The sequence below is a fragment of the Ananas comosus genome, linkage group 11 (genome assembly GCF_001540865.1).
Source record: "Ananas comosus cultivar F153 linkage group 11, ASM154086v1, whole genome shotgun sequence".
In the NCBI taxonomy this organism is placed as follows: domain Eukaryota; kingdom Viridiplantae; phylum Streptophyta; class Magnoliopsida; order Poales; family Bromeliaceae; genus Ananas; species Ananas comosus.
In genome coordinates, this window is record NC_033631.1 from 9,867,621 (window position 1) to 9,938,232 (window position 70,612).

The 70,612-nt window shown below is 34.5% G+C and overlaps 8 protein-coding genes and 1 non-coding gene across 23 annotated transcripts in view; 3 read left to right on the forward strand and 6 right to left on the reverse strand.

Annotated features, from left to right (window-relative positions):
• On the forward strand, positions 14,082-15,547 carry LOC109716919. The gene has a single exon (XM_020242534.1). It carries the CDS (start codon positions 14,192-14,194, stop codon positions 15,116-15,118), a length of 927 nt encoding a protein of 308 aa, XP_020098123.1. The 5' UTR covers positions 14,082-14,191; the 3' UTR covers positions 15,119-15,547.
• LOC109717299 (AMSH-like ubiquitin thioesterase 2) lies at positions 18,487-24,307 on the reverse strand. Of its 2 annotated transcripts, none has more exons than XM_020242998.1 (9): positions 23,979-24,307; positions 23,060-23,097; positions 22,643-22,940; positions 21,849-21,938; positions 21,691-21,761; positions 21,486-21,579; positions 20,012-20,074; positions 19,715-19,767; positions 18,487-19,061 (listed from the first exon to the last, which is right to left on the reverse strand). In XM_020242998.1, the coding sequence occupies exons 1-9, from the start codon at positions 23,994-23,996 to the stop codon at positions 18,872-18,874; spliced, it is 915 nt and encodes a 304-aa protein (XP_020098587.1). In that variant the 5' UTR covers positions 23,997-24,307; the 3' UTR covers positions 18,487-18,871. The 2 variants fall into 2 exon arrangements, with proteins under 2 accessions (XP_020098587.1, XP_020098588.1); XM_020242999.1 differs by having other exon boundaries at positions 21,486-21,560; positions 21,699-21,761; positions 23,979-24,304.
• Positions 25,900-33,026, reverse strand: LOC109717460 (peroxisomal membrane protein PEX14). Of its 4 annotated transcripts, XR_002218194.1 has the most exons (13): positions 32,767-33,026; positions 31,629-31,864; positions 31,478-31,535; positions 30,673-30,857; positions 30,127-30,313; positions 29,887-30,045; positions 28,418-28,485; positions 28,250-28,304; positions 28,112-28,170; positions 27,933-27,977; positions 27,755-27,823; positions 26,277-26,931; positions 25,900-26,219 (listed from the first exon to the last, which is right to left on the reverse strand). XR_002218194.1 is itself a non-coding variant. In XM_020243269.1 (12 exons), exons 1-12 carry the CDS (start codon positions 32,822-32,824, stop codon positions 26,494-26,496), a joined length of 1,608 nt encoding a protein of 535 aa, XP_020098858.1. In that variant the 5' UTR covers positions 32,825-33,026; the 3' UTR covers positions 25,900-26,493. The 4 variants fall into 4 exon arrangements, 3 of the variants coding, with proteins under 3 accessions (XP_020098858.1, XP_020098856.1, XP_020098857.1); XM_020243269.1 differs by having other exon boundaries at positions 25,900-26,931; positions 31,478-31,526; XM_020243267.1 differs by having other exon boundaries at positions 25,900-26,931.
• On the forward strand, positions 39,141-46,243 carry LOC109717402 (carbonic anhydrase, chloroplastic-like). The gene is made up of 8 exons (XM_020243177.1): positions 39,141-39,301; positions 39,513-39,583; positions 39,923-39,971; positions 41,535-41,651; positions 42,902-42,955; positions 44,637-44,722; positions 45,096-45,201; positions 45,907-46,243. The coding sequence occupies exons 2-8, from the start codon at positions 39,525-39,527 to the stop codon at positions 46,039-46,041; spliced, it is 606 nt and encodes a 201-aa protein (XP_020098766.1). The 5' UTR covers positions 39,141-39,301; positions 39,513-39,524; the 3' UTR covers positions 46,042-46,243.
• Positions 44,514-49,599, reverse strand: LOC109717400 (pentatricopeptide repeat-containing protein At5g66520-like). Of its 7 annotated transcripts, none has more exons than XM_020243176.1 (3): positions 47,265-49,599; positions 47,105-47,170; positions 44,514-45,279 (listed from the first exon to the last, which is right to left on the reverse strand). In XM_020243176.1, the coding sequence occupies exon 1, from the start codon at positions 49,278-49,280 to the stop codon at positions 47,703-47,705; it is 1,578 nt and encodes a 525-aa protein (XP_020098765.1). In that variant the 5' UTR covers positions 49,281-49,599; the 3' UTR covers positions 44,514-45,279; positions 47,105-47,170; positions 47,265-47,702. The 7 variants fall into 7 exon arrangements, with proteins under 7 accessions (XP_020098765.1, XP_020098763.1, XP_020098759.1 ...); XM_020243174.1 differs by having other exon boundaries at positions 44,514-45,288; XM_020243170.1 differs by adding an exon at positions 45,639-45,696 and having other exon boundaries at positions 47,105-49,599.
• LOC109717403 (protein KINESIN LIGHT CHAIN-RELATED 1-like) lies at positions 54,295-57,311 on the reverse strand. 2 transcript variants are annotated; one of them, XM_020243178.1, is made up of 3 exons: positions 57,175-57,311; positions 54,944-56,747; positions 54,295-54,630 (listed from the first exon to the last, which is right to left on the reverse strand). In XM_020243178.1, the coding sequence occupies exons 2-3, from the start codon at positions 56,728-56,730 to the stop codon at positions 54,411-54,413; spliced, it is 2,007 nt and encodes a 668-aa protein (XP_020098767.1). In that variant the 5' UTR covers positions 56,731-56,747; positions 57,175-57,311; the 3' UTR covers positions 54,295-54,410. The 2 variants fall into 2 exon arrangements, with proteins under 2 accessions (XP_020098767.1, XP_020098768.1); XM_020243179.1 differs by having other exon boundaries at positions 54,944-56,750.
• TRNAL-UAG lies at positions 59,251-59,330 on the reverse strand. The gene has a single exon. It is a non-coding gene; the product is annotated as a tRNA-Leu (tRNA).
• LOC109717405 lies at positions 65,051-69,889 on the forward strand. Of its 3 annotated transcripts, XM_020243183.1 has the most exons (10): positions 65,051-65,447; positions 65,838-65,880; positions 66,357-66,448; positions 67,242-67,290; positions 67,728-67,749; positions 67,835-67,949; positions 68,064-68,183; positions 68,796-68,884; positions 69,072-69,117; positions 69,591-69,889. In XM_020243183.1, the coding sequence occupies exons 1-10, from the start codon at positions 65,166-65,168 to the stop codon at positions 69,633-69,635; spliced, it is 903 nt and encodes a 300-aa protein (XP_020098772.1). In that variant the 5' UTR covers positions 65,051-65,165; the 3' UTR covers positions 69,636-69,889. The 3 variants fall into 3 exon arrangements, with proteins under 3 accessions (XP_020098772.1, XP_020098773.1, XP_020098774.1); XM_020243184.1 differs by lacking the exon at positions 67,728-67,749 and having other exon boundaries at positions 65,052-65,447; positions 67,858-67,949; XM_020243185.1 differs by lacking the exon at positions 67,728-67,749 and having other exon boundaries at positions 65,055-65,447; positions 67,879-67,949.
• LOC109717404 overlaps positions 70,323-70,612 on the reverse strand; it is a 2,835-nt gene continuing 2,545 nt past the window's right edge. The window contains exon 4 of one of the 2 annotated variants that reach the window (XM_020243181.1): positions 70,323-70,514. In XM_020243181.1, coding sequence (XP_020098770.1) covers positions 70,472-70,514 — 43 coding nt within the window. In that variant the 3' untranslated portion in view covers positions 70,323-70,471. Of the gene's footprint in view, positions 70,515-70,597 lie in introns of those variants that run through there. The other variant, XM_020243180.1, reaches the window with a different exon arrangement.

Genomic DNA, 70,612 nt, shown 5'->3' on the forward strand with positions numbered 1-70,612 from the left:
AATATCAAATCATAGGAAATTTTGATAGAAAATTCTTTATACATATAAAACAAGATCAATAACTTGATCTAAAAATTTTAATGTCATATCATCATATTTGTAAGATTTTTATTTTCAACCCGTTGATTTTGAGCCACTTCGATCACTAGGCAAATGATATCGAAAAATCGAAAATTTATTTTTTAGATACTTCAAATACTCTAGATCAAGTCTAACAGAGCCGATCGTCCGATTCGAAAGTCCAAGAACCATTGAAAACAAAGTAAAGCGCGGAGCCCTCCGTGCTTCCATACAATCCTACCGCACTCTATATATAGAATAGAGGAGGTCCACGTTGAACTCCCTCTGACCCTGAAAACCCTCATATGAGCCCGCTGTTTTTCCGGTCGCGCAAGAACGCTGCGCGCCGCCGTGCACCCACACGCCGCGCCGCGCCCGCCATGCCGGCGGCCCACCGCCGTTGCCGTGTGCGCCCGCGCCCGCGCTGCCGCAGTCCCACTGCCAGCTGACGAGACTGCCCCACGTCATACCGCATGCCGCGCGCCCGCACCTCCTTAGGAGCGGCCTCCGCGTCGCCCGCAGTCACGCCAGCAGCGCCGGACCCCCTCGCAGCCCAGCGCCACGCCTGCGCGCGCCCGCTCCCACTTCGCGGCTCCCTCGCGCACAGCGCCCGACCACACGCATGCCCGCCTGCGCACACTCGCCACCCCCCACGGCCCCAGCTCGCGCCGCGCCCACTCCCGCTCGCAGCTCCGCCCATGCGCCGTGCCCTCGCCCGTGCCTCGACCTCCTCGCGACACGTGTGCAGTTATTGAGAAATAATATATAGTTATAAATTATAGATTATAGATTATAGATAGATAGTATTTGCAGTTTATGGTCAATACTAAGAGCCGAAATGGGACCATGTTTTGTTTTGATTCATCCGCTTACTTAGAAATGTTCATATTCCGCGTATTTTTTAACATAAATTATTATTGTAACGTGAAGGCCCACCATACATTGTTTTTACCTCACTAACCATCACCTCAATTATTATATCTAGAAATTAAGGACGAAAAGAAGAATATTTTATTTTTGTCCTTACAAAGTAGTTAAATTTTTTACTTAACACATAAGTTTCTGCTAAATTATATGAAATAATTATTGTTTTTTAAAAACCTAACTTAGTGAAGAGCAATACCTCACAAAGAAATAAACTTAGCTGGAAATATGAATCAATTAGAATTCGAACTTGGTCTCGGGCACCAACACCAAGCCCTTTTGCCACTTGCGTCAATGTTAAATAATATAAAATAATTTTTGTTCTAAAAATAATTTAAACTAGTAGAGAATGATATTTTTATATTTTTAACGATTCCATTCAACCTTTAAATAATACTACAGATATTTAAATCCTACAATTTATCTGTTTTAGGGTTTACGGTCAAGCATTTAAATTCCCCATGTTAAGTTTAGTAGGATTAGTTGGCCTCTTAGACTAACAGAATTGTTTTCTATTTTTTTCTTGTTGAAGTCATTGAAGGATTTTTTTTTTTTTTTTTCTCATTGTCGTTTTGAAGTTTTTTTCGTAGGCTATGTACACATACATTATGGGGACTCGATTGGGCTCTTAAGTCACCACCAAAACCAAGCTATGAATTAGCCACTTAATTTTTATTATTTTTTTTGTACTATATTGTAGTCCTTTCATAAAATATATACTTCTCTCCTCTCCAATAAATAATTTAGCGTAAATATTATTTTCAACAATTAATATTAAAGCTCGGATGAGACGGAGTCAAACATAACCATATTATAACAAAGTAGGGCGGTGAATCAAAGTAAATATTGCTTTTAATAATTAATATTAGAATGAATAATATAGTTAAATTATGTGACATGAACATTTTGTTTAGTTTATTCTTTTAATTAATTTCAAAAATTTATGTGTATGACTGATAATCAGTGTGATCAAATATTTAGAATTGAATGTTATATTCAGCTTTCCAATCAGTTTTTTGAATGAGATAAATCATCAGATAACTAAAATATTGTATCCTCTAAAATTATAGATAACTAGACTTTTAAACGAGTGAAAATCAAACTCCTTATAATTATACTAAGAAATTTTTATAGGGAATAAGTTATCCTTGAATAATCTATTTTGATATCCAAACAAGACTTAAAAGCTTAATTTACAAAATTAGTATTTTAAATATTTACATTAAATAGCAGTGACCTAGTGTTTTACTTGAATTTAACTTAGTATTTACTTTGTGTATGTGTTTGAGAGAGAGAGAGAGAGAGAGAGAGAGAGAGAGAGAGAGAGAGAGAGGCTCTTCAGTAGAATCAATGTTTTGAAAACCAACTTGATCCCTCTACCGATGCAACAAAACAGACTCCTGCAAATGGCGGTTGACTTCCAACCAGCTATTTTCTGTCAAATCTCTCTACCGATTTATCACAATTGCGGGACAAATAAACCCGATAAACGGCGATATCTGGAAGTTGAAAATTCCACTCAAAGTCAAAGTCTTTACCTGGCTGCTGCTCCGGAAAAGACTACCCACAGCCGACAGACTGTCCAAACGGGGCATAGCTGTTGATCAATACTGTGTCATCTGTGTTGTGCTAACGGAGAGCTGCGACCATCTTTTCTGCAACTGCGTCTTTGTTAGATACCTCCTCCTCATTGCAGGCGGGTGGAACACACCTGGCGCTATACCTGGCGGCACTCCTGGTGACGTTCGCAGCCTCTGGACAACTACTGCCACCACTTGTGTCGATATGACGAGAGCAAAAGGACTTACGCTACTAGCAGCAATCTGGTGGGTGGTTTGGAGGGATAGAAACAACTCTGTGTTCCAGGCTTTCCCGACCAATGCGAGCCGGTCACTAGAACGGGTCAACCTCCTGACGAACAGCTGGGACACGCTGTGCTAACGGGTCGCTAGCTTTCTTGTCTCCCTACCCCCCTCTTGTTTTTTGTTTTTTCATTCTTGCTCTATTTTTTATTTTTTCCTCGCCCTATCTTCGGAGGCCTTAGCTGCTTCCATCATGTATGCTCAGTTCATTTTATTTAATGAATGAAGCAGTTAGCTTGCTACTTTTTCCTCAAAAAAAAAGAAAACCAACTTGATCAAACAGTAGAACCAAGTCTATGGAATTGGATCTATCATTATGTAATTTTCACAATAAATTAAAATTTAGGATGAGGTTTGAAGCAGCTGTATTTAAATATGTTAAATGAATCAAGCTGAACACTTTGCGCAAATCATCTTGGTTCATTAAATGTACTTTAATTGCTTCCTCCAACCAAGTGTAAGGGTTAATTAAATTAAATTGGATGGATGTCACACCACTCCACAAAAAGTTAAAGCATTGAACGCCTCTTAGTTGGTTAGGTCATCTCTATTATACTATTGCTGAGAGTGGGTGGTATTGGATCTCTGGCGCTAATCATTAATTTACAAGAATTTACATTTTAATTAAAATATATAGATACAGCGCACACAAGTTTCGATTATAATTTGTTCCAACACATGATTGGATGCTCGTCTTGCTAAGCCAATAGGTGGTAGCTCCCATTTATGCAATGTAATTTGAGAATAAATTTTGCTTTAATATCTTATTTAATTTGGTCGGATATACTAAAAAAGTATTGCAGTTATAAATAATTTATTTAGTTACAAGTAGTTGAGAATTATATTTATAAATTTTATAACTTTATATATGGGATTGTGAGATTATTCTCAATATAGATAAAAGAAATATTTTTCTACTTAAAAAGTGATTAGATAGGTTAACTTTTTTTTATTATTTAAAAAATTGCTCTCTCCAACTGTTGCTATTTGAACTATAGGTAATTTTGGTATAATTTCAACTACTGTAGATGATACTCCTTTAAAAAAAATTATTTTCTATTTTAAAAGGTGATTAGAAAGGTTAGTTTATTTTTTGTTTAAAATTGCTTATTTTAACTACTGATAACCGTGAACAATTTTGATGCAGTTTTGACTATTGTTGTTGAGCATCTTTGTGCAATTTCAATTACAATAGTTGAATTCAAATGGATTAAATGAAACATCGTATTTGAATTTACAACTGTAGTGCGGTTACAACTACCTACAACCAAGCAGTTGCTAAGCGGAACATATGCGAGAGTATGGCTTGCGGTCATCTTAAAATAAACATATCTAAGCCAGAGCTAGGCTTTTTATCTGAAAGATAGAATCCATCTCGAGTATATATCAACATTTCAATGACCAGCCAAAAAAAAATTTCTAGCAAATGAGGTGGATTATGCGCAATCGGTCCAATTTTCGCAAGTTGGACAAAGACTCAAAATCAACGGCTCAAAAAAAAAACTGCTCTAAGCCCTATAGCCCTTTTGATGATTCTGGGAGTATGTATTATGCATGGTCCACCAATTCGCACATATTCGAGTAAGATACAAGTTTTACGGTCTCATTAAGAAAAGAAGTATATCTCTATATACTTTATTTCTAACTCCTTTTGGGCGAGAGCCCTTGATACTTTCCAGATCCGAATCAACAATAACACTCTTTACTAATTCTCCAATAATAATAAATTGGGAAGTACATATTTTCAGAAAAGAAAAAGAAACACCTACGTCGTACAACAATCTAAATTTATCTACAATTTTTGGGCCTGATCTGGCCCAAATAGTGTCACACACTTTCAAAATTCGGCCCAATCAAGAAGTTTGGGCCGGGCCGGGTTGGGCCGATCGGGCCCTTTGATATCTTTTTTCTTTTTTAAATTTTTTTCAAAATTATTCTCCTACGACTATGAAAATTTGGATTAAAATTGTACAATCTAGTAACTTTTCTTTTCCCCAATTGACCAGTAACTTTTATTTGGTGTAAATAATTCACTAGTTTTCTGAAACAACGTGTCCTATATAGTTTGATTTGGCGCAAAAATTCCCAGGCTCATTTTACCAAATCAATTTTTTTGTAATAGTTAATTTTTTTTTTGCACCATGGCGACCTTTGCAGGCCAAACTGCAAGGAGAGTTAAAAAAAAAAAGGAAAAAAGGTAAGTAGGCTTTTTTTTTTTCCAACCAAATTAACTTGGTGGATTAAAGTGCAATTACACAAAAATTAACCAGTTCCTAAATAATGGCCACAAAACGCCACATAAGATGCAATAGGCCTAATCCGAAGTTGTATGGAGTCTATTTGCGCGTGAATCACTGGAGATCTTTTGACTGCATAACAGCATAAGCCTCCACTAGCGAACCATTACAGCTATAAAAGGTTGTCGGTGATGCCTATAAACCCACTTAGGCTTAGTTTGGCATTGAAGCCTATCCGACACTATTAGATAAAATAAAGTTGGGACAAAAATATATAGAAATATACTTATGCATTTTTCGGTGAAATCGCAGAAAGTATATCACAACCGACTCATCATAATATTCATTTTATGATATACAATACGTACGAAAATAAATAAGATATTTTTTTTTATCGTACTTTCTCAATGCACATAACACAATCTTCTCGTACTAATCAATAGTGGTCCAGAAAGAGAGACACATAGTTCGTATAACGAACAACCACTGACAAGCAACAACTCTCTTGGAAAGGACATCTAATGTGCCTAATGCCCATAAAAGGAGGGGCAATGGTCAATTTTCCGGATTGGAAATATGCACTTTGCCCCCTCCACTTTAGTTCGTCTGTCTGGCATTAGCGGTGTAACAAGTGAAAGCATTACTTTTTGGTCCTGTTCATGGCAGACCTTCAATTAATATTGGATGATCTCACCACACAACTTGCGAAATCTTCATCCCATCTAGAAGTTGGCGTTACGTTTGGAGGCAAACTTGTTATGAAACTAAATTAAATTAAACTTCAAAAGAGTTGAATTTAATTGTATTTATATTTCCATGTTCCCAAAATGGATGTGTCTCCGTTCTCCATGCTCCAAGCTGTGAATTTAAGCAAAATCATATTTAGGCATCTAAATTTCAAATTTGAGGTTCCAAAACAATGAATAAGAACGAAAAATTGAAGTGTCAAAAAAATATAACACAATCGTTTGTCCCTATAATCTTAAACTTTCAAAAAATACAGTCATTTTTATATTTATATTAAACATTTTTCTTCGTATCCGGATTCAATAGTTTTTAGTTGGCCCAGGTCGGAAGATTCAAACTCAGCTTCTTCAGCTCTAATACCAAAGTAAAAAAAATGTAAACTGATATTGTTTACAATTGTTCTTTTTCCTCAACACAAAGTAATTTTTCATAACACAATTGTTCTTTTTCCTCCACGTCCTTGCTCCAAGAAAGAAAAAAGAAAAAGGAAAACCCCAAAGTAGGGATGCACATGGAGTAAGGCATGTGGAAATCCCACTCGGTAGAAGCCGAAAATAATAAATAAATAAATAAATAAATAATCTGTTTCGAATTTACTTCGATCTACTAAGAAATAGAGCAGAAAACGAAAAATTCTTTTTTTTTTAATCTGTTTCAATCCACTCAAAACTCAATGCTCACCCCACCTGCCCTGAATATAGAATAAGGCGGTGAAAAATAGAATAAAAAATTAATCTTCTGAATTCGGCCAAATCTGTAAAAAAAGCAGATAATGAAAGATCTCGCCTGTCTCAGAATCCGCATGGTTTGCATCCCTACCCAATATAAAAGAATACGACACTAGTGGGTAGGTCTCAATTAACTATCGCGACTACTCACTCTCACCTTATCTTCACACGAATACATCAAAATTTTCCCGTGTGCATCTTTAAATCTCCACCGTCCAATCAATCAGCCAATAAAATGAAAATGAATTCCTATCCTCATCCGTGACGTAACCATTGCTCTGAGATGACGTAATAGTTGGACCCCATCAAAACAATCTTGTTCTTTTTCTTTTTTCTTTTTTCATTTTTTTTTGGTTTCTAGAAGCTGGAATAATCCAAACTAGACGCACTATATCGCGAAGCAAATTTTTTCCTTTTTTTTTTTTTTCCCTCACGTTGTAAGGGGTGTTGTAGGTATTTTGTTCTCAAGAGAGAGAGAGAGAGAGAGAGACTTCGAGGATCAAAAAATATATATAAATATATGCTGATATTTTTAAAAAAATTTTGCTTGTCACAATCAAGTAACTTGATAACTAAGCATGTAGTAGTCGCCGAGGATTGTAACCTTCAACCATTCTTGTAAAGCAAGATAAATGGATGTTACTGTTTTTTTCTTTTTACGAAATTAATTCTTTAGATAATGTGACATCAGAGATCTTTCTGTTTCCACGTATCATGAGTTTGATTCTCGAATATCTTTTATCTGTTCAGTCGCTGTGCGTAGTATAATTAACCTGATATCCATCGATATGTGATTGTAATTTTAGGATCAATAACCGACCGTCCCTAGAGTAAGTGGCAATTGGTTTGATGGTTGGTGCCCGAGACCCAAGTTCGAATCCTAGTTGATTCACATTTTCAGTTAAGTTTATTTCTAAATTAAATAAACGAAGCGGGTAGCGTGCTACCTATCTCTCAAAAAAAAAAAAATTTAGGATCAATAACGAACCCTTTCCTATGGTGTAGAAGATACCAAAAAAGAAAATATTGTTTCATCTTTTGAAATCATTATTGTTTATTTATTTTTCATCATAAAGTTGTTCATTATTAATATCTATAGAGTGAGTAACAATTATGTTAGTATTGTTTAGAAGAAAATAATACTTAGTATCCCATCAGTGCTATATGTAAAGTTCGACTGGGATACTATCAATGGCATTTGGACTTTTTTGTTATCGATTTTTTAACCGTTAGATTTAGACTTTAATCAATTCCATCATTTAGATCATATTACTCAACCAACCACTCACTCAACCTTAGGAAGACTGCTACTAAACCATAGAAAACTACTATCATCCAAACCTTACAATTTTTCATCTAAGAATTAAAAATTTGATAGCAAAAAAATTCAAATACTATTAATAGTATTCCAGCCCCCAATTATATATATATATAGTAGGTCTTGTGTGCTATTAGGAGCACGGAGGCCTTCGTGCTCCTAAACCGTTTTCGATGATGGAGCTTTCGAATCGACAATCGGCTCCACTAGACTTAATCTAGCATATTTGAAGTATCTAGAAAATAAATTGTGTGGTTTTTCGATATCATTTACCTAACGATTAAAATGGTTCAAAATCAATGGCAGAAAATAAAAATTTCATAAAAAGTTGTGATATAGAACTAGGCTAATATACTATCAATAGCACCAAGTCATTGGTGCTACCAAGTTTTTGGCCATTGGATTAAAAGATGTGCGGTTAGTATGATGTGGGTTCCCTAGGGTTGAGTGGGTGGTTGGTTGAATAGTATGATCTAACGGGTGAAAATGATCAAAAAGGTAGATCTAACGGCAGAAAACTTAGTAGCACTAAGGGCGTGTTTGGTTCGCTTCTTTTTCACCCTGGAATCGGAATCGGAATGGATAAATCCGTTTGTGGGTGTTTGGTACGCGGGAGTTCCATTCCGATTCCGATTCCCGAGTGGAATCGGAATCCTCCAATCACCTCTTTTTTCAATCCGGCCTAGAAGGCCGGATTGAAAGTTGAATCCGGACGGAATGAATATTTATTCGGATTAAATTTATTTTTTCAACTTTTTTAATTAAAATATGAGTTAAAATTTTAAAATTAAATATATAATTTTAAATTTTAATTTAAACTTAAATTAAAAATTAAAATTTAATCAAGTATTTCGAATCTAACTTATGAATTTGAATTTAAATTAAATTTTAATTTATATAAAATGTTATTCAAATTTTATTTCAAACTTAAATTAAATTTATGTATTCAAATTAAATTTAAATTGCAATTTTAAATTTGAATTTGAATAAATCAAAATTTAGTTTCATATTTTAAATTATCCACTCAACTTCAAAGTTTAATTTTTTTAAAAAATAGATTTAAAATTTTGACATTATTTCAAAATTTTGATGTAAATTTTTAATATTTAATTTTTAATTTGAATTTAAATTAATATATTATAAAGATAATGTTAGTATATTAATTTGATTACATTTTTTATATCCACCTGAACCAAACACCGACAATGGGAATGATTTATTCCGATTTCGATTCAGGTGATGAACCAAACAGAATTAGGTAATGAGTCATTCCGATTCCGATTCCAGTTTATTTTGATTCCGATTCCGATTTCGATTCCGACTTCGAACCAAACGCGCCCTAAGTGCTTCGTGCTATTAATAGCATAGCAGGCGGTCTCTCTCTCTCTCTCTCTCCCTCTCTCTCTCTCTCTCTCTCTATATATATATATATATATATGAGTTGAGCTGGAATGCTGTCGGTAATAAACGGGCTTCGTTGCCACCCATTTGTTTTCGATGATGAAACCTCCAAATTGACGATCAGCATCGTTGAATATAATCTATACCACTTGAAATATATAAAAATCAAATTTCAAATCTTTTAGACATCATTGACCCAATAATCAAAGGGTTTCAAAATTTGTAATTTTAATGGTTGATATGAGGCGTTTTTTCGTTTAACGGTGTAAAGATATTCAAATCAATTGAATTTTGTTTAGAAAATTCTTTAAACTATTTAGAATAAGATCTATACTCTCGATCTTGATTATAAAATTCATATCATCACTTTTTAAAAAATATTTTTCATTTATGTGTCTACTTGATGGGCAAGAGAACAATATTAAAAAATCATGAAATTTGGTTTTTAGATGATTCAAGTGGTATAAATTATGTTCAACAATGCCGATCGTCGATTTGGAAGCTCTATCATCAAAAATAAAGAGATGGCAACAGAGCCCATTTGTTTCCGAAAACGTCCAAATGTAATTCCCAGAATTTCAAGATACTCTCCATAACTCCTAACCACTTTCGACCATTTGAGTTTTTAATATAAAAGTAAAAAAATGATTAACTCCTAAAAAAAGACTTTTGAATCACAGGATATAAAATTTACACTTACTTATAGGGTATATATACAGAGTGCATTATTTTTGAAAAAAATTTAAATATAATTAATTTACGTGGTTTTCTGAGTGGGATAAATAATGCTCAGTCCATTTCATAAACACAGGAGTAAAAATAATAATAAAAAAAATAAAAAAGATGGCCTAATTAACGGTTTTTTCAACAGGCGACAAAAAGAGAAAAGAGAAAAACGCCAAAAAGCGTCCATATATTCTATGCATTTCTTATCCAATTTGAAGCAGTCAAAAACTCAAACCCGTTGACCTTCTCAAAACTCCAAAGTCTACCCTCCTTAATTACTTAAAGGAAAAAATATGCATGATATATACTCCAATAGATTACTAACTTTATCCGTATGCATGTGCTACAACATGCAAGAAAAAACTTCAAATACCACTCCTATGATTTCATACATTTTCACCTTAGTACCATGTGATTTAAAATGTATCAATTTGGTGTTCTGTAGTTTTATTTTTATCTTTTTATTATCGATTCCACTAATTTTTTGTTAAATCAATAACAAAGTTAAACTAAATGGTATTAAAGTGAATATTCGATAAACCCGGGTTATCTAAAATTTTTTGTATATAATTTAATAAAATATTAAGAAAAAAGCTGACAAAAAGATAAAAATGAAACCGCAGGGTACTAAAGTGAGAAAGTGCGAAACTACAGGAGTGGTATTTAAAGTTTATCCAGAACATGTACAATAAATGTTTCTAAACTCAAAAAAAAAAAAGGTCAAATTGTTGCTCTCATGTATTGTTGATCGGTTGATACTAATTAATCACGCAAAATGAGTGTTTTTTCTTTTTTTTTCACAAGAATTTTTAGTGCCAAATGTGCCCTTTTTACTTTCACAGTTTGGTTTGTAGAAAAAGAAAATATAATATAATTTTGCGAATATTTAGATGACACAATTGATTATTTTCTCTTTACTATAAGAACAAAAAAGTCCTAATTTTCCTACAAATTTTTTCCATGTTTCACATACAAATTAACAAAACCAAGGAACAAAAATTTTAGCAACTGGAGAATTCATGGCCACTGATCACAAGTATAATTTCAAGTATTTTCAGTTGTATTTCTTAGCTATAAATCACATTCTAAATCTACATAAAATTGTTATAAAACCTGTGTGGCATGCCATTACATAACAAAAAAGGTTTTTATTTTTTTTATTTTTTTGTGTATTACTAAATTAAACATCATTACTACCAACAACATGTTTGTACATGGTTCTTCACAAATCACTATAAACAGGCCACTACCTATATATAACAACAATAAATCAACTATTTATATTTATAAATCAAAATCGTACATAACGCGACCCAAATTGATTGTACAATCATATATACTGCTAGGGTTTAAGCCTAGCAGTTGGTACCACCCGACACGCTCGAAGGAGAGGTTGCAAGTTGAGACATAGTTGCGGAACTAATACACAACAATCATATAGTTTTTAATTTTACTCAAAATAAAAAATTATTTCTCAAGAATCAAGAATTTAAGTGTCCGTCAATATGAATCATACATACAGTGTAAAGAAAATATCCACACGGTATAAACCCTATGTTGATATGAAAGCTTAGAAATTTTTTTTTTTCCTTTAAGTTAATTAATAGTTATCTCAATAAAATATAAAAGATTTGAAAAAAAAGATATATTTATATAATAAGTAAACAAAATACATTGGTGCGAAGAAATAAATACTTTATGTAACAGTGTATTGGTACACAAATATTTTTTTTGTGATCGACACACTGTTTCATACCCTAACAACAAGTTTTTCATGTGAATCCATACCATAGCATTTAAATCCGTGTCAACAACCACTAAATTATTATCTCCCTCAAAAATATATTACTAAAAACAATATAAATTAATCAAATAAATAATATAGTAGCATTTGGTCACCTTATTTTGAGACATCAAACTTTAATATTCGATGTAATGTAATTTTTGACCCACAAACACGCATTTTGTTCTAGAAGCATGGAGAATAATCTAGTAATTAATACCGGTTTTTTTAGCTAGCATCAACGAAGTATATATCATCACATCACGAAGGCAAATCCTTTCCGTATTAGAGTTCTCGACTTAATAAATTTTTCCACGAGCCGTGATTTCCGTGATACGCTTGCGAATATATATATAGTATTCCACGTGTTGTACAGTGTACTTGATTAGATACAACCAACGGCGTTGATTCGCTTAAAAATGAAAGGTTAACATATGAGCCAATAAGAACTCGCCACGTAATCTTCTAGAAAGGGCACAAAATCTCACACGCTCGCATACGTACGCGGTTACACCGCCACACGTGTTTGCCTCTCCCCCAAGGAAGCGGAAGCGTCAACCGCCACCCCACCACCCGAAACCCAACACCGGGATTATTAGCTCAACGCTTACCTCAACACCCCTCCGAGATTGTCCGTGAACCGGGTCCACCGTGAACCGATGAGTTTTTACAAATTAGTTTTGAATTACTGAATGTATTCTTATTTGTTCAAATATGGATGCATTAATGAAATATAATGTTGCTTTCGTGAGAAGATCATGGTTTTTGTATTTGTATCATGAATTTTATCTAATTACTAATTAGTATAGATTATTGAATTATATGATGTGACTATATTAATTTATAAATTATATAGGAACATGCGTTACCATTGAGTAATGCTTTTATATAAAAATTTTTAGCTACTTAAAATAATATGTGAAGAGAGAACGATCATATTACTATTAAAGGTGATCCATTTTTGTTCTTTCTCCTAGGAAAGCAAAACTCTACTTTTTAATAATAATTTTTTTCTAATGTAATTAACAAAACATTTCGCCACATACTAGATGAAAAATACTATTATATTATAAATAAATAGTACAAATTACTTTATGTTATGCATGTCGTTTTCGATAATTGAGCTTTCAAATAGCTAATCAATACTATAAAATATGATTTACAACATTCGAACAATCTAAAAATCAAATTTAGAATTTTTTTATAACAAATTACATACTAGTCGAAAGATTTAAAAATAATAATTTTTAATGGTGCAAAGCAATCCAAATTCAGTAAATATTTAATAAAACATTATATTCAATATCTAGATTAAAATTAAAATCTTTGATTATGTCATAAAATTCCATTCTCTATTTTTATAAATTATTTGTTTTTTGATCATTTACTTTGTTGATAGCTGATATATATAAAAAAATTATATTCAAAAATTATAAAACTTTATTTATTAAATTATTGGAATGCTTTAGATCATATTTAACAGCTTTCACTGACAATTCGTAAGCTCGATAATCGAAACGAAGTATAGATAGGACAGAAGATTTGTGCTATTTATAGCATAATAGTTTTTTCCCTAATTAGATTTTAAAAAATCACATTATATATATATATATANTCTTGCCCATTTATATTTGGAAGTCCACATTTTGAGTAACATTAGGCCACCGTTTGGTTGGGGGTTAAGGGGTGGAATAACCCCTTAACCCCTAATTTATACTCAAACACCACTCTTTTGGGGTGGGGTTAGTAAACCCCACCCCAAACCGGATTAGTGGGGTTTACTAACCCCACTCCCCCTCCCAACTTTAACCCCGCACGCATCCCGAGCCCTCACAATTTTTTTCTTTATCAATCATTAACCCCACTCCCCCTCCCAACTTTAATCCCGCACGCATCCCGAGCTCTCACCTTTTTCTTCTTTATCAATCATTATCTTTTTATCCCACCTACTCCAACCAAACACTTTTTTTCACTATCCTATACTAACTCCAATCTCCAACCAAACACAAAAAAATTTTAACATCATTTTAACCCTGAACTTAACCCTATCCCTGAAATAGCTACTTTTTCTTAATCCCGAACCAAACGGGGCTAGAAGAATAAGAGGCATGTATAATAGTCTAGCGCATGCTTAGATGGTCTTTAGGATTGGACCTTCGTAGGCTGACGTGGTGGACCTTGTCCAGGGAATAACATTCTCGCAAGTGCCTCATCCCTTCGATGTGCCCCTTATTAACGCCGCACACATCTCTCTCCTCTCTCTATATACTCTCTCAGAGCGCGCACGGAACTAAAAAAATTCCTATAGTTATTATTATTTATCCAACCCATCGGAATAGGAACAAAGAAGAGAGAGAGAGAGCGCGCGCGAGCGAAACGAGGTAGAGAGAGAAAGGAAGGGAGAGATGTTGGAGGAGAGGAAACGAACCCTAACCCTATCTCCGAGCTTCAGGGAGGAGGATGAAGAAGAAGATGAGGGCGATCGCGCGATCTCCGCCGCCCATCACGGCTCCCCCCAGCAGATCTCCGCCGTTCCCGCCCTCCCGGGCGACTCCCGAGGCGAAGTCGGCGGCGGCTCCGGCGACGACGACGACTTCGAGTTCTCCTTCGCGATCGCCGCCCCGGACTCCGCCGCCCCCGCGATCACCGCCGACGAGATCTTCTCCAACGGCCGGATCCGCCCCGTCTACCCCGTCTTCGACCGCTCCCTCCTCCTCGGCGACGACGACGACGACGCCGATCCGCCGCCCCCGTCGTCGTCCGCGGCGGCTGCAGCGACGGCGGGGCCGAGGCCGGGGGCGAGGCTGCCGCTGGGGCGGCTCCTGATGGAGGAGCGGAACTCGTCGGTCGGGTCGAACTCCTCGTCGTCGTCGTCGGCGGCGTCGGAGCCGGGCGAGCTGGAGGGGGTCGCGCCGGAGACGTACTGCTTGTGGACGCCGGGGTCGGCGCCCAATTCTCCGGCGCGGTGCCGGAAGAGCGGGTCGACGGGGTCGATCGTGCGGTGGCGCCGGATCAGCGATCTCGTGATCGGGCGCAGCCGCAGCGACGGGAAGGAGAAGTTCCTCTTCCTCCGAAACCCCAACCCTAACCCTAACCCCAACCCCAGCCCCGAACCCAAGGCGAAAGAGGCGAAAGAGGCGAAAGAGGCGAAGGGGAAGGAGAGGAAGGGCGGTAAGGTTACCGAGATGGATACGGTCACCGCCCACCGCGTATTATACTACGGAAAAGGCGCGAAGGGGGGTCGGAGAGCGTCGTTCCTTCCGTACAAGCAGGATCTCGTCGGAATATTCGCCAATGTGAACGGGGTTAGCCGAGCCCACCACCCTCTCTAATTTTTGAAGGGGAAAAAAAAGAAAAAAAAAAACTTTAAATTATTACCCTGCTACTACTATTATAATTATTTTCCATTTGTTTATTAGCTGGAGAGCATGTGGTGTCGGTGAAAGTATACATTTCCCTTCTTTTCTTTTTTTTTTCTTGTTTCTTTTTTTTTTTTAGGATTCAGATGCGTGGAAGAGACTGTTCATATTAGGATCTTTTGGGCCTCATATAATAATAATAATAATAATAATAGTGTAATAAGGGTTTTGTATATATATATTTGTGTGGAGTGAATTAACTAATCTGGGCTTTTGTGGAGTATTAATGATTCGTGGAACTTGGAGTCCTCTTCTTTGTTGTATATGGAACTTCATATTGTATTAAAAATGGCGGCAAATTTTGTAATACAATGCATGAATGAGTATTGTTGCCATATTTTATATAATTTTTTTTTTTTAATCTTTATATCCTTGGCTAGCTTGTAATAATACAATTTTGTTGTTTAACTTGATAGTGTTATTGATTTTTAGCAAGTATTTTTATTATTATTATTTTAACATCAAGCAAGGCTTATAGATTTATTGATTGCTAGCGTTTGGCTAAATCGACTGCTGATTCTAATATATATTCTAATGTGTTTAAAAATAAAAAAGTGAAATAAAGATAACTAAAATCAAGAAAAATAATATCAGATCATTCTATTTACCGTGCATGTAATTTTATAATTCGTGTTATTCACGCGGTGAACGTAAGATGGAGTTATTTTTATAATTCGTGTGTGTCATTCACGTGATGGATGTCAGTTGGAGTAATTTCATATTAAATACTGTTCCTACCAAGTTCTTGCTCATTTTTATTCATTAATTAATAGAAGAGTGAATTACAGTTTTGGTTCTCAAAAGTGTGAGGTGCGAAGTATAATTTTTAACTTGAATTTTTAAAATTATTATAATTTAAATCTCACTAAATTTAAAAAAATTTAAACTAAAAATTATAATAAACTAAAATTTAAGAGCCTAACTGTCATCCTACTAAAAAAAAGGTGCAATTTACTTTCAATAAAAACATAAAAGGTGAAACGCACCGCACATTCTGATCAGCCACATGAGATTTTATTCCTTTTGTTATGCCTATGAACAGGAGTGAACACAAGAGTCAACCCTATTCTGAACCCCAAAAACATGCTAACTACAGCTACATGCCAAAAATTACAAATAAATAACATAAATAAAAGGGTGCGGTAGACCATGACACCATGTCGGTTCAAGGAACAGGGAAAATTATTTTGACTTTCACACTCTTTGGAGAACAGTTGAATCCTCCTCCATTTGTTCTCATTATTATAGAGAATAGAGACAACCTAAAGATGCAGCTCAAAGAAAATAGGTCTACAGTACCAAGTCCATCACAAAGTCTCCTTTTTGTGCCCAATTTTGGATTAAACTGCATAGAAATCGCAACTTAGTCCCCGAACTTCTCACTTAATTCAAACCTGACGGTCGAAAAAGAAAACGCAGGGACTAAATCGCGATGTAGGATCGGTACAAGGATTATCGATACATTTTACCCTTCCAGATGCTTTTGCCCATCTCCTTCCTTTGAATATTCTATGAGCTGAGATGTGAAAGCTTGCCGAGCCCCCGTTTTTCACTTGGGTGAAAAATAAGTACACATGGATAGTTGCATTGCACCTAATATTTGGAGATTTTGGAGTAGGTTTATGTTGACATTGTAACTTTCCACGCTTCAAGTCATGTAGACTTTGTAAATTATGATTTGTTAAAATAAGCCTTTGTAACGAACTTAATTGTCGAAGATCGTGCACTTGATTCTCTTCGTTCGCGAAAATTTAACTGCGCCCTGCGTATCATGCATCCGTGGATAGAAAAATACTTCTTTTTGTATCGTCTGTTTGATCTGGAATATCGATCTAGGTTTTCAAAGCTTATGTGTTTTTAATATGCGAGGGTTTTAATTAAATGATTTGGATTTTAAAACATATATTAGCAATCTCATACATCAGGGTACAACCAATAATTATTTTTTTACTGGTTTTATGACCTGATCAAAATGAAGAAAGAGTAAAAGAGCTGGTGAGTTAATTCATACTACACAGTTTTTAAGTGAGAACTAATCAAAACCAAAGCTGTGGGTTTTACCAACATATGATAAAATAAATTTTCTCTGTATTTTTTTTCAGAACTTTGCTTTCTTGGAGATCATGTAATCTTGGAGTACTAACATGTGGTAGGTGTATAAAAATACGACAGTAACCCTTTGTCTTACTTAATGTGCTGTAACATGTATTACAATAAAATGATGTATGGTCCATAGTTTTTATCCAGGCATTTGCCTGTCCCCATCCACTTCAATCATCCTCAGGTCAATTTGAAGCTCCCTATTAGTTGTCTCAAGTACTGTTTTTTCTTCTTTTTCTTTTTTTTTTCACTCTCTTTTTTAATAACCGGGTGATTTCTTCTTTTTTTTTTTTTTTTTGTTTAACACGTTATGAAAGATAAGCTTATTTTTTTTGTTTAAAATTATTCTCTCCAGCTACGACAGTTGGGCCTTCTCTACTAATTACAACTGCAGCAGTTGAACACAAATCTATAAAATTAAATACTGAATCTTGATCTACATGAAATTACAACCACAGTACAGTTTCAAGTGATTGCAGCCCAATAGCCTTTAAAAGTAGAGCATATAGGAAAGGGGAAAAAAAAATCTAACGGAAACTTAAAATGCACAACATCTGCTTAAAAAATATAGAAAAATTTTCAAATACCACCCCTGTGGTTTCATACTTTCTCACTTTAGTGCCCTGTGGTTTAAAGTGTATCAATTTAATATTCTGTAATTTTATTTTTATCTTTTTATTATCGATTTCACTAATTTTTTTTATTTAATCAGTAACAAAGTTAAAACTAAAAGATATTAAAATGAATATTCGATAAACCTAGGTGAGGTATCTGAAGTTTTTTTTTATATAATTTAACAAAATATTAACGGAGAAGCTAACGAAAAGATAAAAATAAAATCATATGACATTAACTTGATACACTTTAAACTATAGAATACTAAAGTGAAAAAGTACGAAACCACGGGTGGTATTTGAAGTTTACCCAGAAAAATATACACAGAAAAAAAAAACGGGTGGTATTTGAAGTTTACCCAGAAAAATATACACAGAAAAAAAAAAAAAACTGCCCTGTTTCTTTTCTTAAATCAATTCATTGTTCATTGTCGACTAGTCCCCTGGAAAGCACCAAAAGAGCAATCAATTTGATAAGAAATGGAAACAAGATAGAAATGGAGACAAGCAGGAGAGCATACAATGCACCATCATTTTCAGTTTAAGAGGTAACTCTTGCTGATTAAATTAAATACGCAACTAAAACATTATATCATAAACAGTCCAAAATTATATCATAAAGAGTCCAGTAACTTTTTATAGAGATAACACATCGTAGTCTCTGATCTCTTACTACCGCAAATTAAACCACTGTTATTGCACAGCTTCCTAACAGCATCCCTGTTTTCGTCGACTAGAAGATGCTATTTATTAGCAGACCACTACCTCCACATCACTTAAGTTTTCACAATTCTAAGTCAAGCTAAAGAAACAAAATTATACATATCTTTAGAACAGAAAATAGGATTACTATGTACACAACTCTCTAACTGATCAACCCAAAGGGAACAGAAACAAACTTGAGCGTACAGAAAACTATAAATAGATATGCATCAGTCAGACGTGATAACATCTACCGTGGGGAAGACGAGCGGAGGTCGATAATCTCCAACCGCAAATTATGGTTAATGTAGATGTTGCTGCAGCATTCGAAAAGAGGGCTTCCATCAGAAGTATCCGGGTGTGAATGAAACCCGCTTTCCTTGCACTCTTTTAAAATGGCAATCCCTCCAGGGTTTGTTAGCCGGAATATTCCATAGTTCCTGCAGGGGTTTCAAAGAAAATAAGATCATCAAATATTCTCATCCATTGTTCATTTTTAGACATGGAAGTTTGTCTATCGAGAAAACTAGAGTGCACCGATTAAAAGTCGAATTTTCTGAACCTATACAGATAAGCACATTCTTGAAGGGTGATCTAGAGAGGATGTTAGAAAAGGTTGAAGACCTTGATCTTTAAAATGCATGTACGGTATTTGGACTACTAAGATTTGCAACTCAGATTATAAAAGAAAAGCATCATATTAAGTATCGGTTTCGACCATACTAGAGAGCAGCTTCTCCACTCCAAGAAGCAGTAGTCATGCATTTGGCGACTAGTACGTTCAAAGGTTTTGCTACAGCAGATCAAGCTCCATGTCAAAAATTTTGTTTACGTAATAATAAAAGGCCGCTGAGGGATACTAGCGAAAATTTTATGGTTTTTTGAACTGCTTTACTCAGGACGAAACAATACAAGTAGACTTATTTTGTTCTGAGTACACATTTTTCACATCTACATATCAAGAGGGAAGATGGGAATCAACATGCATTGAAATGTCCCAATCTCTTTTTTGTTTTCTTTTTTTTATAATTGACTAGGGTCTCACAAGGCTTTCATAATGTACAGATCCTTAAAGTGAGGAGAAATCCCTTGCCTTGTGGAATCAGTTGGAGCCATGACAATCGCAACAGCCTCTGGTAGCATGACCTGTGACAGATATGAAAGTACATACAAAACCCGATAAGGTGAGCAGATAGCTCTTGACAAGATGCAACATCAACTTCTAGACTTGCAACGATTATGCTCGCAGCAGAGCATCGTCTTGCTTTTGCAATAGCAAAGAGATGATAGGGAAGAAGGCAATTCTTTATTTGTTGAAAACATCCTGCGTAGAAATAGTATAATTGTAATTTTTGTCTCGAAAAGAGAATAACAACCAACGTTCCAAAACCTGGTAAGGGTATTGCGTGTGCAAATCGATTGACGATAGGAAGCATGTCTGAGAGGGATGCGTCTGAAACAACAGAGGAAAAAAAAATGTTCAGAAAAATGAACATAGAACTGAAAGGTACCATTGATATTTTCCACAATTATGGCAAAAGGCACCCAATCTGCAATATAAAAGTAGAAAAGCATAAAACTAGTAGTGTTATCTTTAAACATTTGCTTCACATGGAATGAAAGAAAAAAAGAAAAACCTTGGTTGGGTGCATCTAAGTAAATGGATGTATCCACGATGGAATTAATGTAATCTTGTGTTAATACTTAATAGTCATGTATATGTAGTTATAGTTAACACATACCTCTGTACATGTCACAGACTCACAATCTGAAACAAAGTCAGAATATAGTGTCGTACTAAGTTTGTTCGCTAGCATCAGTGAGTGTCTTATGTTCTTTCGCCAAAAATAAAAAGTCAAAACATGGTTTGATTAGTCAAAAATAATATGCCCAAGTCGACAATAATTGTTTATTACGACAAAAGCGGAAAAAATCTAGTTCGCCAGGTGCAAAAATATGAAAAAAAAAAAAATTAAGAAAGAAGAAAAATAAAGCACACAAATATTTACGCAGTTTGGTTGCTGACCTACGTCCACGAGCGAAGATAGAGCAGAGACTTAAATTAAAGCCAATGTGGTGTACAAAAGATGTCTCTTTCACAAAACTTTAGTTACAAAATACATCCTATATTCTCTCTCATGCCCCGCACTAAATTAATGGAACAAAGGGTATATTTACATTAGTGACTAAAATCCAATAAGACTAAAAATAATCTCAATAAAACTAGGCATATTTAACTTTAATAGGTTGACCAAAACAGAATAGGTTAAGAAACCTAACGGTTTAAGAATTCGAGACATATATAACATTGTTCAACTTCTACTAGCCGTAAGCCCCATTGCTCACAATTGTTTGTCAGACCTCTATTGGAGCATAGAACAATTCTACAAGATACATTCGACAATATCAGTTTGCTCTCTTCTCTATGACTTAAGCCAATCCTTCTCAATTCAACATGAGAAAACACAAAATCATCAGTTTATATGGTTTGCCACCGATAACAGTCCCTGCGCACTTGTACTAAACCACATCCTCCCATTATCCGCTTCAATGCTTTAAAATTTTAACATCCCACTGAAAATAGAATATTTGAGATATCATATACAAAACCTTCCTAATGACAGTGCAAATTTACATGACATTTCATACCTTTCTGAACTAGCAAAGATTTGCCAATCAATAAGACTTCATTATCCTTTTCATATAAAATCAGACCACATTAATTGAGCATCATTAAGAACTAGCTTCTAATCCATAAATATCATGTCAGGGACTCGAAAAGAATTACTAAGCAAGTTCACACAGTAATGACTAGCGAAAAGGCCAAATGTAGAAATTGGAGAGCTCAATATTGGGATATTTACATGTATCCATCCTGCAGGAAAGAGAGATTCGCCATCCAGTATTGCATGTATCTCCTCCTCATTTAATGCCTGGCACTGCCATTTAGTACAAGAACTGTAATTGCTCGGACATTTATGGGCAAAATGGGGGCGAAAAAAAAGAGAAACTGATGAGAAATAATTTCAAGAACATTCAAGACAAAATAGCTCAGAATATTATGAATACCGACATACTGAATGGGCAGTTGTTTCTTGCTTTGGTATTATTAGGGTAGTTACATAGAATGTTCCATTCTTCTGCAAGACAACCGAAATATATGTTTGAAATATTGCACACTTGAGAACCAGGACTATGAGAAAAAGTAATAATCTTCAGTTTCTTACAAGGAAAGCACCAAGAACCCCACAAGTCTCCAGATTCTGGCTTGTATTATCTCCGGCAAGTACCATAAATTCTTCCATCAATCTTGCCGACTGAAAAATAAATAGACAGTTACAATATATTGATTCAAGGGCCAAAGTTTCATGCTGATATGGAAAACTTCAAACTAGCCAGCTTCTGTATTGCTCACCATAAGTTGTAAAGCATTAATATGCAGTGATTGAAGAGAACAATGGCCTGTTTGGCCTGGCTAGAGGTTCTGCAAAAGTGCAGTTGAGTACAGCTATTTGAAAAGGCACTAAGTAGTCTATTTGGGCCCACTTTTGCTCTTGCTTTCAACTGCAACCACCTCTAGTAGAATACTTGGCAAACAAAAGAATGCAGAACTTTTGTTGCGGATGGAAGTAGAATTTCGAGCCCCAAAAGCAAAAGCTCCAATTCGGAGCTTCAAATTCTACTAACATAGAGAACATTATGAGGGGATTATAATGAATGCTTCGCCTAATAGCTAAACTCAATTAGCATTTCAACGAACAGCAGTACCATACAAGAGAACTAAACAAACCCTAACAGCTTTTTCACTCGGCAACGTCACTTCCAGCATAAGCAGAAGATTTAAATTGTTTCTTCTACTTTTGGGGGGTCCAAAAGCTCATTTAGCTTCTCGCCACATCAAAAACTTCAAATATATATTATTCGCACAGCCATCCATCTGTTGCTTCCCAGGTTGCAGAGGCGGTTCTGGAAGGCAAGCCAATCAATTACTAGAATAAATGTAATAAACGACCACACTCACTATATGCATATCACGAAGAGCACTGGAATTTGAGGACTCGGCAGATGAAGTTTCCAAATACTCATTTCTCGATTCAGGTTGAATGACAAGGGAAACACGGCCAACAGGTGGGAAGTCCTCTATACAGGAATCAATCGGAGGATAGTGGTGCTTAACAGCATAAACACAGATATCACGATCTCTTGCCATTGTAACAGCCACTTGAAAGGGAGTCTCTGTTTGTGTACAACAAGCCTTGGCATCAGCTGCTGAATTCGGTGACACCTCGACATTATCCGTGCTTGTAGTGTTCTCAAAACTGCCATTGTTTTGCAATATATGAGTAATTGGTATCCATCCGTATGGATCGCATTCCAAATACATATAAATGGCAGCCACATAGATTTAGTTTAATTCAGCAGAAAAAGGATATTCTACCGTTTACTCTGTTTTCTCCTTGAACGGCAACGCAGCACCTGTAAACAACGCTATATTAGCACATAGAACTCACGACAAAATCAAAAGTCAATACCAGAAGAAAAAAAACTGCTCTTTCTGATATTTATTATGATAACAGTCGCGATAAAACACAAAAAGAAAGCGATAATGAAACAAAGCTATCACCTTGAAAATACCTCCCTCTACTTTAATATCACTACAGTTTCCTTTTATACTATCAGGCTATGCTAAGATCATTCTTCTATCATTGAAATAACAAAAACACCAAAAAAAAAGTTGCTGTTCAGTTTCATCATTCCTTTTATCGAAGCTTCAGCTTTCAACTTCTTTAGTAACATCTTTTGTAGTCTATTCCGATGATAACGGAGCAGCAGATCAGATTGAAGAGAACTAATGTTTTGAATGAATGAAACATCATCTACGAAAAAAAAAAAAAAAAGAAGTAGATTTCCCGAAAGACTGATCAAATATATGGAATAACTTGTCTTGAATGGGAATATTCTTTGATAATAATTATAATAATAATAACAACAAAAGCGATTGCATTCCACCTAGTTATTCTAGCATCCAAAGAAGCGTTTAATATAAAAATAAAATAAAATAAAAAGAAGCAAAATTAGGCCCAGTAAATCAGTTCTTCTAGTGAGCTTTGATGCTTCGCAGTTATCTCAAACTTAAAAAATAACTCTTCACAGAAGCTCTTTTGTTCATACATCATCCTAGCAAAATTTGGGGTAATCCAAAACCAATTTCTAATTCTAATTTCTAAATAATCCTAAGCAGAGCTCAACTGATAGTTGACTAATTTAGGAATATGCTCTAAAATCGCCCTCCCAAAACAAAAAACAAAAAAAAAAAAGAGAGACTCTAATGAGATCATAAGAAAATGAAAGATTACCTTACTGTTGAACACCATTTAAATTCCCACTTCAACTTCTCCTTATATTTGGACCAAATATATGAGTGGAAAATTGAAAGAGGAAAGAAGGGTTGGGTTAGTAGATGATCATGGATAAAAGTTTGAGAGATGTTGATCAGTTTTGTAAAAGGAAAGGGCGGATGTAAAGAAGGGATAAGGAGGCGGTGTTTGTTTTAAGGGCGAAGACGACGACGACAACGCCGCCGCAAAGTCGGCCCAGATGTGCTGCACATGACGATGGATTTTATGAAGTGGGCCGTCCTGCGTGGCCAGGGTTGCGTCGAATGGACGGACAAAATTTGAGTGTGGAGCCTCCCAGTCTCGGCGCATTCAGCTGCTATTATTATATAGTTAGCCTGTGTTATTGACTTTATTTATAAATAAATTTAACTGAAAATATGAATTAATTAGGGTTGAAACTTTGAGGCCTCGGATGTCAACCACCAAATCCTTTGTCGCTTGCGCTATGGACGGTCGATTCAGCCTATTATATTCTTATATGCGCAACCGACTTGGTATTTATAAATTAGTTTTAATAATAAAATTTTTAAATCCACGATTCATATTATTAAGACTTCGTTTAGAATTGCGTAGATATTATATTACATGTTGTGAGAAAGTAGATGAAAAAATATTCGTTTGTTTTCGTACATAATATTACATTCCACATATCCTGATGAGTAAAACAAAAGCATAATCCTGTATGCTTTTATCTCAATTTTATTTTATTTAATAACATCAAATAGACCTCGGTACCAAACTAAGCATCAATATGAGTTAGAGCATTTGAAACTTATAGAAATTAAATTTTATAATTTTTTTGATATTATTTACTTTATGATCAAACGATTTGAAAATTGATAAATAATCCGATCCTCTAAAAACATTGGTCAATTTTGACTGTTTATTTTATACCAGCTTGATAAACTTTATTATAATTTCGAAATTTTGTTTTCTATAAGTTTCAAATGCTCTATATCATATTTGTGAATATGGATTGTCGATTCGAATTTTTTTTTTTTTTAGAAAAAGATAGCATGCTATCCGCTTTGTTTATCTTTTTTAAAAATAAATTTAGCTGGAAATGTAAATCAACTAGAATTCAAACTTAGATCTTGGGTACCAACCATCAAGTTCTTTGCCACTTGCGCTGGAACAGTGAGTGAAAATTTTATTATTGAAAACAACAATGATAAAGGCTTCTATATACATAAGAGTATGTAACCTTATTTATATTAATTTTATCTCTATCTAAAAGTTTAGTAAATATTTTTTATACTAAATTTTTAAAAAAAATTAAATTTTTAAAAAATATTATAATATTTGAATAGAGATAAAAAAGGGCCGATAAAAAAAGGGTATCTAGTGAAACTTTTTTTTTTTTTAACCCAAAAGCACTGGGCTTCGGTGTTGCTCCCTCGTGCTTGTTTCAGTATCGGGGTGTTAAACGGGCCCACGTCACGCCAGCGCATGGTCCCTTTAATTGTTTATAATAATTTTTTTATTTTAATATTAATTAAAGTTATCCAAATTTTGAATAATTATTCTTTTTCAAACTTATTCAGTCATTAGATAACTACATATATAATATAAAATTATTAAATAATTAAAAAATTAAAATGATTTTTTGAAAAAAAATATTTGTGCCGGTCCCCCGGATTTGAAAAAAACGACAAAACACAATACAATAAAAATCAGTGTCATACTAAGCAAACCTCCAAATATGTTTGGCACAAATGAATATACGCCATGTCCGCCTCCTATGCTTATATTTTTGGAGGTAGTCATAAGATGAATCATGAACGCACACGTGGATGGATAAAATCTTTACAAGAGTATTGATTTTGTTTTCTCGGATGTTGTTTTTACAAATAGTTAATATCTCACAAAAACGAGGATATTTTGTTTTCTAGGATGTTGCTTTTATTCAACTCAAACTCCTTTGTATGCACCCTCAATGCACAGTTGGCACACTTAGTTCTCAAATATGTTGAGAAATAGAGTAATTTAAGGCCATAGAAAGAGTAAAAGATACAGCAATTTGGCCCCATAACGATCCTCTAATCACATTATCAAATTACAGAACAACAATATGTTTGCAGTCCAACGGGCATTCAAGGGTGTATAGTTACTATTAAAGCAAAAGGTAATGAAGCTACGCAGAAAACAAATACTGAGTATTAGCTTCTGAGATTGTAACGAAAGATTTCGCCACTTCACCTTCGAAATACTGAGTATTAGCTTCTGAGATTGTAACGAAAGATTTCGCCACTTCACCTTCGATGGAGCCAAACATAAAAGGTACACAGTTCTGCAGTTTCCTCCACCAAATTACACAATGTTGTTCATGTCCTTCATCTTGTTGATTAGCTCGTAAGAACTGTGTCACTAATCACCCATATGAACAGACCTATTTGACTTATTCTTGTTTTCCCCAGCATTAGTTATGAATATTCAAGCTATTACATGTCAACCTTGCACGACTTTCCTCCATTCAAACTTCCACATCAACTTCCTTTTCATCTGACCCGACAACGAGATCGGATGCTGTGTCCTTTTGATCACTACCATTCAAAAGAAGATGTGCACTCTCATCGCTTAACTGCTGCTTTTGAACAGGCGAGTCTGGTTCTCTGATAGCAATCGCAGCTTCTTGCTTCAGCAGTTCCGGTGGCTGAGGAGGCTTCCAGCTTCTGTTAAGCCGCTCAAGGGATCCCGTTGCAGAAGGTAACCACTTTGGTTCCGCTACTTGAGGTTCGGCCTCTGTACCATTTTCGGCCTTATGTCTCCGCCATGGCTCTGAATTGTCAAATGACCCAGTAATCGGAATTGATCTATTTCCTCGAGCCTCAAAATTCAATCCTTGGCCATTGAATTGGGGTTTAGGAACATAACTAGAGTTTGATTGCTGTTGCTGCATGACTTCCCACGGCTGTATTACCAACAAAGTTAACAAGTAATCAGCACTTTAATTTTGGCATGCGCAAGAATGTAACCTGACTCACTAGTTTTCCTTTGTACTAATATTTGGATAGAATTTTTGTAAACAGGTACAGCTCAAATATACAATTACTTGCTTATATGCCCAATTATTGTTATAGTTTCCATCTATGTCATGTGAAATATTCTGTGCAATAAAACAAAAATATTCTGAGCAATAGAACAAATACTGTTCATGTTACGAGGCAAACCGATTGCTATAATAATGAAGCTTCTTTGCAAAAGTATCTACAAAATGCTGCGCATGTGACATCTTAACAAGGGGCATTTAACTCAAGTCGCATTTTAGAGGAGTAAACGCACGCACATGTTTTGAGGTGGTATTTGTGCAAAAAATCATAGATTGCACCTAGATCAAGATTTGACTGCATTGTTGTGTACAATTTGCTTTTAATTATGGAAATGAAAAATGACTGTTATATATGTAGGCTCATTTGAAAGGAAGAATTCTGAAATATCCATTTAGTCTGCAAAAACCATTTGTTAGTTAACCTAAATAAGCAAGCATGACTAACACTGCAAGATTTCGACCAATGCATGCCTCACTTACAATAATATGTCAACTTAAATATTAACCACCAATCTTGATCCATTCTTTATGAATTCTCCTTAAAAATCCATGTATTACCAGCAAAATTTTGTTGAACATTTGGACAACACAAGTAAAAAAAAAAAAAAAACATTATGTTTTGAATAAGATTTTCTACATGCAAACAAAAAGGAAACTACTCAGAGAAAGCATTTGAAGTCCATACCTTTGGTCTAGGAGCGAGAAGAGGTTTTGGTATTGGCTGATCGGGATTAGGGGGCATGTCATTAATTTCCTGTTCATCAAGTTAAAGGATTAGAGAGGGGGATGGGGGGGGGGGACTAGGTGAAACCAAAATCATAAACAATGAAAAGTAGTGTTTAACCCCTAGTTAAATAGCCCACCTTAATATTAGGTGGTTTCTCCCCTCTTTGAACCATTTCTATGATCTGCATGTTAGAGTCTGATAATTAGTATTTACAAGAGAATGAAAAGCACTATCTAAAAGCTTTGCATGGGTTCCCCTTCACAATGACGGTATTTAGACAAGAACGGAAATAAGCTAATTAAGAGAGAAACTTACCTCCATATATGACTTTGGGTGCGGTGGATCGATAGATGCAAGCGAAGATGAAGGCCTCACTGTGTAAAAGAATTTGTGGGAAGAAAAATAAAATTTAATACAGCATCAGTTAAATAAGCACTAGATTTAGAATGTAACCTGAATGAGAGTCCGTCTTATTTGTGTTATTTATGCCATTTACTTTCTCTTGCTGCTAGAAAGAAAAATTGAACCAGTGTAAAACTTGCTCAGTACTAATATAAGAGTTACAGACAAAAGAGACACAGACACATAAATCATAATGCAACAGGAAAAAGAGTTATTTACCTTGTTAAATGAAATGCTTAAATTCGATTGACTGGCCTCAGATATTCCCTGAGAACTATTAGTTGTCCCTGCAAATGCAAAGAAGTTCCTTTTAAAGCTTAAATATGGAATAAAATAAGTATGTAGTTGTACTGATTGGCATTGATAGTTTGCTTTCTGCATCCCTTGCTTCTTCGAAAAAAGAAAAAATAAATAAAAATAAAAAAGTATAATATTAGATATGGTTTATGAACAGTGATACACATGAAAAATTGATATTTACATAAGGTATTATTTGCCTAACACACAGGAAACATAAATATTTATGTTAATTTTTACACACTAATTTGTTGATGTGTTCAAACAGTATTTAGTTTGTCTGTATCAATAGATACTTAAAGCATTTGTCATCTCTTTATCAACAGATACTGAAAGCATTTACCAACTACTAGTACACTAAGGGTGTGTTTGGTTTGATGTAAAAATAGGTTGAATATATTTTTTTCGGTCCGAAAATAGTTTTTGGATCGTTTGGTTCGATATAAAAAAAATTTCGGCAAAAAACACTCTTACATATTTTGGGAAAAAGTCCTATTTTCGTTTTCCACATGAAAGCGGCAGAAAACAAAAATGAAGGAGGCAAAATTACGCGGCTCATGGCAATAGTCTTGTGGGGTCCACGAGCTGAAATGGCCTCGTGGACCGCGTGAGAGGGAGGTCCAAGGAGGACCTCTCTCTCTATGTATATGTACATATACATATACATATGTACATGTATAATTTTATTTATAAATATATATTTATTTATTATATATACAGAGTATTTTATTTTTTTATAGAGATATTATTATATATTATTTTATTTTTAAATATATAATGATTTATTAATACCCTTAAATATATAACTAGTATATATTATATTATATGCTTATTATATAATATAATTGTAAATATATTTAATTTACAAACATAAATTATAATATATATATATAGTAATTGTTATATATAATTAATCTATATAATAAAACATTATATTAAATAGTTTTTTATCCATTTTCCTTCTTCTTTCGTTTCTTTTCAATCAAACAACCGTTATGAAAAACTATTTTTCTTTTCCTACAAACCTAACACTAAAGAGCGTAAAATTTGTTTTCCTCCGAAAAAATTTTTTCCACCGAAATTTTTTTCACAGTTTTACGTGGAACCAAACAGCTCCTAAGCTATGTTAAAAAAAATTAACAGCAAATATTAAGTTATTAACAGCAAGACAGCAAGACGTCATAGAAAAACCAATTTGTCACTGTAATGCAGCAACTATTTTAATGTTCGTTCTATTTTTTTAATAATGGAATACTATTCGATAACAATTTGCTACCCACAGGGAGTGCCAAGAGGTGTGATTTCCTTTAATGAGTTGTTTAAAACAAAAGCATGGAAGTTTTTAGAATAATTTGCAAGGGAGGAGGAGCATTTCAAATCCATTGACTTACTGTTCCGTAGTTTAGACTGATCATACTCTCCTATTTGCTTGTCCTGTGAGTTTACTATTTCTTTTGAATTCTCCAGAGTACGGAGAGCATTGCCCATCATCTTCATCTCTTCCACTTGAGCATCTAGTTTTTCCACAAAATCCTCAAAGAACTTCCTCTCTGTAATATTGGAAAACAGGTTGACAAAATATGGGAGCCGACTAATAATATCAATGAAAGAAAGTTCCGAAAAAAAAAAACCTTCATTTTTTGCATTCAGGAGCTCTTGACTAGCTGTTGCCACAACAGCAGCAGCAGAGGCAGCTTCTTTTGCAGCCTCTACTGCTTCTTCAGCTAGGGCTGGTCTCGGTTTCTTGTACTTCTCTATTTCATATTCTTCTTCTACAACCTTCCTGATCCAAGATTTCAATCTAGGAATTGCTGCATTCTGTAAAGAATATTAATGCATCAGAAAATGCAGAAAAAATTGGTGAGATCAATACATTTTAAACGCAATAAATAACATGATGAGAACTTCTGAAGCATCAAATAAGTTCGCATTGTATTAGTGCCTGTTTGTGCTAGCTTCTAGAGTAGCTTCTCTATTCTGAAAAGCAGTAACTAAATATTTTGCAAATTAAAAAGGTCTGAACTACTCAAATGAGGCTAGAACTTCTACTTACGCTGAAGTGCAAGCTGTTCAGGAGGATTCTTAGAAACCTACACTTAACAGTATTTCTGCAGAATCTCATGACAGCCCTGACAGGCCTTTAGTAATGTAAAAAGGACCAAGAATCAAACTGATACCTTAAAAAGCACGGATGCTGCCGCTCCTGAAGCGGCAAGTAACCCAATAGAAAGAAAAGCTTGGGACCAGTGGAACCTAGATTGCCGTACGCTTGGGACTGCTGCAAGAGCATCACGAGGAGCATATACAAGTTGCTGGCTCTGAGTAGGAACTACAGGCTCCACGGATGAGCTTGGTTGGATAACTGTTCTCAGCAAGACAAAGTATTATAAACAAAAAGGAAAGAAAACCAGATACTGAAGGCCAAACTGCCAACCACTTATAGCCATTTCAAAAACACTTCTGCAATCAAATTACACTAATATATCTTTAGCTAGCGAGCCCAGCGCACAAAGTTTTTGACCTCTCGGTGGTTACAATATCATTGCATTAAGTGTAGACTAGACTAATCTACACTATCATGGTCTCCTTTTGACATATTTATCTCAATTATTGTCATCAGTAAGAAGGCTGTGTACATTGTCATCCACTAATGTCCTCTATAGGATGATATCATGAACAATGCACGTGTATCCTCATGAACTACAAAATCAGAAATGATTCAAAAAATAATAATATTAATTATAACCAATGAATCGAGAGAGGCACAGGACGATAGGGGGGCAGACTGAGCAAGTATGAAAAATTAGCCTGGAAGATTTTCTTAAAGTAAAGCAACGCCCGGTACGGGAGGTCAAACATCATTATTTTAACAACAAAATTTTATGCACACAGAAATTTCATGCATGTCAAAATCATACGGAAAAGGCAAAGTGCATTTTCTCACTGAAAAAGCAAATGAAGGTTTACTGGAAATTACTGTACCATGATTCATCGCTGTAGCTTCAGCACTTGTAGCATTTGAAGGTGGATCCTGTAGAAACTGCAAATCTTTACGAACCTCAAATAAAATGATTTGGGTCTTCAGTAGAACAGAGTCAGAAACAAAAAAAAAATCTGGAAAACAAAATCATACAGGGACACGACGAAAGGCTTCATCAATTTCCTCCCTTGTTAATCCTTTCCTCTCAAGGAATGAACGCTTATAAATGACCAGGGAACCCCTCACTTTTGGGTGCGACAAAAAATTAACAGCATTTTGCACTTGATCCTCCCTTATTGGTTCGGAAATAGCAAAAACTGATTTTTGTGCACCAATGTCTTCCTTAGCTTCGTGTTGCTCTTCATCCACAAGATTGGACCCTTCAGGCCCTAAATTAAAACAAGAAATTTTCTATTTGAACGAGACAATTTTATTACCAGCAGAACCAACAAAGACTCTATTATTAACTAACATGGTCAGGCCACCTTAAAACTACTAATATATTCAGAAAGATAAATGATTTATGCTTCAGCAATATGACAGCAACAATCTACAACTACATAAACATCATCGCACGGGTGCACACGCACAGAGGTTAAAAACAGGACGAAGAGGTGATTCTAATTCTGTATGTTTTCACATCCAAATTTGTGTGAATTAATAGTAAAACAACTTAAGTAAAACCATTTGCACTCTCCTTCTCCTTCTTAATTTTCTTATTCTCGTTCTTTCGAAGTGGTTTGCTTTTATGTTTCAATTAACACTTTCATTGTCATGCTTCAGCACATAAAATCGTTTCATTTTCATTAAAGCAAGTGTAGGAGTCGGTCTAATTAATTTCTCACATGAGGACCGATGTTTAATCTCGAACATTAAGAACTCGTGGAAGGAAAACATCGCGTACAAAATCAGCAAAATTTGACAAAACCAACTCTAAGTATTTTACTTCTTTTGATTCTCCAAAAAACACAACACAATTCATCAGTTCATCAAACAAGGACTCCAAGCTAATTCATTTATTGCAAATTTAATCGATTGAAATAACATAAATCAAACGTATCAGGCCTTGTACACTTTTACCCTAAAAGAATCTCCAATTCGTGAAGCGCGAATTCATCAACCTATGAAGGAACGGTTCATAATAACCAATTAATCTACTGAATTTATCTAATTGCAACAATAATCAAAAGTAAGAAATGGAAGATTACATTGAATTATTCATCAAACCCTCAACATAATTAGGTCAACAACAAAGGGAAAACGATTGTTAACGAGAGAAAAAAAGAAAAACCAGGGTTTTGGGATTCATCGATGGGATTAGAAGGAGAAGCCACGGGTTGGTTCGCCATTTTCGCACTTCCCCCAACTCCGCACCGGATCCTCTCGCTCAAAGATAGAGCACAAGAGAGGATTCAATTGCAATGAGTAGCAGAACGAGAGAGAGAGAGAGAGAGAGAGAGAGAGAGAGTGAATTTATTGGAGAGAAAAAGATCAAAACGCCGTATACGCACAGCTCGAGAGAAGAGAAAATTTTCCCAGGTGTTAATCCATTAAATTAAGGCCAATTTGCATAAAAAATCCACTTATTTTGGGCTTTTGTAAAATTGGGTCACCCTTTTCGTTTTTGCAAATTCGGTCCGCTTTTTCAGCAAACTGACCAAAATACCCTTATTACTTTTTCTCTTTCCTCTTTCTCTCTCCTCTTCGTTCTCTCGTTCTTTTTTTTTTCGCCGAAAAAAAATAGCGAAGGCCAGGCGGGCGCGCCGCCGGAGCACCGCCAGGCGGGCTCTTCTTCTTCTTCTTCTTCTTCCTGCAGGACCAATTTTTTTTCTCTTTTTCTTTTTCTTCTACTTTTTCCTCCTGCTGGAGCTTTTTTTATTTTTCCCTCTTCTTCTTCTTCTTCTTCCTCCCGCTCCGGCCCCGCGCCGCCCCTCGNCGCGGCGCGTGCCGTAGACCCACTCGCGGCGCGCGGGATCGAGGTCGTGGGCGCGGCCGAAGAAGCCGACGAGGGGTGGCGCGGGGCCGGAGCGAAAAAAAAAAGAACGAGAGAACGAAGAGGAGAGAGAAAGAGGAAAGAGAAAAAGTAATAAGGGTATTTTGGTCAGTTTGCTGAAAATGCGGACCGAATTTGTAAAAACGAAAAAGATGACCCGGTTTTGCAAAAGCCCAAAATAAGTGGATTTTTTATGCAAATTGGCCTTAAATTAATTGCTGTAGAATTTTAATCTAGAATAAAATTAGAAGCACAAGTCCATCCCATTACTAGTTACTACTCATAATTGTTGACTTTTAATTCATATAAAAAAATAATAATAATAATTTCATTACGTAACAGGCCCAATATATTAGCTATGCCATTCCATTGACAAAGGAGAAGCCAAACTCTTCTCGGACTTTATACCAAATAGGCCCTAAGTTATATGTAGGGCCGTAGAGGGAACTAATGGACCGAGACTAGGCCCATGGCAGTTTTCGAACTAGTAATAGGCCGGGTCTGGGCCTTTAGTACTTTTTGGGCCTTTAGTTGCTAGAGACAATATGCCAAATATATATATATACAGTAGATTTGGATATCTTTATGTTTCCTCAATCCTCAAATGTATTGTCTCAATTAGCACCTGTTGTATAAGAAGGTAACGGGAGAGCGCGTCGGCACGCGCAATGTCGATCCCCGCGATGAAATGGTTTAGGCACGCGGCGTCTTTCTCTGGATTGAACAAAAGTTGTACTTCAAATCCACCATTGTTGTTTCCAGCTCTAGTTTCTCCTCGACTTGTCAACAGGTCTCCGATCTTTGCTTCTCGACTTTTAATCAGGTTGATCAACCCTATTCAATACAGAAAATGACTGAAGCTCAGTTCGAAATCACGCTTAGTGAACTTTTTTTTTTTTTTTCCATATTTAAGTCAGGGTCTAAGTCCAGATCCAGATGCTAAGATTTGGAGAAACAGTTCATTGAACACAATTCTAATAATCCTAATAAATAAGCGGTGTTTTTCATTAAAATCGTGTTTAAAAACTAGAATAAAGTGGGTATAAATCCGCATGGACAATAGTTTAGATACACTACACTGTTTAGAGATCCGAGTCCGGGTTGCGGATCCAAGACATATTTTGTAGTTCGGATCCACATTTTTCGCCAAATTTAAAAATCATATTGTCAGCTATAATGTTTTTGCTCCAAAGAGGTCTCACGTTGCTCACCACCACCCTCACCACTCAATTATTAGCTATTATTATTATTATCATGTTTACCAAATTCGACAAATATAAATATAATCATAATAAAGAGTTAAATATTTTCTTAATTATGTTAACCCTATACCCCAAAGCATTAAATACAACGCTACCAAATGGATTGAAAGGGATTCTCTTTTTTCTTTTTTTCTTTTTTTCTTTTTTTTGTTTTCAGAAAAGACCATGTCCCTGACCTTTGAGCCATGCGAATAGGCATTAATTAAGGTAATAAAATGTCTCCCTAATTAACATAAATCAACCTCATTCATCCATTAAATAATTGTAGTTAGGGATATTTGCTTCTTTAATATGTGGTTATAGGTTAAAATGTTTTACAACTTTTATGATCGCTGTGTCCACTTAAGTGGTATTTGGATTGACCTTATTATAGTTTGGTTAAAATTCAAATTTCGTAACTCTGAGCACATTTATTGCCCAATCATAGGCTAAGTTTTGAATTTTCAAAAAAAAAATTATTTTCGTAAATTTGAGCCTATAGCTATTTATCAACTTCATCTGATTTGATTATACTTACTGAAACTATCCCAAATCATGAACTAGGCTAATATATACTATTAATAGCACCAAGTCAGTGGTGCTATCAAGTTTTTAGCCATTAGATTAAGAGATGTACGGTTAGGATGATGTGGGCCCTCTAGGGTTGAGTCAGTGGTTGGTTGAATAGTATGATCTAACGGATAAAAATTATCAAAAGGATAGATCTAACGGCGGAAAACTTGGTAGCACCAAATGCTTCGTGCTATTAATAGCATAGCAGCTGGACTCTCCAAATCATATCCAATAATATTTCCAAACACAGAATTTAATGCACTCTGACTTTCATTTTCTATCCAAATAAGAATTTGGAAGTAGCAAAGCTGGATGTACAGGTCATACGACGGACTAAACGCATAAATTTTTTTAAAAAATAATAAAAAATGAAATTCAATACAAATCATTATAATTCCAAATAAGAGAATTCATATCCCAATCCAACTTACTTTAATCTATAAATTTATATATATATTTTTTTTGTCGTGATTTGATACCGGAATTAAAGTATTGTATTAATTTTTTAATATTTGAAAGGGTTTTTAAAATTGTAAATTTAGTGCCACATGTACAATATGGCTCTTCATCATCTACACAAATGACCTTTCAGATGCACAAGATGCTACCCTCTAAAATGTATGGAGCAAGAGCGTTACATAATTTTACAAGTACATCAATAATTCGTAAGGATAATATTTGAAGAGTCCAAAGTATTACGAAAATTTTTTTTAAAAAAAAACTGTTAACAGCACCCGAAGCATTTTTAGATCATACGGGAAATTGATATTGCTAAAGCCATTCTTGATCTCACTGGAGAAACTCAGTGTTCGGGCAAAATCGATGATCCACATTATACTAAAAAAAAAACAAAAAAAAAAGAGTATTGGTATAGATTTTTAAGGATATTATTTTTACATATTATTCATGTATTAATATTAATTATTTGAAAATTTTTGAGTAGTTTAATACATGCATTATAAAATTATCACATGAGTTGATAACTAACATGTTTACTGATTTAAACGTTTGGAGGATCCAAAGCACTATAAAGAAAAATTCTAAACATGCATTCTAACTATATATCAAAAATGAGCTGCGCGATATTTGTATGTACAAAAAAATTATGCGCATTAGATTGTACATAATATTACCGCAATATTAAATTATTAAATTATTTCTCTATTTGCATGGACAAATAAATTATTACTAGGCTTATCGAAAACTCCGTCTTACATTCTCGATAAGGGCATGTTTGGTTGACCAAAAGTGAAGTATTCAAAGTGTTACTTTTGAAAAATGACATCTTATCAGTTGTTTGATTTGCGAAAATAAATATAAAAATTATTTTATAAAAGTAGACTAATAAAGTGAGATATAACTAAATTTCACTTTTTTGATTTCGATTGAAAAAATTTGAAAGTCACCGAACGTGAAAAGCTTAGCTAAGAGATTATATTTGGTCTTAACTTTAATTTTTGAATTTATTTTTAAAGTTAAATTTCATCTTAAATTTGAATTAATATCATGATCACATTCTGAATTTTATTTATAAATTTAAATTCAACATAAAATTCTTAAATTCAAATTTGTGACTTTATATTTTAAATTTAAATTTTTTTAATTTTTATTTTTATTTAAATTTGAATTCTAGAATTTAAATTTAATTTTTTATAAAATTATTTTTAGCCAAGAACTTCAATTTGAACTTTGAATTTGAACTGTTCCAACTATACATTCAAATTATTGACTGAAATTTGAATTTAAAATTTATATTTTAAATTAAATTTGAAATTGAAATTTTAATTTACTATTTGAATTTAATTTCAATAATGACTTTCAATTTAAACTTCGAATTCGAATTATGAATTCAAATATTCAATTGGAATTGTAATTTAAATTTAAATTTAAACTATTAATTCAAATTGTGCATTCGTATGAAATTTAAGATCAAATTATAAATTCAAATCTGAATAAATATTCTAATTTCCTTTTTATTTTAAAATTTAATTTTAGTTATGAGTTACAACTTAAACTTGAAATTTAAATTGTAAATTTAACTTGTGTCTTATATTTTAATTATAAGTTCAACTCAAATTTAAACTTAGTTTTAAATTTTAAAAATAAATATAAATTCAAATTTTTAATTTAAATTGCTAATATAAGTCGTTTTTTTTTATATTTCCACCTCTTTATACATAATTAAAGAATAAAATTATAAAACTATAGTTTTTCGTATTTCACTTTATAAACAATCAAATAATCTTACTGAAAAGTCACTTTTGAAAACGTCATTTTCGCTAAAGTAATTTTTTTTACTTCAGTCACTTTCGGACAACCAAACATGTTCTAAATAAAATATAATTTCAGTGAAGAGCTTTCCAAAAAAAATCTCTTGGAAGAACCCTGATTTTCGAGGAATTCTACACTGTCACACTTGCACCACGTCATCAATAACAAGTCAATAACATTCCTTCTTTTCAAACAAAAGTACAATAAAAATACTTTTTTACAATCATGATGGGACATATATTCTTAAAATGATTAATTTGATTGGTTTGTTACGCCACGTCACTAATATATCCGTTGCATTCTAGAATTTTTTCTGATCTTCGGCTGCATTTCAATTCTATATTTACACAAAAATTATAATTTTTTTTTAATAAATTTTTGGATAGAAATAAATAAAACGGACAAGTGGCAACGGGACTCCCCGCAAGTGATGAGACGAGTAAGGCGCGGCCGCCTCGAGATGCGTGCGCCGTGAATGACGTTTTCTCGTAAGTTGAAACGAACTCGGCGGAGAAAACGCGCGATTCGGAGTACTCGCCGCCCCGCTTGGAAACTATTCCCTGAACCCAGTGTACAGGTTAACGCCGCAATTAAAAAAAAAAATCTAATTTGACATATAAAATTTAGAAAAAACTTCAAAAACCCCCCTGTGGTTTCACACTTTCTCACTTTAGTACCATGTGGTTTAAAATGTATCAATTTGCCCCCCTGTGATTTTTTTTTTTCTTTTTATTATCAATTTTATTATTTTTTTTTTCTTAAATCAGTGACAAAGTTAAAATTAAAGGGTATTGAAGTAAATATTCAATAAATCTAGGTGTGTATCTGAAGTTTTTTGTATATAATTTAACGAAATATTAAGAAAAAAACTACCGAAAAGATAAAAATAAAATCACAGGGAGGCAAATTGATACACTTTAAACTATAGAGTACTAAAGTGAGAAAGTGCAAAACTATATGGGAGTTTTTAAAGTTTTTCCTAAAATTTATAATAATAAATATGAGTTTAAAAATATAATTTTTTCAGTCTATTATCTAACAATTAAGTAATTAAAAAACTAGTACTGTCAAAAATAAAATTATTTGTTTCGTAAGAACTTAGTGCCTAAAATAGATTTTTTTTATAATGTGAACTATTGGCTAAGTTGCATTTTTGTTCGTCAAACTTTGAACTTTGATACTCAAGCTCTAATTTTTTGTAATTTATAATTTAGATTTTTTTTAATTATTGCCATCAAATCTGGCTGTCTGACTGAGTTGGTTGAATTATAATACATCGTTAATTATAACAATTTTGGTGTTGATAATGCGCAGAGGCTATAATGCTAGAATTCTACGACATTGCCAAAACATCAAGTTTCGACTAATTTAAAATTAAACTTTGAAACTTATTTGCAACAATACAAAAAGTTTGAACTAAAAATTATAAAAAATAATCCGTACCGCAGAATTTTAAGATGCGGTGTATGATGGAAGAAACACTAGCTAGGTGTATGCAATATTTCTGTGACTTTTGCTATACCTATGTCCGTGGACCCGTGGGAGTACCCCACTAAGCTATTAAACTATTTCCATTTTTGGAACCAATGAAATAAAAACCAATTAAATTAATAAAAAGGGCACGGAATCAGAGGATATGTACTACTCTTCCCTTCTATAAGAAGCCCCCACATACAACGATCGGAGCTCCTCGAATCCCCATCCCCCCTTTTAGACCAAAGAAACCAAAAGAGATTCACAACACAAAGGTGAGTGCGATTCCCCAATATCTCTCGTTCCCCCTCTCTTTTTATCCTGATTCTTCCAAGTTATTCTAATCTTTCTATGTTGGAAAGAGCTCGATCCTTGTTCGGTTTTCATTTTTTATTCCCTTGTGATTTGATTGACTGATGGATCGGAGATTAATCTGTGTTGGTTTTTTTTTTTTTCATTTAATTTGAATATAATTTGGAAAAAAAGAATATACAGGGAATGGATCCCGTGGAGAGGTTGAAATCTGGGTTCGAGCACTTCAAGAAGGAGATCTATGAGTAAGTAGTTCCCAATTACACATATATCGTATTAATTTTTTGAAAACATCTCTAGGTTTGTATATAAAAGATGGGGAGTATTGGGGATTTTTTCGATTTTTCATTTGTTGTCAAATTCGTTGATCTTCTTCAACAGTAAACCCAAAAGAAAAGTACGGTTCGTTATTTGAATCTAATAAAAGATTGTGATATTAGAATATTGATTTTTATTGTACAAGTGAATCTCTCTCATTCCTTTTTAGAAATTAAAAATAAAAAATTCTTGTCTGGAACGCAATATGATTTTCTGTGCGATTCATTAAAGGAAAAATTCTTAATCTCTTTTGCATCTTTTCGCAGGAAGAAGCCCGAGTTGTTCCGCGAATTAGCCGAAGGGCAGAGCCCACAGGTATGCATATTCTTCTCCTTGGTTATTGAGAATTTATCTCCAGAAGTAGAAATTGGTACATGCACCAAGTGCGCCACATCAGCCCGTGCACCGCAGACTAAAAAACTAATTTATTGCGGAAGAGAAAGATAAATATAGGTGATGGGATGAAGGGCTTAAAGGCCCAGTGCATGACGTGGTGCACGGAGTGTAGGCAATAATGTCTGTGCTTTTGACCCAAAAGGCTTATAGTAATTATACCTTTTGTTTTTAGATAGTGGCTTTCTATGCAAACTCTTTTTCTTCTTTTTTTTTCTTTGTTTTTTGAGAATAGGTAGCACGCTATCTGTCTTATTCATTGAATGGATGAATTAGACTACAGGGATGAGGCAACAAAAACCTCAAGAAAAACAACAACAGAAGAAACTTAAAAAAAGAAAAAAATCAATCATAGAAAATCTTTTCACGAAGAAAGCAGCATCTCTATGCAGACTCTTATTATATAATAACTAACTAGGAACATGGTGGTCCTTAAAATTTATACAATATTTAATATACTTGTGATGAGATTAGTTAGAGAGAGATAACTTAATTAAAATTTTGTTGAATCAAGTTCAGCGAAACCACAATATTTAATACATATGGGTTTTAATCATTAAACTGTAAAGTTATATTTGCATGTCCTGTACTTAACGCTAATAAATAATTTCTCTACTCTTTTGTAATGATATTTGCATGTCCTGTACTTTGCGCTAATAAATAATTTCTCTACTCTTTTGTAATGATATTTGCATGTCCTGTACTTTGCGCTAATAAATAATTTCTCTACTCTTTAGTAATGATTTTTCCACAGATGACCCATTGATCACCCATTAATTTTTCATGTAATTGTTGAACAGAACAGTGAATTGTGACCACCACCAAAGATTTCATCTTTTGTCTTCTTTTCCATGCATGCGGACCGGGAGGAAAGACTGGAATCGCCGTATTTGTAGCGCCATCATTTTTTAATTCTTCTAATAAAGAGAGAGCTACATTGACTAAGATAAAGAGATACATTGAATCAGGCAGTTTATACACCGATTAAATTTGACTGGGTTGAATAAATTTAATTTGTCGATAGTAGAAATTAAACTGCTTTTAAGCACTAGCACAATTCCCAGTGGCATCGGTACAAAATTTATCCCTCACCGTAATCTTAATCTTTTGGAACCGAACCAATAGTTATAATAGTTAAGTACAAAATCTGAACTTGTTTAGTACAAGCTAGCAGATGCAGAGGGATGATCTATACCTGGACAGCAGGTCAGAGAATGTGCGCTGATGATGTTGAACAAGTAAAGAAGAGGAGAATGTCTAGAGACTATGTAGCCAAAATAGTACTTTGAACTTCTATTTTATGTGTAAATTAATAATATCAAGTGTACCAATATTGAAGACTACAAAGATAAGTTAAAAAAAAAAAAAGAGAGAGAAGAAAAACTAGCTTGTTGAGTGTTACGAAGAAGAATAACTTAATCGATCTACAAAAATGAGTAGCCAGGGATCAGAAACCCTGACAGATACGTTCACTTTTTTTTACAGTTCTTGGTGTTCGCATGCTCAGACTCACGTGTATGCCCCTCCGTGGTGCTCAACTTTCAGCCTGGTGAAGCTTTCGCTGTGCGAAACATAGCAAACATGGTCCCGCCCTATGATAAGGTATTATCCCATTTTCTCTTTCTCTCTTATTCCTTTTTCTGTTTCTTTCTTCTCTAAATTATTATATGGTGTTGTCCCAGTACATCAGCCAAAAATAACCTCAATATTATTATCTACCCTACAGACCTTATACATAAAATTAGATATAGACAATTAGACATGAACTTAATTGTATAAATTGTCAAAAAGTCAAGACCTTTAAAAATTTATTTATTAGGCATCTTAGTAGCTTAAGAAATTAAGGTTCTCACAAAGCTGATCTTTTTTTGTTTTGAGGAGAAGGTAGCATGCTACCGCTTCATTCATTTAGATAGTGAATTTAGCTACATGATGAGACAACTTGGCCTCGGAAAATAAAAGAAAAATAGAGAAAGGAATAAAAAGGGAGGAAAATAAAAACCCCTGGGGGGAGCAAACAAGACGACAAGAAGAGAGTCCCCACTGGAAGCTCATAGGATTAGGTGCCGCGCACTGCACCTAAATTGTCAGATCACAGGCGTTCCGCACTACACCTCAAAAAGCTGATCTTTGTTGCATGAAAATCAGGTTTTCAAAAACTATGCTTTCCAACATATATATTTTTCAGACGTTGCTGAGCATATCGAGAGCTCACAATCGTACTTTAAACCTTACAGATGGTGTTTTAAAATATCCGCCCATCGTCGACCAGTCCCAGGCAATAATTTCTTCCCACTCTTATCTCCGTGTGTGTGTATATATATATAGAGTCCAGCTACAAGTTTCTATGGTATTATTCTTATATATTATTAATCTGTTAGTAAATTCATGCGGCACTGCATGCATAAGAACCAATGTATATAAATACCTTTCCATTATAGATGCTAATTTATTAATAACATATAAAGGTAATATTTACTTTGAGATGTTGAAGCATTTCTTATGCGTATATTTGGTCTCTGTAATAGTTATTCTATACAAAAATATCAAAATCCAATTGAATCTCTCTGCAATGCATAAAAATACAAAAACAAAGTATTTGTTAAGCATTAGTTTTATGTAAAAGTATCGTTTTGTTCCCAACTATACTTCTTATCATCTCACTTCATGCAATATGGTTGATTTAGAATTATATCTTATATATTAAAACTATTACTAAATTTTCTTTTTTCTGTGTATTATCCTATTTGATCACACTCTGTCACCGTTACTTCAGCAATTCTGAGTGGTCCACGCGCTTAAACCTTTTTTTTTGTCCTTTTTCTTTTGTGGCTGCTACTACGACAACGCAGACCAAATACTCAGGCGCTGGGGCGGCCATTGAATATGCTGTCCTCCACCTTGACGTAAGTTCATGTTCTCTTCTCTTTTTTTCTTTTTTTTTTTTGCATTAAAAGAATGTTTGGATTGTATTAAAGTTATAGCTGTATATCGATCCAAATTTAATATTTAGTTTGATGTATTTAAATTTAATTACTTTAGTTGAAGCTATATAAGGAGATTCAATCGTGACCGCTGAATTTATGTCTAAATTGACCGCAATTATAACTGTAATCGCTGGCATTAATAACTTTAAACAAAATATGAACTTACACTCCCAGTTATCTTATAAATATTTGTTTTTTACATTGGAAAGTTAACTCACTATGTTATGTATATAACAATAAAATTTTATAAATACACTTTTAATTGAATTAGACCAAATAAAATAGTAATAGTTGCCGTGCATTATATTAAATCCAACTATGACTTTGTTTGGCCCGGCGTTGTGGCCTGCAGCTAGGCCGCACCTCACAGCTTTTTAAGAAGGCTTTCTCACAACCACATCTTTTTGTGGTTGCGCGCTGCAAACGCGGGCCACTTCGTGTGGCCGAATAGCTATTAAATAAGATGCATATAAGTATAACTATATGCATCGCCAATTATACTGTATTTATAATCGCATTTTCCAGAGAAGCACTATCATGGATATTTCAATAGGGGAATGATGATATTGATAGATTTAATTTTAATGCGAGCAAATTAAAATTGTTGAATTCAGTCAACTATTCGTCTGTAAATAGTGGTGAAATTTAATATATTTATTTATCAATATCATAATACTATTTCCTACTGCTGTTGTATTGGCATGGTAACGTGTTAATGTACATATTGACTTGTAAAATGTAAGTATCCATCAAAAATAACCAAAGGTTTTGTCATTTATTATATTAGGTAGGGAGTAAAATAAGGAGAAAGGTGTTAATTTGAACTATTGAAGTGCATGCGCACCTCAGAAGGAATAGGACCCAAAGCACTAAATTGAATCTTTTTTCGGTTGGGTTGGATCATTGACTCTGTAGATCAATAAATATTGGCCAAAAAAAAAATTTGCATTGCATCAGTTCATAGAAATTTCACTTACTATTTATGCAAGAAAATTACTCATCTTCTCTAATCAAGAAATAGAAACATTGTTTTTTTGGCAAACAAAAAAGCTTGGCCTTCTTTTTTTTTTTTTCGTCTGGACTGAGGTCTATTACCTCACCCTTATAGCCTAGTTTATATTTTTAATGAACGAAACGGATAGCAAACTACCGTTTTCTCCAAAAAAAAAAAAAAAAAAAAAAAAAAAATCTTGGCCATCCAAAGCACATACATAACCTTTTAGGTCATCAAAGCAAATACCTAAACTAAGCAAATGCCTACACATACACACCCAAAAAAAGAAAAAAGAAAAAGAAAAAGAAAAAGAGAGTAAAGTGTTTCTTGAACCAATTTATTCGAACAACATTTATTGTATCAGTTATGTCAAAGGGCCCTAAAAATAAAAGCAAAATAGTAATGCCATATTCTATTTTAATCTATTTAATTTTTGATAAAAAGTATCAAATTTTGCGAATTATATGCCTTAGATGCAGCCTCTAGTGTCATCAAATCATATAACCTTTGAACAAGTATCAAATCATTCAATAAACATCACATAGTTCCAATGAATATTATTGTTTCTTTCTAAATTTGGACAAAAAAAAATTGGTAAATGAGCAGGTGAAAAATATCGTGGTGATCGGTCACAGCCGTTGCGGCGGTATCAAAGGGCTCATGTCGATCACCGACGATGGAACTACCTGCAGGTAAGGAATATGTTTTACTCATTATTACCAAAATCATGTAAATCTATAATTAACAATTGGAGGAAAAACCACCTGACGTTCTAAATTCAAATTTGATCTCTTCTTCTGATTATGAGCGTGTGTATATAGCTCCCCAAAATCCTTCCATTAATCCTAGGTTGTTGAATCTTCTCTGCTCGTTAAAAGCTTTTTACTTCTGCTATACGATCATGAACATTAGATGTACACCGTTCGGTTGAGAATGTGCTCAGTTGTACACAGCCGTCGAGTAGTGATCGGACCGACTCGATCAATACATTTTTACTCCATATTTATTCATTTGTTGCTTTCCTCTTGCTCTGAATTGTTTTTGTGGCTTTGCTTTGCGAGGCAGTCACTTCATAGAAGATTGGGTTAAGATCTGCTCGCTCGCCAAAGAGAAAGTGAAGGCCGCCCACGGTGAATTGCCTTTCCAGGATCAGTGCACCCATTGCGAAAAGGTGCCTTCCTCGATCCTCATTTATTGTGCGCTTTTTTTGGTATGCTTATCATGTGCGGTGAAGATTCTTTAGATTTCCCTGCAATTCCTATGCACAAAAACGATTGTTAAAATGATATTCATCAAAAGTAAACTTGGGCTGCTTGGAACCCGTTAGGATGAATGAACATCTCGTTCAGCATATAGCTGGCATGTGATGATTGGTTGATGCGGGTTGCGGAAAAAGGTGTGCAACGATATTCTATATGCAGCTCTCAAGTTGATTTTCGCTAAGTGCGATAATTCACCTCATAGATAAAATGCAGCATACTAAAAGAATTGTTGTTATGAGGAAATTATAATGAAGTTTAATGGAAGTCTTTAGATTGCAATCGAAATAAAAGTTTCCTACACTGCACAGGCTATCACTAAATAATTTATTCAGACAGAGGTTCTTACAGATACCAAGTCATTGACCAGTTCTACTTGAAGTTAGCACACCAAATGTGTTTCTTGACTGCAAAAAGAAAAAAATATCAATCACTTATGGCTTAAGCAAAAACATGATTTAACGAAGAAAAGGCTGTCAAAATCCTAGAAAAGTCGTACTGAAACAGCATTTCACAAGAATCTCCAGGAGCCCAAAGAGGAACATATACTCTCAGGTTAATGCAATGCCTACATGGTTTTGCTCTGCTAAGATGAATTTTATACTAAATGTTTGCAGGAGGCCGTGAATGTGTCCCTTGAGAACCTGAAGACATATCCCTTCGTCAAAGAAAGACTAGAGGACAACAAATTGAAGCTAATTGGTGCGCACTATGATTTCGTCAGCTGCAACTTTGAAACCTGGGAGATATAAATGAGTGTGAAGTACACTTGTATCTTTGAGTATGGAAAGGTTAATTATGCAATAATTCTAAGTTTCTTGTCGAGGTTCGTATAATGCATAATTTGTATCTTTTGTGATACAAAACAACACATGACCTTAATTTGTGAACAGCTACTTTTTGATGAACTTGGTCGCTAATAAAATTTTTAAATTTGCCACCTTGTGCTTGGTATTCCTACATCGCAGAGTCTATATTATAAGCAATGTGTTGTTTTATTCCCTGCTATTATCTATTCCGACTAATCAACCATTTATTTCTGTACAAAGTGATGAATATGGCTAAAAGCCTATAGCCTCTAACAAGGAGGTCAAAAAAGCACTAAACTAAAATAGTCTTGTATCATCTCTGGTCCTACATTCATAACGAATGACATTCATCAAAAGAAAACTTCTAGTAATTGTATTATGTGCAACATCTTAACATCACAAACTATAGCACCAGAAGACAACGCTGTATGTCGACCACATCATATAAATATAATCATAATGCATAAAAGAGATTGTTGAAATAGGGTGACAAAGTTTAAAAGAAATCAAATTCTGAAGCATTTACTAGATAGAGGTTTGTGTTTTATGTTTTTCCTTTCTGTCATTTGGCATACAACATAGAACAGTTAACGGGAAAAATAGTGAAAATAATCAACTATAAAAGCTCTAAAAATTGAAATCTCCAATTTATGCTCCCTACATGAAGTAATAATGCATATTTTCCTGTTTTCCTCAGGTGAATACTATAGGATATTAGAAAGCACATGCCACAGGGAAATCAAATTGTTTAATTTCAAAAAGAGATGCCAAGGGAACAGAACTGATTTGAGTAGAAAACTCCTCACCTTCGCATAGTAAATCAGCCTAGCAAGTAGCTCTGTTACAACTAAATGATAGCAGAGATATTCACACAAATGCCAGACCATCACTAAATTTTAATTCTATAACCTTTTTTTTGGCGAGCAAATTCTGCCATTAATTTGAGGACAGACTGCTTAAGAGAATCAACAACAGAATAATAAGAAATATAGTTAATGTGCTTTACCATTACTTTGTCCACAATTGAAATTCCATTCCCTGTATGACTATCACTAGAATCATAAGCAGCACCCTGCTAACAACAATCCATCCAAATGTTTGACTTCCTGTAAGATGAATAAGATTTCAAGCTCAACTTAGCCTTTCATTGTTTTAATCTACTATACCTTTCACACTGTTTCCCCAGCTCGCCTGACAGTCTCATCTGATTAATTGCACCTTGAATGTTGAAAACCAGGGATCCTCCTATCTGGATTAAGTTCACATTATGCGATATTAGATGTCAACCTCGTACTATGATTCGCATTTAGGCTCCATTTGGGACCTCATTGACCTGAACTGACTTCGCCATATTACTTCATTTGTTTCTGTAGAAAACCAAGCAGCCTGCAGACCATATTCCTTTGGTTGCGAAGGAACTTAGCCACCAGAACAGAAAAGCAGCCTCCCACATGCTTTTGCTTTCACCATTCTGCTTGCATGGATGTTTCATCCGCCTTAACACGGCTTATCTTTCTTCTAAAATTCTTCATGATCCGAGATACAAATGCAATTGCTAGCTTCTCACTATGCCAAAAAAGTTCTTTTTTCCTCTTAGCTTATATCTAACAATTATGTCTTATATCCTCAACATATCCATTCAAGCCCACTTTTGAAGTGCAATCCAACGTATCATAAATATCTCCACTCATAGGAAGCGATTGATCCCCAACAAGGAACTCATTAACCACGCCTTCTACCTCGATCGAGCTACATCCTGGCTCAAGCTCAACCCCTCTTCTCTCCATTCTTTCTCTCACCTCAACTGCTTCCTTCCACCTCCCACTGGATGCATACAGGTTTGCAAGAAGCACATAATGTCCAGCATGTTTGGGCTCTAGCTCAATTAACACTTTTCCAACAGCTTCTCCCAATTCCGTATTCCCGTGAGCTCTACATGCACCAAATAATGATCCCCACACCCTTGAATTTGCCTTCATGGGCATGCTCTCTATAAGTTCCAATGCCTCCTTAAGAAGCCCGGCTTTCCCAAGCAGGTCCACCATGCAACTATAGTGCTCCACCTTTGGCGACACATCGTGCACCTTACTCATGCTCTCAAAGCGCTTCATCCCTTCGTCGACCAAACCCGCATGGCTACATGCCCCAAGAACACCAATAAAGGTCATATCGTCAGGCTTTATTCCTTCAAAAACCATTTCATCGAAAAGTGCCAAAGCCTCTGTCCCTTTACCATTCAATCCTACTCCAGTAATCATTGTGTTCCACAAATCAACCCCTCTTTCCATCATTCTATCAAACAATTGCCATGCGCTTCTCACATCACCGCACTTGAAATACATGCTCACCAAACTAGTCCTCACATTCGGCGTCCATTCCACTGCTTCCCTCTCTAGGTAAGCATGAACCCACCTCCCTTCTAGAAGGGCACCCAGCTCGGCAACCGCGACGAGCACACTAACCAAAACCGAAGCGATTGGCCGAATCCTCGAAACCAACATCTCCCGAAACAGGACCAGAGCCTCCCCCGGCCTCCCACTCTGAACATACCCCGCGATCAGCGCGCTCCAAGAAACCAAATTTCTCTCCGGCATTTCGTCGAACAGTTCCCTCGCAACACCCAACTCGCCCGATTTCGCGTACCCCGAGAGCAGCGCGGTCCAGGCGCTCACCTTCGCATCGGGAACCGCGTCGAAGACCTTGCGGGCGCCGGCGGAGCGGCCGCACGTGGCGTAGAGGTGGACCAAGGAGGCGTGGACGAAGGGGTCGGAGCCGAGCCCGAGCTTGAGGATCAGGGCGTGGAGGAGCTCCCCGTCGCGGAGGGAGCGGAGCTGGGCGAAGGCCTTGAGAGCGAGGGGGAAGGTGTAGCGGTTCGGCTCGGCGGCGGCGGCGGCGCCGCCGCCCCGGAGGCGGCGGAGCATGCGGCGGAGGAGGGCGGCGGCGGCGGAGGGGAGGCGGTGGGAGAGGAGGGAGGAGAGGAGGGTGTTGTACATAAAGGGGGAGGGGTCGGGGGAGAGGCGGAGGAGGGCGAGGGCCTCGGAGAGCGCGGAGGGGCGGAGGCGGAGGTGGGACTCGAGGAGGTTCCCGGCGACGAAGGAGTCGCGGACGAGGCCGGAGACGATGGCGTGGGCGACGACTCGGGGGAGGTGCTTTGGGTCGAGGACGAGGTGGTGGTGGCCCATGGACCGGACCGGTCGAACGGCGGGCGGTGGCGGGAGTAAACCGGAAAAGGAAAAAGGTACTGAACCGGACCGGTCTAGGGTGGGCTGAAGCGTGAAGGGAAGGAAGAAAAGTGGGAAGAACTTAGTGCAAGGAACAGGTCTAATGGACCTGACCAATAAGAATGCAATGATGCAATGTCATTGTGGACAGAAGTTATTATTGCCTGCACCGGGTGTATCCGTCTATCACGCGTATCGAGTTCTAACTTCTAAGTGCTAACTCTAGCAAACTCCTAATTTTATGTATACTCTTTTATTTAATTTAACTTCATATTTTGAAGCCATTGAAGTGTCTTGTACCTAAATATGATGAATTAATAAATAAATAAATAAACGAAGCGGGTAGTGTGCTACCTATCTCTCAAAAAAAAAATAAAAATATTATAATATCCTATAACCCCTATATAGCAATGATATTTTAAATGAACAAAGCAGATAATATAGCACACTACGGCTTAGTTTGGTATTGAGGTCTATCTAACACTATTAGATAAAATAGAGTTGAGAAAAAAATATATAGGGATGGAGTTGAGAAAAAAGCATATAAGGATATGCTTCTGTGTTATCTGGTGGAACCGCAGAAAATATATCATAACCGACTCATCACGATATGTGGAACACAATATTACGTACGGAAACAAACAGAGTATTTTTCCAGCGTACTTTCTCACGAATCTCCCCGCAATCCCAAACGAAACATACCTTTCTAAAAAAAATAAAAAAATCTTCAGTCTAGTTTGTACGTTATCGGTAATGCAAAAATTTTCTTGTTACTAAGTTATTTTTTATCATGAAACATTTGAATAAACGATCGACTTCATTAAACATGTTATACACTATTAAGATATATCTCGAAATAAAATTTTATATATTTTTTTACATTATTTAGCAAATGAACAAAAGGCCTGAAAATTAATAATTTTAATAGTCTATTTGATGTATTTATAAGTTTAATGTTGTAGAACAATCTAAATCCAGTAAAATAATAAAAAAAAAACTTTTCACTATTAGAACAAGATGAACAATTTAGATCTAAATTTTAAGTATTTTTTTATTATTTTTATGAGATTTTTACTTTCAATCATTTATTTTGAAACTATTTATTTTACAGATAACTAATATTGAAAATTAAATTAATTTTTAAATACTTTCAATAATACAAATTTTATTTAACAAAATCGATCGCCGATTAGAATATTTTATCATGAAAAATAACTTAACAGCATTGAGACATTCGCCCTACCGATAACATTCAAGCTTAGTTCCGGAATACACTCCAGTAAAGTAACCAATTTGGCAAATATGCTACTTGTAATTTTAAAAATTAAATATAAATTTTACATTTAATTAAGACAATTTTAAATTTTTAATATTAAAAAAAAGTATAGAAAGATTAATTACTGTAAATTAAATTTACTTATAAATAAAAATAATGTAAAATTTATATTTTTTTGAATATACGAGTAGCATTGCTCTTCAGCAAGATGAATTTCTCCATTGTGCCAGCAATCTAATAATCAAATATAATCATAAATTATGAACTCTAAAGAAGGGCTTCTCATATTTGGCGTATATTTTGGGGCTTGCGTATATTTTAAATTTGGGATTCACTTAAAACACACATAGTTAATGTGATATGAACTTATAAATAAATAAAAAATAATGATAAAATTTTCACTATAAGGGGACCAATTTGCATATTTCCACACAGGGATTGCAGATGATTCGCCTCGTAGTGAGAAATGCATTAAAATTCGGGTAGGTGGGAAGTAATTTAGAGCGTCTCATGGGCCATTTTTGTCACATGAAAAAAAAGAAAAATAAAAAATAGAAAATGGGCCCTAGTACCTCTTCAAAAGCCGAGTGCAAGCCGCTCTATTTAATTTGTAATTGGTGCATCAAAATTATCAGTGATATTATTAAGAAACAAAATTTTAACAGAGATGCATCAAATTTACTTAACCTGATATTTAATTTGATATTATTATATTAAACAAATTTTATATGTTACTGGTTAATATCGCTTCTCCTTTATAAATTATTACACCACCGTCTAATATTTTCAATAAATGAAAATTAATACATGCTTAATTTAGAAGTGGACATGCTACCGATCTCTCTGGTCCAAGTTGATTAAGAGATTCAGCCATTCAGAATACATCTTAAAATTTCAATTTAAGTTCAGAATGAGGTAGAATATTATTGTCGAAATGAGTTTACGGACTAAAAGAGATATATTAGATGATACAAACAAAATATTTTTTATAACTAAATTTAATATTGTCATAGCAAGTATGTTATATTTAGTTATGTTTCGATGTTTTTTTTTTTTTTTTTTTTTTGGCTATGGCAATATCCAACACAAAAATTTTAGTGCAATCCAAACTTGATATTAATGGATAAGTAATGTTAATAGATAAGTGATATTATTATATTAATAGATGCTAAGTGCGTATTCACAAAGAGGAATTAAAATATAATATTGATTATTATTAAGTCAAATTTGTTAATTGCGTCAACGAAGATAAATAGATCAGCCTTAAATTGGAAATAAATATACTGACATGACACCTGTGACAATAGTACAAAATCCATTAAAATCTTCCATAAATACCGCTGCCTCATTGCCCTTAAAAGTGAAAAACTAAAGTATATAATGTAGTAATTATATTGCTGATACGATATTTTCAGTTAATTAAATAATTTTTTAGAATTCATTGATTCTATTAAAAATTTTAAAAAAATATTTTTATTATATTTTTCTCTCAAAAAAATAGATGTGATTAGTTGTTGATATAGATGTTATGATATAACTTTTATATAAAAGTAGGTTTTTATGTAGCAATAAAGTATTTTAAATCAATCAAATTTTTTTACAAAATAATAATTGTCTTTTTTAAAAAATTGTGATGAGATGGGTATATTTTTGGGGGTAGTTGTTTGGTACTATGAATGATGCCATATTGCCATGCCACTACTACATTTTAGAATTTTTCCTTCAAAAGATCCTTTTTCATAGCTCTTTCGGAAAAGATGAAAAATATACGAAAACCTCTTAAAGTTCAGAATTTTTGTAATCGAATATCTAAATTTTCAACTTGGTAATGAACTTTTAAAATTTTCTCAAATTGTTCAATAGATCTATTTCTTTGGCTGAAGTTTCTAATTAGACAATTATTTTAGTCACACATTTTATATATAATTCTACAAAATTTTAGAAACACAAATATCAATTAAAATATATAAAAAATAATGAGAATAAAAAAGATTCAACTATTTTATTACTAAAATCAAGGAGAAAAAAAAATTATGTTTTTATATTTTAAAGCCTTACAAAGTTATTATTATATGCATAATATATCATCAAAACGGCTATGTAATTAATAATTTCGATCCACAATTTTGATAAAATTTTACAAATAATTTAATTTTCAAAATTTAAAGCCCACACATCTCATTGTAAAATAGCTAAATTTCAGATAGCCTCTGTACAATTTTCCCCTCGTACAAAAAAATAAAAATAATAATAAAAAAAAAAAAACGCCTATCCAAGTGCATTAAACACTGGTATATTAATAAGAAACCGCTCCATCCATGGGCAAAAATATAAGCCTAATTTGTGAAGCATTCATCAGCCAAGATTACAAGTCCACACTATGTCGGCATTAAATAGAATTGAATTGATCTTTAAATACCAACCTAACAGTTCGAAGCCAAACCAAAAGTGTGAAATTTTTTTTTAAAAAAAAGGTAAAAAAAATGGATGCATCGATCGTGTCTGTGCTTGCTCTCTTCCTCCTCGTCTCTTTTTCCGATCCGGGCGCAGTCGACGCGCACGTGAACGTCGACACGGCGTGCCGCAACGTGTCGGCCGGCCGCGTCGACTACGCCTTCTGCGTGTCGGTGCTCCGCGCGGTCCCGAACAACACGGAGTCGGACTTCCGGTCGCTGGCGTTCTACGCGTCCAAGTTCGCGCTGGACAACTACACGCACACGATCGACGTCGCCAGCCGGCTGATCGGCAGCAGCACCAGCACCAGCAGCCGTGCAGGCCGTCGACAAGACGGAGACGGAGACGGAGGCGACGAGGACGAGAGGCGGGACGCGCTGAAGCAGTGCGTGCGCTACTACACCGTCGGCACGCACGCCCTGCAGCTCGCGATCGACAAGATCGGGTATCCCGACTTCACCTGCCTCGACCACGACTACGTGCTGTCTGCCGGGGCCGGCACCGTCTGCAACTCGATCTGGAGGTATCTCGGCCACCCGTCGCCCATCGCCAGGGAGACCGACTACTCCGACCGCCTCAACAGCCTCGCCCGCCAGCTGGCCAAGTCTATTCCTCGGCACTAACTAATGCGTTGTATTCGAAGTGTGATTTGAAACAGTAGATTGTTGTTTGTCGATCAGGTAATGTGTGATTTTGTTGGCACGTTAATAAGTCCGGTGTGTGTAGTAGAAATTTCAAATTAAAATTTTTATTTTTTATTTTTATTTTTCGACTGTAAGTTTATCTCGAATTTAGTCAAGTTTGTTTGAACTTTTTAAATTTTGAATTTTGTAATTTAAAAATATTATTTGTCTAGTGATCAGGCGGTCACAAATCTGCTTTATGTTTGCTTTAAAAATTTTTAATTTCTTAGGCAAATGATGTTGTAAATTCGTGAAATTAAAAAATGAAGAATCTTAAATAGTCTAAATCAAGTTTAATACGGATTTGCTACCATCGGAAACAGCACGTTTCAGATTATGGAAATCTCCCATCTATCATATGATTATGACTAATTATTTTTCTGATATTAATTTGATACAGAAGAACCCATAGATTTTTCCAATGCAATTTAATCCGGGAAGTTTAATTTGATGCGCAAATATAACATCCTATTGTTGTGGTGATATATATTCTGTAAACATAATAATAATGTTGTGAAGCTTTTAAGTTGAATGACCATAAGGCGATGTGCTACTCAATCCAAACCACGACTGCGAAAGCTGTTTGATTCGAATAAATCATCAAAAATATAATCATAATCATTACAAACCAACCATAGTTTATTGTTTAAAACATGAGGGGAAAAAAAGAATGCGGTACTATAAAGATCTCGACACGGTGAGACTTTTCTCTGTAACAAGAGAGTGGGAATGGAGAAGATCTTCCAATGACATTGTTTTCCTGTGCCTGACCCTTCCAGCTTCTTTCAGAAGCACTGCCAATCTCTTCTTCTCAGTGATCACATCAGGATTTGCTGTTCCCAACAGTTCTTCCCTTATCCCAACAACATACTCCAACATCTCTATGGCTTCATTCAACCTACAAAAAGAACAATGATGCAGAATACATGATAAGTCCTCGATTTTTCAAAGAACTGCGAGTTCCTCAGTGCTGTTCATGTTTGCATTTTCCGTCCAACGGCGAGCGGCAGAGCAGGCAAACAAGCGAAAAAAAATTTAATTATATCGAGAATAACACAAAGAGGATATGCATGACAGTAAAAGATGTTGAGTATTCAGGGACTACCTCTGCAATTCACCGTAAAACTCAAGCTTACATGTACTTAAACATCTTACATCTTCAAACAATATAAAATTCTAAAGAACGCGATAAATAATATCAGATAATATACCTTCCCATCGCGTCATAAGCTCCTGCTAGATTGCTACAAACTCCGAGCGTATCTGGATGGTACTGTCCATACTCTTCTTCCATAGTAATCTTGGCTTCCTTAAACAATTCAGTTGCTTCGCTTATCTTGTTCAGATGAACGCATGCTAAGCCCATTTGGTTCAGAGCCGTAGCTAAGAAACCCGGCTTTATCTCCCCGCAAGCACGAAATTTCTCAATAGCATTCCTAAAGAAGGAATAAGACTCGTAATAATTCCCGCTAATATAGTAGAGTACTCCGATTTGGGCCTCAATTCCTGCAATGGTGCTTGGTCGACCAGTTGCGTCATTATATATCTTAAGTGCTTTCTGAAGCAGCTTAAGCGCGTGTTCAAGCTCATTCATCGATTCATAAATAGCAGCAATATCAGCGAAACCACTAGCGATTTCCTCCAAAGAAGCCCCCGAAAGAGGCTTCTTATAAATTTGGAGTGCATGTTCGCAGTAGATCCTCGAATCACCGAATTTCCCGATCCTGTTATAAAGATCGGCGAGGCGGACAAAAACCGAAGCAACTGACTGATGGTTCTCCCCTTTGGTGAACTTGAACACATTAAGCGCCTTGTGATAAGCAAACACGGCCTCGTCGTATCGACCCAAAGCTAAGTAAGTGTCTCCGATGCAGCAATCGACCGACGCCACCTCAGCTTCTTGGCCGTTCGACATCATCGCCATGCTTGCTCGAACTAAGTGCTCGAGTGCAGTCTCGTAATCTCCTTTCGTGTCGCATATAAGAGCCATAAGACGTCTATCTGCGGCTTCCTCGAGGGAAGCCAAATCACCTTTCTGCTTATGGATGTCAAGAGCCATTTTGCACAATCTCTCGGCCTCTTCGAATTGAACTGCTTGTAAATAAGCTTCCGCTAAATACCGACACGTCTCACCGACCCTCGGGTCATTTTGGCCCAATGCCTTCTTCTGTACCTCCAAACCTTTTACGTAACATTCCAGCGAGCAATCGATTTGACCCAAGATTGCGTATATGTCTCCCAATTGCATATACCCCGAAAACTGCGCAAGCGAATGGTCATGGCCTTGTTCGGGGACTACGATGTTAACCGAATGCTTTAGCATGGAAATTGCTTCATCATACTGCTTTGAACTGCAATGTAAAGACGCGATAAGATGAAGAGCTAGGACCAAGTCCAATGTGGGTCGCCCCCCCGCGCTATTCTCAAAGGATTTGGCCGCCCGGAGTGCGATATGAAGAACCTTATCAGGGTGTTCTCCCGAAGACATCGCATCCCTCGCTTGCTTGAGGAGAAAAGGGCCGAGGTCGGGGTTACTGATCCCAGCTTCCACAGAATTGTTTCTGGCTTCATCTGCATCGATCTTTGTCGACTTTTCGTGTTTCTTGGCACCAACTAGTCCTAAGCTTGATCTTTGTATACTCTTTCGGCCTGTGTCTGAAGATGGTTTATCCTTTTTCGTGGATCCTTTCGACGTATCCTTCATCTTATTATCCTTCTCCGCAAAGCTTGTATCAATATTTGATCTCTGACTCTTAGTTACAGAACTTTGGTTCAAAGATGAACCATCATTAGAACTCTTTATTTTACGGAGATTCTCATTCGGTTCGTCAATTGAAACGTTCATGCCACCATGTTTGGTTGTGAGCAAAGAATTTATTTGTTTAGGAGGTGATTCCCCGAATGATTTTGTCGCAGGTGAATTCGGTTTGCGTCGAGAAATGTTCATCTTTTTCACAGTAGAATCTCCATCAACTCTATGTATTTTTAACCCCGGCATTGCAATTTAAGCAGGTTCTGCTTCAAAAACACAAAAATAAAAATACATATATATATATATTGAAGAACAATTAAAAAAATATGTGAATTTGGTTATTCAACAATCTAATGAAATAAAAACAAGTGAATTTCCTAAACAATTTCCTTAATTTATGATAGGAATAGGAATTAAAAAAAAAAACATGATTCAATGGCAAACCACATCCTTGAAATTGAAGCATAATTTCAACCAAAAATACAGAATGTCACTTAGAACAATCCTGAAAATGATCAGCGAAAATTTCGTTAAAAATCCACATAAAAAACCTAATAATAATCCATATTTTCGATTAAAACCAATAATCTCCAAATCCCAATGTTCATTAAAATGTTAATGAAGCCGAAACAGGATATAATTCAATGCAAAAATAAATAAAATACCACCAACATTTTTTTTCTTCCGTACCTTAATAAAGAACCCAAAATTAAGAAGAAGGATAGCAATTTAATCTCATTTGAAAATGGGGTGGATATTAATGCAGGGGGTGGTGGAAAATCCCGGGAATCACCCGGGCCACACCCATGCAAACCACCGGTCTCCTATTCTTCTCTTTGCTGTATATATATATATATATATATATAGTTCTTTTTTCTTTTTTTTTCTTTTTTTCTAAAGGAATGCAGATGGTGCGGATCCGGGATGGAAGGAGTCCCACCTCCAGCTCCATTTTTGGTCGGGTCAGAATGGATTCGAGACAGCTTAATTTTAAATTTATTTTTGGACCTTCCTTATTGCTCCATTCAGAATGGATTGGGATGGAAAGAAATTTTTAGTGGACTTTTACTGATTGGAACATATTAAAAAAAGCAAGAGATGGAATTTCTATCCCTTACTTTATTTTAGTAGAAAGTACTGTAACTATAAATAATTTGATTGGTTGCGTACAGTTAAGAAATAAATTTTAAATTTTTATTTTTATTTTTTATATATGATGGTAATTTTACCTCGAATATAGAACAAATTTTTTTGTTTGAAAACTAATTGAGGTAAGTTTATCTTTATCTAAAATTACTTTCTCCAACTGTTACCGTTGGAACTACGGTCAATTTAAGCGTAATTTCAACTACTGCAGTTAGACCTTCTCCTGCAGTTTCTACTGCAGTAATTAGAGTTAGATATATTAAAACACGAAATTTATATTTACATACAGTTACAACTGCAGTACAGTTGTAATTATATGCAACCAAACATTCCTTTACTTTACGAATCGAAACAAATTGGTGGTTGGTACCCGAGACCCAAGTTCGAATCCTAGTTGATTTACATTTTTAGCTAAATTTATTTCTAAATGAAATAAATGAAACGGATAGCATGCTATATTTCTCTCAAAAAAAAGAAAAAAGAAAAAAGAATGGAAGCAAACTTAAGATGAATTATATATATATATTTTATATTTTCGGCCCCTACTTATCATCTCACTCGATGAGGATCGGGGTGAAACTATACCAACCCGGGTTCATTTGCACCCCTATAAATTTGGTGGCCACATTCTGCTTACCTTCATTATGTAAAATTACATAAACGGCAAATGAGGCGAGCCTCACATTGGGGATTTTTTTTTTGTGTCCTCAGGGACAAAGCTATATTGAGATCTATAATGACCATGGCCCTTTTTAGATTTTTAAAAGTTGCATATAAGCCCCTAATTAATTAAGCATAGTAAAAAATTACAATATTATAAATTGTAATCTTTAGGGTGCCAAAAAGGATTTTTTTTAAAAAATAATACTTGTGGATTTTTTGAAGAAAATTTTTTTATAAAACTTGTGAAAGTTCCCTATTGATTCAATCATTGGCGAATGAATGTCGCGATTAAAAAGAATGTTGAACATGAGCCCTCAAATAAAATTTTTAGTTTTTTAGTTTTTTTCATACATTAAACTTTTATTATAATTTATTTTATAATAAATTTTTAAGATAAATGAATTGTATATTTTTGATCCCTTCTAAACCTAAATTATGGCTTCTACATGTATGTCTTTTAAGGACAAAAAATTTAATGGGGACACCCACTCAATTGTTCATAACATAAATAGTAAGGTTTACTCATTCTAACACTATTTTATTTATCCGTCCGTTCTTTATTATTTTTATATATTTTTAATATATTAAGTTAATTATAAATCTTCATATTGTAAATGTCAATATATTAGCAATATATAAAAATAGAGCTTTATTTCTATACATTTCAAAATAAAGTGTACATTTTTTATATCCAATAACTATTATTCGTTTACTTATCACATTAATTCTTCTTTATTACAACTCATTTGAATTTGTGTAAACTCTAGGATATAGAGTATAAAATTTACGCTCATCTTCCGAATTGTACAAGTAGAATTTTTCATAAAAATAATATTATTATGAAACTTTTTTTAGAAAAAAACTTCTCATATTGCAAAATTTAATGGTAAGGGCATAAATAAAAGTTTGATGTTTTTGATTTTAAAGATTTTTAAAAATATTTTTAAACCAAACATGTGACAGCTGTGGGATTTGAACCCACGCCCTTTCGGACCAGAGCCTAAATCTGGCGCCTTAGACCACTCGGCCAAACTGTCGCTGTTCCTAAAATTAAGAATTTAAATATATATAAACCAAAAATATATGAGGGTGTTTGCTCCCAAAAATATATATATATATTTTTTTAACAAAAATATAATTTTTTCAACTTGGTTCTTTAAAAAAAATATTTTTTCACTTTTTTCGAAATAATTTTTCTAAATTCTATGACATAGGAGTATTTTTTAATAACCAAGAATGCTTTTCTAAAAAAATTTTCTTCTAGAAAAGAATCTCTCGTGTCTTTCAAAGAATTCAGATGCCATTTTTGGATTTCGGACGAATTTAATATTGTGTTAAATATAAAAATATTTAAATATTATTCTCTATTAGTTTAAACGTTTGAAAAATATGATTATTTAGCATTATTTAACGTTCTGTATATTAGGATGAAAATAATTTACTTTTGAAATTCGGAAAAAAAAAATTGTAAGTTGAAGATAAAATTGTTTTCCAAAGACAGAGAATACTAGCTATTTAATTAAGTTCGCACAGGTCTGTCCAATTAGGCGAAATATTAACGAGATGGTCATGAATTTAAACTGCGAAAAATGTACAAATACCCCCCTAAACTTTAGAGCTTTGTCAAATATTCTCTTATTAAGCTTTTAATTTTAACAATTATAACCTCTAAATTTTATCAAATAGTTTAATTGACCTTCTATTCAAGCAAAATTATTATTTAAATAGTTATACTGACTGCATATCTTATCGATGATCTGGTAAAATTTCTTGTTGGTCTTTTAATCGGGTTTTGAATCGTCCATGATAGGCATATCTGATCTGACCCATTAAGTGATTGTTTCTTAAATTGGTTGAGAAATCACCCCACGCTAGGCGTAGTTACTCACCTCAACCGAGAAAAAAAGAAAGGAATTATTTTTTTTCTCTCTCTCAAACAAAAGCTCTCTCTCTATCACTCTTTTGGAGAAAGAAACATTTTTAAAATTTTACTGTCTTTTCTCGGTAGATTTGATATTTGGATTGTAAAAATTAGTACAATTTTCGTTTTGTGATCTTCCATTTGATCCGTCGGAGCTAGTAATTTGATTTGATCTTATTTTATCACGATCTACGAATCGAAATTGAGATATTTTAAAAACTAATTTAACTTTCATTTCTAAAAAAAAACCCTTTTTTTTTTTTCTCACGGATGAAAACAAAGAATCGAATTGAAGTTTTGTTTCTTTTAAGTGTTGGAATTGAAATGACAAGTTTTATTATATTTTAAAGCTTCACAAGATTGCCTGTAATTTATTTTTTTTTTAAAAAAATTATAATATTTGTTGTTATTTAGTTAGGAATATAGCTTGAGAAGAATGATTTATTGAACTGTTTGATAAAATTTAAAAAATTTAACTGTTAAAATAAAAAAAATTAAGAGATTTTCTATCAAAATGCTAAAATTTGGGACATATTTGAATATCTGTTCCATTTAAATATTTTTTATTGTGTCCTTCTATACTAGTCTCTCGCCGTGCTTATTCTTAATTTGGATTTTTCTTTTTTTTTGTTACGAAGTAAATAGTCCCTTGCACTTTAAAAATAGTTAAACACTTACCCTAAGCATTCCATTATTGATTTGGACAATTTTTTTAAAATAAGTTTTTTTTTTTTTTTTTTTTTGAGAGTTAGGTAGCACGCACCCGCTTCATTTATTTTATTTAGAAATAAACTTTGTTGGAAATGTGAATTAACTAGGATTCGAATTTGGGTCTCGGATACCAACCACCAAATCCCTTGCCACGTGCTCTAGGAACAGTCGGTAAAAAATCCAACCACAAATCCAACCACAAATCCAAAATTGACACTTTTTCATGGCAATGTGAGAAATTAATTATGCCAACCACAAATCCACAGTTGACACTTTCTAAGTAGAAGGTCTTTAAAATGGATTTGTTAATAAAATATATTTAATCTCTTTGTCGTTTTCCAATTAAACCATTGTGAGAAAACAGAGTAAAATTATAGTTTTTTTTAATTTAAAATAAAAAAAATTATATTGCAAATCATTTGTTCAATGAAAATAATTGTGGTCTCTACCTAATTACTCTCCTTATTGGTTAGCAAAATTCACTTGAATTGGATAATTACATCCTATGGTGCTCATTTATTAGCAAGTACATAAGCAGGAAAATGACGTGCAACAACAATTCCAAAGTATAAAAGCTAGATAGTAACGTAAACTCAATAACATAACGTAAATCTCTTTCTCCCAAACTTATTTTTTAGGAAAAAAAACCAATGTAATAAAGTTTAAATTTACTAAGATACCACTATAAAATTTATCATGGTTTTGTTTTTCCTTAACTCTTAGATAATTTTGTTTCTAATAAACATGTGTGAATACTCTCACCAAACCAAGTCAGTTTCTTACAACTGTACTCTGATTTTATTACTCTGATTTTATTGACCTTTAGAACAAGCAGTGGAAGGCTCATTTATTTAGTAACTAGTTTTTCTTGATTTTGAAACAAATCCCATAAAATCAAGCAAATTTTTTATTTTGAAAAATAGTAATTCAATATTTGATAGACAAAAAGTGCTAAATTTTGTGGCATATGTTATGAAATATTTGATAATCGTATCTTATTGTAATTTTTTTAAATATTTTCAGTAGCTTTTGCGGTCAATAATCAATGCAGATATTAAAATATCATGTCACTTGTTTGTACGTACATGGGAGTCAAGCTAGAAGATTGGCACAAATATTAACACGTTTTACGCTATTTAAAATTTATAAAGTTTAAAATTTATATTATTTTTATATTATATATTTAGTGATCAAAATATTTTAAATTCAGTAGAAATATAGTGTTGCAAAATTAGAAAAAGTTGATTGGTAAGAAGTTTAAATAGCTTATATTAATATTAGTGACAATGATCATTGATTTAACGGTTATATCGGTTGTGCGAAAACAGGGTAGAAGATAACTAATGATAATTTCAAAAGCACGTGATACACGCTATCACAATACACTTTTAATAAGTACATCTAATTTTCTTTTGGATGGCGGAATTAGAGTTGAGAGCACTGTATGCTAGTGGAAAATTAGACCCCCTCTCAAAGTAAAGATTTTCGTGTGGCTAGCGTTGAAAAAAATATGCTTACTGTCGACAATCTTCTAAAAAGAGGTCGGAGTGGGGATGAGAAATATGTTTTATGTCTAGATGAGAAGGAGACTGTGGACCGCCTATTTTCTGGTTGCCCTCACACTATGGCTATGCTAAAAGGATTGCTCCCTAATAAACTTTTTCTTAATAATCGTTCATCTTCAACAAAGATTTGGAAGGTTGTCGACAGCGATGGTCGCCAGCTCTTTACCCTCCCCTATGCACATGTTTTGAGACTACACACTTTTCAAATCTTTCTTTTTTTTTTTCGGGAAAAAAAAAGATTTGAAAAGTGTGTAGTCTCAAAACGGGTGCACAGGGGGTAAAGAGCTGGTGACCATTGCTCTGATTAAAGCGTAATAGAAGAATTTTTTAGAAATCAAAACTGGTGCACAGGGGGGGGGGTAAAGGGCTGGCGACCATCGCTGCCACGTGGTTGGTAATCTGGTTAGAGCATAATAAAAGAATTTTTCAGAAATCAGAACGTGCGTTGGGGTATCTGTTGACGGAGATCTAAGCACTCAGAGATTCATGGAAACGTTTTGGCATGTAATTTTCTTTTTCTTTGTCTTTTTCTTTTTCCTTTTTTACTGAGACCTGGACTGTCTTAATCTGTAGCCAAGTTCATTTTCTAATTGAATAAAATGGTAGCATGCTACCTTTTCTCAAAAAAAAAAAAAAGTATCTAATGCAAAGAAAAACACAAAGGCTTCGTTTGGTTCGAGGTTAAGTAAAAACTAGTTATTCCAGGAATAGGGTTAAGTTCAGGGTTAAGATGGAGTTAGAGTAATTTTGTGTTTGGTTGAAAATTGAGTTTAGTTAAGGTATAAGTAAAATAGTGTTTGGTTGGAGTAGGTGGAATAAGAAGGATAGTGGGTTGTTATAAATAGAAAATCAAAATTTTACCCTAATTTTTTATTTGAATTTAAATTTTTTATTTTATATTTAAAATTTCAAATTTAAATAGATAACTTTTAAAATTAAAAAATTTAAAATTAAAATTTATTTTTAAAATCTCAAATTTAAAAATTTAAAGTTATAAAATTTAAATCAAATTTAACAAATATAAAATTTAAAAAATTAAAAATAATAATTTAAAATTTAAAAATATAAATATATATTTTAAGATTACAATTATAAATTTTTAAAATTTCAAATATAAAATATTAAATTTAAAAGTTAAATAATTATAAATAATAATTTAAAATTTAAAAAATATAAATATTAATTTTAAGATTACAAATTAAACATTTTAAAAATTTCAAATATAAAATGTCAAATTTAAAATTTGAATAATTAAATTTAAAATTTAAAAATATTAATATTAATTTTAAAATTAATAATTTAAATTTTAAATTTTAAAATTATATTTTAAATTGAATTGTGGTGGGATTAATTTTAATCCCAATCCCACCCCAATTCCAGAGAGAGAGGGGGGGTGAGATAGCCCGTTTGGGGTGGGGTTAACAAACCCCACCCACAACCAAACACTAGAAAAGCAATAATACAAAAATAAAAAACTCATAAAATTATAAGAATTNGCCCATTTGGGGTGGGGTTTGTTAACCCCACCCACAACCAAACACTAGAAAAGCAATAATACAAAAATAAAAAAACTCATAAAATTATAAGAATTTACATGATTCGATTATCCCTGCATGCATGGTGCAATAATGCAAAAACAATTCACTTTAAATTTAGAGATTATAAAAGTATTCACAATAAAAAAGACATCACATTTACTCCAAGACACAAAAGAGGACACCAACAATAATCTCTACCTCTATCTAAATATTGTAAAAAATACCCATCTGAAAAATTATATATATATATATATATATTTACAGGACTAAAGCTTAAACCAAACTCTAAACCAAAGGCTAAGCAATACAAGCCTTAATTTGCATCAAAAGAGATATGATCTAAATGGGAACTTAAATAATAGGTTAGCTAGGGAATATATAAGATGGGAGATTTAGTTTTACCAATAATATATTCCAATACAGTGTTATACAGATCCACATGTTGTGACCTGCACGCAAAGACTGCACCCTGCACAAGTCCTGAACTGAGCTGCACAAATCTCGCCTGCGCACATAGACTGCAGACTGCATTGCCTTCTACACAAGAACGCATAAATCCCGAACTGTATAAATCCTGAATACAGAACTGCACTTTCTTCTTCACAATACTGCACAAATTCCTCACTGCATAACAACATTTATTCGCTGCCGTCAGTTATAGCCAAATAGAACTTGTTCATCGCGAGCACCGCATTCGGCACGCTACCCTAACAAGATATGTTCTATTGCGTTCAGGTTTTACCAAATAGCAGTTGTACACTGCTAACAATATCAATTTTCTTTTACAAAAATTTAAAACTATGCTAATAGTTAAAATAAGTTAAAGAGTTAAATTTTAAAATGTAGAAATCGATTATCAAATAGTGTAGGGACCAAAGTGTAAAATAATTTTGGCGTCGCTCTTCTGGGTGATGGGCCCCAATCGCTTCCCGCGAAGCGCCCCTCTCGTCAACTCCCCTTCTACTCCCATTCGCCGAAACTGCCTTTTTCTGTTAAAAAATAAAAAAAAAAAAACCCCACACGCGCACACACACACACAACAAGCTTCCTTTATAAGCTACATCCAAATCAGCCTCCCATCACCTCTCACTGCAAAAAAACGACGAAGACGAAGACGAAGACGAAGACCCCACCGCAATGTTTTCGATCGAAACCCTAGGGGCGGCGGCGATTTCCATGGCGGAGGCGGCGGAGGAGGAGGAGGAGGGGATAGAGAGCTCCTCCGACGCGCTCGACGCCGACTCGGAGCTCTCCGGCTCGCCGGGGTCCTTCGAGGAGCGCCTTCTCTCCGCGGCGGAGGCGGAGGAGCCGCCGCCCCCCGGCGTGGAGGACCTCGACATCGCCGGCGCCGCGCGCCCGGGGCGCCTTGTCCATGTCCGCGGCTTCGCCGTCCACGGCACCGTGAGCTGCGATTTCGCGGTGCGTCTCCGATTTTTTTTTCTTTTTTTTTTTCGATCTTTTGAAAAGATATACTGGCTCCGAATTTGATCCGATCATGCTTAATCGTTCAAAAGTTCATGTTTATCCCCTATTTCAGTGATTGGATTAATTTCTAGCTGCTAAATTTTAAGAAAAAATTTGCAAAATTTGAAGTTGTATGTGGTTTATCTTATTTCTTAAATATTAAACTTTTGAAGTGTGGCTAAGTAAGTGTAACTGGACCAAAATTCGAAAACCAATTTTAATTTTATGTTTTTCTTTTTTTTTTTTTATTGTATTGGAAGAAAAATGAGTGGGAGGTTATGGTTGCTTTCTTATATCTTTTCCTCTTTTTTTTTTTTTCTTTTTTCTTTTTTTTTTATATTCCAGTGGGTTCGCTACTCCGATAACGGGAATCATTGTTACATTACAGGTAATTTCTTAATCTTTTGTGTTGTTAATCTCGGATTATAAGCCTAATAATGATGATGTTAGCCTAATAATGATTCTTTATTTTCAAAGATACTATTTTGGGCGCACGAAGTTTGAAATTTAGTACGTAGACTCACATCATATAATAATTGATAAAAGACTAAAAGATTGATATATATTAAAACAGGCCTAGTCCTTATAACTTTAAGCGTTTAGATTGGGTAGGTTTTGTTAGATATGTGACATTTTGAGCTCACCTGCGACTGGGCTGGGCCAAACTAGAGTGGATTGGCAAGAATTTTGTAGTTCATATCATATTTTTCACAATCTAACTTGTTTATGGTGACCTTTTTATTTCGGTTTACTTGCATCGTTTCTTTAATCTAGCTTTGTTGTACCAATGGTCTGATCTATATTTGTAGTAGCGAAGCGGTTTAACATTTTGGTTTTAGGTTAACAACATTGATCTTGCAACAGGGGAAAACAAAGATGTTTATCTGGTTACAGCTGATGATGTTGATTCATATCTTGCTATCGAAGTTGTACCTATCGGGAAAGGAGAACAGAAGGTATACGATCCTCTAATTTTTTATTTTTCCATAACACTATGTCTTGTAAGTCTTGTAAAAGCAACGAAAAAAACGATTCGCTGCTCATGTGAAAGCACCGACATCAGAGTAGAGAAAAAAAAAAAAACGAGATTTCTAAAGCATATATTTGCACGAGAAGAGAAAAGGATGAAACAGGTTAGGATAGAGAATGATCAATTTATATGATTATAATAGATTCATAACAGTGGTTTTGGTTTTACTATTGGCTTGAGCTCCTTAAGTTTTAGTTTCGACAGTTCATTTTAATTTCAGCAGCTTTGTATTTTACTTTTGGATTTTAGTAGAAAATTCTTTAGATATTCCGAAAGATTGAAATAGCATAGACAAGTGGAACAATCAGAAGAAAACTTGATTTCAAATATTTTAATACAGTAAAGTGGTGTTTTATGCTACTTTTTATGAAGATATATCTGACTATCATATTGTTTCTTTCCATAATGATCATATTATTGATGAAGGAACCATAATGTTTGAAACATAGATAAATCAGCACAAATTTTGTAGTTTTATTCTGCTTTAAGAATCTTTGACCACTTCAAAACTAAACGGATCGAACTCATTTCAGCGTGAGCTAATATTGCAAAAATTGGAGCCTCCTGAGATTAGGAATGCAACTTAGATGAGTTTCTCAGCATTCTCCCTTTTATTGTTTGTTTTTGGGTTCTTTGTACAGTTGTGCCCAAAATATGATATCTGGATCTGGACTAATCTACTTCTTTGCCTGTGTAATTCTTTCTCTTTGCAAATGCAGGGTGAACTATTGAGGACTTTTGCAAATGATCATAGGAAGGTATCTTGCGGTAAGCGTCTTGCTTTGTAACTTTGCTGTGTCTGTAGTCATATGCTGTTTTTCATCTATTTAAATTGGCTTACTTATAATCTCGCCTACTATAAATTGGTTATGTGGAGCTCTCTCTTTCCTAAGTTCCTGCTTTTGAAATTGCAATAAAGTAATTATATTGGAAAATTAGCAGTTTCATGTGATTATTTTCTGCTACTGTACTTCTTATTACATGCAAGTTTTCTGGCTTGTATATAGTCCATCATGTGAGTATTCATTTGTATAAGCTTCTTTTCTTTTCCCCCTCCATCTTCCAAAGTTAACCCGAGTCATAGAATTGTCAGATATCAAATTTCGTGGGATTATTATTTTTGGGTTCTCAAATAATTAAATCCCAGTAATGCAATTAGGACGGACAAATATCAGTTTGACGTAACGTATTTTCTGTTGTATTAGGTACTTGCTCACATTCTAAGTTGTAAGATCAACCGACGTTCTTTGTAACAAGTGGCCCTCAAAACATAACTTACTTTTGTTGATTAAGCCCATTCTAGTTGCGGCAGGAATAGTTATCGCTACTTAACAGACGCTGGTGTTTCTAGTGCAGACCCTAAAATGCAGCACGAAATAGAACGCAATTTCTTTCTTGGTCATGCTTCATACAATGTTTCCGTAAAGGTAATTCTATTACGAAGCTTACCTGTTTATCTTAACCTTGGTACTTTAGTTATTTAACTACATGGCATTTAAGGATGGAAGTTTTTTGTTTCCTCTCCCGAACAAATATTACAGATTGGGTATAGTAACAGGTTGGAGAAGGCTAAGTTGGCAATAAGAAAACAGGGCTTTTCCGTCAAGAAAACAGGATCACCGCATGTTACTTATGATCAGAAGTTCCTGCCGAGCACAGCTGTATGATTCCTGATCTACCTTTTGGTCTAATATCATAATTTGTATGATGAATCTATTAATCGAACTTTACAAAGTTATGTAGTCCATAGAGAGTCATGCACATTTCCGTTTCTTTGTGCGACAGCCATTTTCATCAAACCTACCTTCTTATTTTTTTGGATCAACAGTAGTAGCATCTTTACTCCTTACATAAAAAAAAGTTGCTAATAGGAATAAAATTATATATCCTACAATATGTTCACCACTACCTGGGCTACAGGCTTGGTGCCTCGTGCATTTCTGGATTTGTAGTGGTTCTTTGCTTACAGAAGTGCTTAATTGGCCTCGCTCCTGGAATAGCATTTCTCTACTCCTAGAAGCAGCAGACAAGGATTTGGCAAAAAAAACAAAGTTTTGTTGCAAGGAAAGCTGGAATAAGCTTTTGACTTCTGCTTCTACTGCAGCAATGAGCAGTGAGAACCGAGAAGTACTTCAAACAGCTGCATTGAAACAGCCCCACTAAAAAAGCTCCAACTAGGCCACACAAGACCTAATTTCAAAGTAGTTATATGGTATTAGTATCTACTTACCAAGGTTTTTTTTTTTTTTTGTAAATATTTTCTCTTTCTGCAGGTTACCATTCCTAAAGAGCATTCTACTGGAGTTCTGATAGATTGCAGCCAGAGGACCGAGCCTCTTTTGTTAATTGCAGAAAGTAGCTCGTGAGCACCTAAGTTCGCTGGTTTTTCATAATTCCATTGTTTGCCATTTGAATCTGCCAATCATCAAAATGCATATCGAATCAACTATTCTTACCATTCGAGAGAGACCAAAGAATTTAAATTTCAATCCTAATTCTTTTTCTCAACTTTTTTCCCCCCTTCCCCTCTCCACTTTGTACTTCTGCAGGTTACGAGATGAGATTGTGCTCACCATGAGATTGTTTATTCAGAGGGTATGTACATTATTATTCCCTGATTGCTTTTTCCATCACGTCCTGCAAAAGTTTATACTAAGTAACCTTCGGACTGGTGAAAATCTTTTGAATGTTAATCTGTTTATAACAATGGCTTTGTTATTAGTGCTTTGAGATTCAACTAATGTCTCACTACTTTACAATCACTTACTGATTGCCAAAAGCTGCGATTTTTTCTATTCTCGAGCCAAGTTTGCGGATGTCCTCTCTAGCTATGACTTTTCCATCTGTTTTTGTTCTCAAAAATCAGTTTTTTGCACACCCAACTTGATTCAAACAAAATTGTTTTGTAGAACTTTTATATAGATGTTTATTGTGTTCATATACTACTATTCAGACGGCATGTTGTTATTCATTACTCTCATGATGAATTATTTAGTTTTGATTCTTTTTTTGATATCTCAACCATAACCAACTAATTTACATTCACTGAATACTAAAACTTTTTGCAGGCAACTGAGAAAAAGAAGAGGCGGAGGTGGTGCCTGTTCTTTTAACCAGCAGAAGTAATGCCTGTAACATAAGTTTGGATAGCTCTTTTCAAAATAAAAAAAAGAAAAAAAAACATAAATTTAAATAGCTATTGTAAAATGTGTCTTGCCTGAGCTCATCATTCTCAATGTTGTACCAGTTCAATGTTGTGTATTCTTGAATTTTGACTAACTACAGTTGTAACAAATATTTACCTAGTTCCTCTTTCACCCAGAGAAATACAAAAGCCATTATACATTACCATACATACAAAAACTTATACCTTTTTGTTCGCCTCTTTTTTGCTTGGTAAAATTACTAAAATACTCCATTGGAATTTGTAGACATGGCAATGGGTAATTAACTTGTGATTGCTCCCTAATTCACATAAACTATGCATTAAATACTTCCTCTGAACCTTTATACAAGCCAAACTTTCCACTAGCATTCTTATGCCGTACTATTATTTCTCTTGTATAAAATCCATATTCCTGTAAGAAACCGAGGGATCAGTGTTATCTGCTTCCACTTTGCTTCTTATTAGTTGTGGAACATACAAAAATTCAGCAATCCACTGCCCATATATACATATATGTCACAGGTTGCTTTAAATACTGTCCTATTTAACTCTTCAAGTCACATAATTGAAGTGAAAATGTCGACACGTTAATGCTTTTTATTTGCTTCTCGATTACCCTCTGCACCACACGATATTAAAAGAGGAAATGAACTTTTCATTAATCGACATATCATTCTAATGTTTGCACAGTTGTTATTTGTAACCTCATGTTCTCCATGACTAAAAATTCCGCTTGAAGAATCTACTTTCAAGTTACAGGGAATCATCATAGCCTGTAAAGTATCACACTCCCTGAACATATTCCAAAGAATCCGGTTTAGATGCCCTGAACAGAATGATCAAGGGTCCAGTGAACATAACTTCTTTATTATTTGAACAAAGAACTTATCATTAGGAACAAACCGTAACTTGAAAGAAGATCAG

Coding starts and splice junctions, on each gene's coding strand:
- LOC109717299 (XM_020242998.1), bottom strand. Junction 21,939..22,642: donor CTCTTCGTGATATGCATATA/GTGAGTGTGGTC, acceptor TTTATTTTTCAG/TCGGCAAGATTGATGGAAGA. Junction 19,062..19,714: donor GCTCCAACTGATTCCACAAG/GCAAGGGATTTC, acceptor AAACCCCTGCAG/GAACTATGGAATATTCCGGC.
- LOC109717400 (XM_020243176.1), bottom strand. CDS start 49,280: ATGGGCCACCACCACCTCGTCCTCGACCCAAAGCACCTCCCCCGAGTC.
- LOC109717460 (XM_020243267.1), bottom strand. CDS start 32,824: ATGGCGAACCAACCCGTGGCTTCTCCTTCTAATCCCATCGATGAATCC. Junction 28,486..29,886: donor TCAGTCTAAACTACGGAACA/GTAAGTCAATGG, acceptor TTGCATTTGCAG/GGACAACTAATAGTTCTCAG. Junction 27,824..27,932: donor AGAAACCACCTAATATTAAG/GTGGGCTATTTA, acceptor CTTGATGAACAG/GAAATTAATGACATGCCCCC.
- LOC109717405 (XM_020243183.1), top strand. CDS start 65,166: ATGTTTTCGATCGAAACCCTAGGGGCGGCGGCGATTTCCATGGCGGAG. Junction 65,448..65,837: donor CCGTGAGCTGCGATTTCGCG/GTGCGTCTCCGA, acceptor TTTATATTCCAG/TGGGTTCGCTACTCCGATAA. Junction 66,449..67,241: donor TCGGGAAAGGAGAACAGAAG/GTATACGATCCT, acceptor TTGCAAATGCAG/GGTGAACTATTGAGGACTTT.
- LOC109717403 (XM_020243178.1), bottom strand. CDS start 56,730: ATGCCGGGGTTAAAAATACATAGAGTTGATGGAGATTCTACTGTGAAA. Junction 54,631..54,943: donor GCTTATGACGCGATGGGAAG/GTATATTATCTG, acceptor TTCTTTTTGTAG/GTTGAATGAAGCCATAGAGA.
- LOC109716919 (XM_020242534.1), top strand. CDS start 14,192: ATGTTGGAGGAGAGGAAACGAACCCTAACCCTATCTCCGAGCTTCAGG.
- LOC109717402 (XM_020243177.1), top strand. CDS start 39,525: ATGGATCCCGTGGAGAGGTTGAAATCTGGGTTCGAGCACTTCAAGAAG. Junction 42,956..44,636: donor ATGCTGTCCTCCACCTTGAC/GTAAGTTCATGT, acceptor GTAAATGAGCAG/GTGAAAAATATCGTGGTGAT. Junction 45,202..45,906: donor AGTGCACCCATTGCGAAAAG/GTGCCTTCCTCG, acceptor AAATGTTTGCAG/GAGGCCGTGAATGTGTCCCT.